The 60,948-nt window shown below is 39.4% G+C and overlaps 1 protein-coding gene across 6 annotated transcripts; it reads left to right on the forward strand.

Moving 5' to 3' along the window:
• The first annotated feature begins 3,592 nt into the window (after positions 1 to 3,592).
• Positions 3,593 to 60,583, forward strand: LOC109112212 (protein CBFA2T1-like). 6 transcript variants are annotated; one of them, XM_042776908.1, is made up of 12 exons: positions 3,594 to 4,021; positions 21,197 to 21,279; positions 41,752 to 41,889; positions 43,895 to 44,136; positions 45,769 to 45,858; positions 48,973 to 49,154; positions 52,252 to 52,502; positions 53,534 to 53,631; positions 54,237 to 54,438; positions 54,671 to 54,739; positions 57,164 to 57,354; positions 58,375 to 60,583. In XM_042776908.1, exons 2-12 carry the CDS (start codon positions 21,273 to 21,275, stop codon positions 58,651 to 58,653), a joined length of 1,749 nt encoding a protein of 582 aa, XP_042632842.1. In that variant the 5' UTR covers positions 3,594 to 4,021; positions 21,197 to 21,272; the 3' UTR covers positions 58,654 to 60,583. The 6 variants fall into 6 exon arrangements, with proteins under 6 accessions (XP_042632840.1, XP_042632844.1, XP_042632842.1 ...); XM_042776906.1 differs by lacking the exon at positions 21,197 to 21,279 and having other exon boundaries at positions 3,593 to 4,021; positions 57,167 to 57,354; XM_042776905.1 differs by lacking the exon at positions 21,197 to 21,279.
• Positions 60,584 to 60,948: the final 365 nt, after the last annotated feature.

Below are 60,948 nucleotides of genomic sequence, written 5' to 3' on the forward strand. Positions count from 1 at the left end.
ACTTCATATATTTTGTCTGTCAACTATTACTGCCGATGGGAGCTGGGCTGGTTGAAGGCACTGAGATGTGTTTTTCACATGTGTGCACTTCAAAAAGAACTGTACAGATCCCAGCACCCAGAGGACGCCCCAGACCCCCAAAACTCAGCACTGAGAGACTTATATATCTGCCACTTTGGCCTGATCTGCCTTATGAGATACCCAAGAGCAGGACTGTATTGCTTCCCTCCATATTTTCATTTACACAAAGAGAGGTCTGTTGGTTATTAATTCATCTGAGGAATTGGCCGAGGGATTTTTTACTTTTTAAGTTACAAGTAAATGTACAGGAAAGTGTGATTTGCTAATTTAAGGAGAAAAGGGAAGGTGTTAAAAATCATCCTGTAATATATGGCCTCCTGATAAGAAAGAACATGGTTAGAGAATTAGGTGAAGCTCTGGAGAACGGCTTGCTAATTACATTATCGCATAGGTAGAAGCGCTTGTCAATTTCTTCCCACTTAGATTCTCCCCTTCACTCTCAGGAAGTGGGAGCTGCCAGACAAAATTTGAATTCAATAATATGCCAAATGAACCATGAGCCTGCCGTATGGATCCTGCAATGGAAAGAAAAATCTCATATAAAGTAAGTCATGAGTTTTGCAGAAACAATTTTGTAGCCGTAGAGTTAACTTGTGCATCCTTGTCAATGATAAATCCATTTAATTTGCTTTGCAAAATATCGGGACAGTGCAAATCAGAACTTTAAATAAGCGAAAACAGGAAACAACAGTAAAGTGTGCACTTTCAGTTAATATTGACATTATTTTCCATTAAATAATAGCAACTCTTATGGAGGATTAAACTGCATGAGGCACTCTGGAGTTTTGAAGTTTTTAAAAATCCAATATTTCATTGAGTTTACTCTGCTTTTATTCTCTGTTATTTAGTTTCGTGCTCTTTACTGACTAAGAAGATGTCTATATTTTTTCAAATATTTTTTTTCAAGGGTTCACAACAGAAATATTACATAGAGAAAATAATGTTAAATGTTAGGTGTTGCAGTTTCTCTGAAGGAATAGTTCACCCAAAAGTGAAAATTGTCATCACTCACTCACCCCCAAGGTGTTCCAAACCAAAAACCTGTTAAATTTCTTTCTTCTGCTGAAAACAAAAGAAGATATTTTGAAGAATGTGGAAAACCGAACAGTTGCTGGCAGCCGATGTTTTTTTTCTTCCCCATACTGTGGAAGTCAGCGGGGACCAGCAACTGTTTGGTCCATCATCCAGGACTTCTAAACATCTAATATTTGGCTCTTAATTCTCTTGCTGTAAAGGATGTGTTTTATAAATGTGCATTGTAACCATAATGGGTCAAATGGATGATAACTTTATATGAGTTACTTCCTTCTTAAGATAAATCACTTTATGTTCCTCATTTGGGTAAAAGTGTCTGCTAAATTAGTAAATTAGTGTCACATTAGTAACTTTTGCTGTTGTTTTAGAGCTCTCAGACAGTGGCTTGATTTAGCGTGTTTGCATGCATGCCACAGGTGGCTGACCGGTAGGTGGGGAAATGCAGGAAGTCTGTGTGGCCGTGTGTGTGTGTGTGTGTGTGTGTGTGTGTGTGTGTGTGTGTGTGTGTGTGTGTGTGTGTGTGTGTGTGTGTGTGTCAGGCCCAGCATGTTTTTCCCTCAGCAGAGGCGAGGTATCCTGTATGTGTGCGGCCCGTCACCCAGGGCGGCTAACTTTCAGGAACCTCAGCGGCAAAAACAGCACTGTGTGTTTCCTGGTCTCTTGTGCTGTTATCAGTGGACATGACACCCGCTTGTGCCCCTGCAGGCTTCCTAAACCACCATCCTTTTTGCCTCCGGTGTCAAGATGTTGCCCTGTGATTGCCACAAGAAGCTTTTCTCTAACGCATGTTGTGCACAAAAGAGATCGGATTGAGTCCTTGTGATAACAGAGGGTAGGGTCTGTTTGTGCTGATCTGACATGAGTGCGTTTCATTCAGCTGGTGGCTCGCAGGCTCCCAAATTGTCTCTGTCTGAGAGGAATGAAGAGTAAAACCTGCACATCACGAACTAGTGAGAGAAGTTTTGTCAGAGTTCCAGACTTTTTACGTTCTCTGAGAAAACAACTTGTCAAATGAGAAAATAAATACCAAGAATGATGCTCAGTCTTTGCAATTACATGAATAAATCTTCATTTAAGCAGCTGAAACAAGAGGAAAACATTGTTAACATGACTACAAGACTTCATATTTTGAGCTCTTGCCAAGTTAATGGTAGTTGCCAGAATGATTTCATAATCTTGTTTTAAACCCTTATTGGAAAAGAAACCCCTCTAGAATATACATATTTCACTTGAAGCATGCAACGTATGGGCCGAGTTGGGGTTAAAAGCGAGATTTGGGAGAGGGAGTCTGCAAAGCATTAACTTCATGAACGGCGTCTGTGTGAAAGAGGCTGTTATCATCAGGCTGTAAACGACGCTTCTGCTTTTTTTGGCTTGGCAGGCCGAGATGAAGTCCAGATGGTTGGGGAAGTGTTTGCCCAAGGATGTAACCAAATATTCCAGATTGAGAGGGGGACCAAATGTAAAAGTTGAAGAAGGGGTCATTGAAAAACTCATACTGATTGACTACAAATCTGTTTTTTTTTTTGGCTTGGGGGGTGTTGGGGATATATATGGCCCTGTTTACACCTAAGCTCTCTGGTGATCCGATCACAAGTGATCAGCTGGAAACTTCACAGTTTATATACCTGGTACTAACCTGTACTACCTGAAGAACATTTATACAGTCAATAGCGTTTGTTTATGAGAATGCAAAATTTATGAGCAATAAAAATGTCTTTGTACTCATTTAAACTAAACTTGTGTGACTCTCTTAACCCACTTATGCACTTGTCAGCTTGGGGATCTATTGTTTTCACCAACTCCAGTTGGCTAGAAAAAATTCAAGGAGCATGTGCTTGTAACGTATGGGTAAAATATGCAGAAATAAACTTTACAGTATGTTTGATTTAATGTATCACGTATGACTGCATTTAAATGTTTTTTGGAAGCTAGCTTCCATTGCAAAATAATAATAATAATAATAATAATAATAATATATATATATATATCTATATCTATATATATATCTATCTATATATATATATATATATATATATATATATATTATATATATATATATATATATATATATATATATTTCTATATTCCTCTTTAAATCTCATACTTGCCGCTTAATAGGCCTATCTTACAGTGTGGTTTTATTTCTTATTTTAAATGATGTCACAATTACCTTTTTCGTCTTCTACTTTTAAGTAAACGGCTTCCGTAATAGATGTAGGCTAGTGCTGTCCAAACAGATGTTTATACCAGGTGTAAATGGTTAAAGCAAGCTGTGTGACAGAAAGAGAAAGTACCACAACAAACCATATCCGTTATTATCCAGTTCTTTTTTCATAAAATCCCATTTATTCCGCTCTATATGGAGTTTATCCCATAAACCTGTATGTATTTATATCCAGATGCCTGTCGTGTCAGGCTCCGCCCACCGCTAGAGAAGGCCCCGCCCACCCCGCACCTGGGTTTCCCGCCGAAGCTCGCCGACTAGAGGCAAAGTACCACAGCTTCTCCAAGCAGCCGGGCGGGCGTTAGAGGCTCTTCAGAAGAAGCCGTTTTCCCCAAGACTTCGCTGTTCTCGAAATATTTCTGACGCACAGAAGGATCAAGCGTCTTGGTGTGTTTCGTGTTCATGTATTCGGACAGTTGAAGGACAACGAGTCGAGCTCGAGAAACGCACAGCATCCTCCTCTTGTCAGGTTGAGCCTCCTCCGAGCCTCGGGCTCCCTGCCCTTCAGCACACTGGAGCGCTTCTAGCACTGTGCACTGGAGTTTGACGGACACATTTTCTTCTTGGAAGTATACGTTTAAGACTGAGAAACATCGCTAAATATATCGACAGGACAGGAAATATTTTTTTCTCTCACAACGCGGTTACGCATGGTGGGAATTTCTACCTCTTTTCAGTGTAAGTCGCTCAGTTGCTGTCTTTATCTCTATTACCCGTCATCTCAGATGAACACTTACCAGTCTGTGCACTTTAGCCACCTTTAATATATTTTATTAGGATGCTTTATTTTATATTTAATACGTTAAATGACAAACACTTTAAAAAAAAAATTTATGTTTCGTTTTGCGCATATTGCTTAATTTAGTATGATTTGCAACATAAAGCGAATATCGCCTGCTATAAATAATAATAGCCTACTTGAAGTTATCATATTTACTTGTAGTAAATTAAATGGCCACTTACATTTGCTGCTATAGATTTTAACTAAATGATAAGGATATCACCGCATTTACCTCTATTTGTAAACAATAAAAACATCGCTCATGCAAAGCATTTCTTTCATGTGACGCGTATTAATCTTCTCTGGATTTTATGACATATTTTATTATCGCTTTGAAATATATTTTATCGGGTTTTTCTCCCGTAACTAAAGGGAGATATTGTGTAAGAGAGATTATGACAGTACTTGTCGTTGTAGATTTTAATACTATATAATTTTTTTTTTTTTTTTTTTTCTGTGAATATGGTTAATGTTTGCTGTCTCATGTGCTCAGTAAATTCTTTATCTTATATTCTATAGCTTAGGAAATCCAACACAACACTGCAGGTCTTTGTGTACGAATTTTAATGCAGCTTCTAGATTTGTTTAGAATTCGTAATTTTCTTTGTATTATATATGTAATAAGAATAATGTAACATATATGTATCTTATTTCTACAGTAATTCATCATAACATTCATTATAATGTATAAAGTCAACCTGTCAAACATTAACTGACGATCAGTTTGTCATCTGCTGGCCGTCTAGAAACACATGAGCGCTCTCTAATAAGCTTGAATTGTTGCTGGCCAGTCTTTGCATATGATCAAATCAAATGTTTGTTTGCAAGCACAGGTAAACATCTGGCTTGAGACTGGAAGAAAATTGTCACACCGTGATGGATTTAGAAGATGCTTTTTGAAATCAGGTTTCTTTGATAATTAGGATATGACATCTGTGTTTAATTGTGAAAGAACAATCAGTTGACAATTGTGACAACACAATTGAGAAGATGCTTTTGACAATAGTGATACATATTTTGAGAAGATCCATGACAATTGTGATATCGTGAAGCATCTGAGAAATGTGATACCACAGGTGTGATTAACAATGTGATATCAAATTTGTTGAACAGATCCATTAGTGGTTGTGACGTCACAGTTAATTGACAAGAGGAGTGTGACAATTGTGATATCACAGTTGATTGAGGAGCTGTATTGACAACTGTGGCTTCACAATGGATTGAGAAGATGTGCTTATCAATTGTGACTGAGACAGCTGTCACAATTGTCAAGCTCATCTTCTCAATCCTGATGTGAATAGTCTGCTCTCAGCACTCAAGTTCTCTATCGACAGAATAGTTGAGCCTTTAAAGTTTAAATTAGATTTTTATTTTTTTTTAAGGCTGGATGGGTAAAAGTCGAAAATTAGAGGGTAGAGTTTTATTTCCCTTGCTCTCAGTGGCAGTCCGTGTGTATTTAAAGTGGGAAAAGAAAAAAAGAGATTTTGAAGAACTGCTGTTCCCTTGACAAAATATGCTTGTTCTCACAACTTGTGTTGCTCAGGTCAAATGTATGTTTCTTTATTTTTGTATTTAACAATCAGTCAGAGTTGTTTTGTAATCTTGAACTTTCTCATCATAAAGTAGATTTACATTTTATTTTCCAAAGGGGGCTTCTTTTACTTTCATAGTCATGCAGTTCAGGTTTTTTAAAGAGCAGGTCATATGGTATTTTAAAATGTCCTAATATTGTGTTAGAGTCCCCTACAACAGGTTTAAATGCATCTAAGGTCAGAAAATATTGTAATGTTCTCAGAATATACATTTCATATTAGAATCATTTTTCAATGATTTTAAAAGATTCGTTTGAAGCAGTTTTGAGCTTAAGTCCTGTAAACTCCTCCCTTCCTTAAGCCTACTCTGCTCTGACTGATCAGCTGGCCAAGTCTGTTGTGATTGGTCTTTCCGTATCCAATGCATGTCAAAAAATAAACGCCCATTACCATAATTAATTTTTTGCCCAGGAGGGTTACTTGTAGACAAAGACAGCAAAAACAGCATCGATATTACCTTATCAATTTGAACCCGAGGATGATACCAATGCAGCCGCTCAACCGGAAACTCCATAGCAAGCGCAACTTGATCATGACTTAGTGGTAAGTTTCACGGGCAGGCGGGGATTATGCAAATGTGTTACTTTGTCACATATATACTGTAGATAACAAGCAGAAGATTGTTTCGAAAATATGACGACTCTAAGGCAATTCAGGATCGACTCTTGTCATGCACTTTTTTGATTAATAACTTTGCAGACCGTTTACATTGAACGATAGCTACGTTACAAACTGCTAAAAAAAAATTGAAAACCCATATGACCTTCTCTTTCAGATATGATATTCCCTTATATTTGTGTGATTTAGAGAATGGGTGCTATGACCAGCAATAACTGCTGTAACTATGACACTCTCCACTGTGAATTGGTCATCACCTGATTAAGGTCTTTGCACATGTCTCCTGTCAACATGAGATTCGAACTGGAGACCAATGGACAGAGCAAGTAATGAGGGTACCTTGATTAAAGGCAAACATAGTGTATGGTGGCCGGAGGTGAGGGTTCGGAGAGCGATAAGCACTGCGTGTGTGTATATGTGTGTGTGTGTTTGAAGCCAGCATTAGCAGGCAGCAACATCCTCTGGCTAAGACCATCTGCACAGCCACCAGCCTGCCTGCCTCACACCTGTTCCCCTCTCCTCCACTCCCACTGGCCTCACACGGGTCAAACGCATGAAACCAGACACTGCCACAGCATAGTGAAGAGATGACTCGGCTGCCCACACCAACACACACACAGCTGTGTGTGAGAGAGATATGGAAATACACATCCATTATTTTTGAGTATGTCCGGGAGATATTTACTCATATTGGTTTAAACTTATATGTAAATTGAATACATATTTTCTGTTAGGATAATCTATAAATATGCACCATGCACCACACAATTGACCACACAGTGTGAAATATTAAACATTTTTTTTGTCGCGTTCATGAAAGACAAGAATTGTGTGTTCCACTACTGATAAATGTGCTTCTCATTTACCTTAAACGCAGAGCAGCGTAAAAACATTTGTAGTTAAGTGCTTACTGTGTATTTTAAATGACGAACAGCAGACGTTCTGGCCGAAAGCCAAGCGTGTTATCATTGCAGTAACTCATTTCATTAGTGATGTCATTAACCCCATACATAAACTGCCAGACATTCTCACCAGACATTTGCACAAATACGCAGCATGTCTTGATGTTTCACAATTTCACAAATTCATGTATGTTTAAATCAAAAACATTTTTGTGCATAAGGATATAGGAACACACACTGTAAATTTTGCAGTGAGCCACCATATGTGTGCAAAAAGGTGACAGACCATATAATTTCTCTGGATGAATAAAAATTGTAATAACAAAAGGGAAGAAAAATGAGCGAGTTCAGTTACACAATATCAGCCAAGTCCATTATATGCGCTCTTAATGTTTCAGCTCTTAAGGGAAACATTCCCTAAATGCATTAGCGTTATTTCACTTGCATCTCTTTCCATTGAGCTATATCATCTATGAGGCTCTTTATATTCATTGAGGGCTACTGTTGGACTTGCTGACACACTCAATCTTGGGCTGTAAATAAGCAACGTGAGTTGTTGGGCTTTGTCAGAGGGGAGAAAGGGCCCTTATTTGCGAGGGCTGTAGATTTGACTCGACGGGAGTCTCTGAGGAGGGCAAGCCATGAATGATTGAGGTGGCCATCATCTCCCAGAATCCATGCTTCGGATCGATAGGGGGCATAATGGCTACAAATTTTTCAACGAGGGGAATTTAGCATGTGGTTATTGGATTTCATAAAGCATGAAAGTATAATGTGAGAGAAGAGGATGAGTGGTTTTTATTGTATCGTGGGGCTGGAGAGTACAATATAATGTGTAAGAATTTACATAAATTTTTTACTAAACCAATTCATAGTAGACAATTTATTATATATATATATATATATATATATATATATATATATATATATATATATATATATATATATATATATATATATATGTATATATATCAGATATTTCTGATCAGGTAATAGCTTGAAATTTATGAATATTGCTTTAGATATTTCCTTTTTGATGTCCTAAAACAACAGAAGAATTTCTGTAAAGTTGGATTTTTACGTGCAGTGGAGTCTATCTGAACTTTAGCCGTCATTGTGGTCCAGACCAGGATTAACTAAACAAACCACTGCTCCAGCTGACAGGTGTCCAGGCTGCCCAGCCTTGCTCAGTATCTGTCTTCCTCTCTCTCTTTCACTGTTTCTCTCTCTCTGTTAATCAAAGATTCATTTGCCAATTAACTTCTCTTTCTCTCCCTTCCTCTCTTATTCCAACACATCCTCTTTTTCACTCACATCCATCAGCCACACTCACTCACGCACATGCAGTCACGCGCATGCTAAACTACTGTTCTGTCTTCTGTCTCTGTCTCTCGCTTGCTCGCTCTCTCTCCCCCTCTGTTTATTTTCCTGCCTCCATCTGGACCAAGCTGATATTGTAATCGCCCTAATGCACATTGCCTTCCCCTTAGACACACACACAATGTGCCATCCTGACAAGCCCCTTTATATTTCAGATAAGCCCGGGATGTGTGTTTAATGAATACAAAGCCGCGGTGTGTCGCCGTGCACTCTGCCAGAAGGTAATCTTATTGAATAGGTGCTTTTCAGCGATGCAGAAGACGATAGAGGTGCAGGAGTGAAGATGTAACCTGTTATCTCGCGCCTCCTCTATTTTCCCGTCACAGAATTTACATTTAAAGATTAGCTGTAAAAGGGTAAAAGATTCAGGGTTGTGAAGGTGTCAGAGTGTGTACTTTGTGTGTCTGTGTTGGGGGTGGGGGGGTCCAAGGGAGTGTGACTTTAGCAGGAAGGAGTGAAGGAGAGAAGAAAAAAAACACAGGCTCTGTCATACAGGCTGTATCTGGCCTGTGTTTCAGCCTCGTGGCATCGCTATCTCTTTCCAGACTGACTCTCTGCTCCCTGGGAACAGAGATTAGCACATTGTTATCTGTAATTGGGTTTTGTCTGTGGATTCAGGGGCTGCTTTTGCCAAGGAGAAGGTGAGAATGGCACATGACCAACATTACGCTTTGGCATATCAGTGTAAAGGCATGATTGATGGGGAATATGGACTGTGTAATGGCTTCATTAGGGTTTACTTCTTTTTATGAGGTAACAATTGCTGAGGGATGGACTCAGCTCTTGCAGGAAGTCTATAAAGCTCCTTCATAAAAAAACGGTGTTTCTTGGTGACAAATCGCCAAAGAGACGTCAGAAACATCCTTTCAGTGACGTTTATCCTTTTGCTTCCTTTACAGTAACTTATAGTTAGGGGTGGCCAGTATGACTAAATCTCATATTCGGTCATTTCATGTTGACATGTTAAAGCCTAGTTATTTTGCTGGACTTCTAATAACAAAAAAATAAATAAATAAATAAAAAAAATCCTTTATATGTTAAATAGCCATGTAATAATGAATATAAAAATGAATCATACAAGTGTACACCAAAAAAAAGGGGAAAAAAAGTGGTGCATCATCTTATTGTTTCTTGATGTAAACTGAAAGATATGATTCATAGTAATGCACCAAATATAAAGTTTTAATAATTACATTTGGGTAACTGAATTCTTTAGGTGTTTTCAGGTGATAAATTAAACCAGTTGTAGTAAGGAGCTGTCTGTCATTATTTCAGACAAACATTATTTCCTTTTGCTGCAAGAATCGCTAATTAAACTGATTTGGTCAATGATTTTGTCCCTCCAAAACTTTTATGTCCAAAACCAATGTTTTTTCAATAATTCATAAAAAATTAATAAGTGCAGAAACAGATTCATATTTTGTACAGTAACACTTGAGATAAACAAAGGACTCAAAACAGAAATATAATCGTCTGTGTGTATATATATATATATATATATATATATATATATATATATATATATATATATATATATATATATATAATGAATAGAAAACATTTCAGCAATTCTGACTCCTTCTGGGCTTTTATAGAGCTAAATGCATTATACCTGAAATGCACCCGAATGAATCAGAATCAAATCGAAATTTGAATCAAATCAAATCTAATTGAATTGGAAAATCTGTAATCGATACTCAGCCCTACTTGCTGCTATTACTGCGTTCTCAGTTTACACAGAGCACAGATGCATTAAGAACTATCCTTTTTCTTTAATTTATGGGATCAGAGTGGGAATCTGTCAGCTGTATCTGTTAAGTCACTAATGTTTGATTTATGGGCCGCTCACGCCCGTTAATTTTGATTTATGGATTCTGATATGTATTTATGAAAAGGGCACCCACTCGAGTGCAGCCTCTGTGGCCCAGTAAAGAGGAGTGTAATTAAGATTTGTTTTGAGCCTAGAGGCTCGACTCCTTCAAGAGCTGTGGATCAATAGGCAGAGACAGTAGACCCCTGTGTGTTCACAACACATATTGACACGCTCAGTCAATTAGAGCTCCCGAGAAAAGCAGAGAGCAAGCGAGCAGAAAGACGGCGAGAACAAGATAGCTCGGTAGAATTGCACTCAACACTCGTATGGTCTGAATAAATGAAAAATAAGGTAGTATGCAATTGTGTAACACAGTGATTTTCCAAAGCACACAATGCCATATGGTGTGCATTCATTATAAGATCTATAGATTCTTACACCGCTAGAGAAAATAACACCTGGAATTCAATAGCTTCTTTATAAACTGAGTATACAGATTATTTCAAAAAGCATTTGTGTGTGTGTGTGTGTGTGTGTTCTTGTCTCTCCCGATCAGTCCAAACTGTACTGAGGCTATAGTTTGGGCTTCCTGTTGTTGGCAGTTAGTGTCACAGACACTGTCGTGGGACAATAGTTCTGTGGTGTAGCACACTAGAAGATTGTGTTGTAGTTGAACGATCAGCAGGTGCTTTCGAGATAAATGCTCTGTGTCAATTATTTCTATAAGAGGTGATTCATAAGACAAGGCTGAAGTGTAGAAGAAGAGGAAGACAGAGCGTGGGGGTGCAGGTAAAGAGGAGCGTGCACCCGGGTGGATGAACCTCTTCGTTTTCAATGCGGCTTCGCATAAAAGAGTCATTTTGTCAAACGACTGTTGCATCTAAGCTTTTGTTAGCCATGAATGGAGGGGGCACCCCTAGCGTATTAAAATTGTTTTTGTATGTGGAATGAATGGAGAATTGCGCTGAATTACTTGACATTATCTCCCCATGTTACCATCATTGCTATTGGAAAGACTAAAGGAGCCGTTTTAACACAAAAGTCAAAATATATGAAACACCATAGACCAAGACGATAATGCATTTATTACTCAATCGCTTTTTTAAACTTAATGCTCTGAATTATGGCAGCTAAGACAGTACCAGCGGACTTTTCCTGACAAACGAGGTTAATCAGATAAGACTCTTGTATGCAGACTTCATAGAAGCTGTGAAACAAGAATGAACCTTGTCTCAGATCCTGTTTATGGCTGTATGGATGTGAGCATGTTTTTTTTAAACAGCTGGGAAGGAATTCACCCTGCCAGGAGCCATTCCTGGTGACTCAGGTCACTTCCGCCATTAGCAGCACAGCTCCACTGCACGCATATAACCACAGAATGAACTCACAGATGGGCACTGCCACTAGGGTTGAGGATCAAGCACCAATTTCATTTTAGAACCACTTCCAAATTTCCATGAACCAGGTATTAAATAAGACACGTGCATTTAGATTCCGCTTAATGATTCCTGCATTCACATTTGAATGTGATTTTATATGATTTAAGTGCAGGAAGGGAAAGAACTTGCACACATCTGAAGCGTGAGCACGGTAGGGCTAGACCAGAATATTCGATTATTCGGTGGGTTGGCATTCGACTTTCCATTTTGAGATTCGAATATTCTTTTTTTTTCCAGTTTTTTTTTTTTTTTTTCGAACCCCTGACATCCCCAGCGAAACAGTTCTCATTTGCTTGAATATGAATCACCCATGAGTGAACATCATGAACATCATGATTCATTTAATCTGGAAGAGTAGACAAACATGCCGAAGACCTCAGCTGTGTGGGGGCACTTTAAATTGAGTGAGGACAAGAAAGGCAGTGTGACAAATATGCGATTTGAAACTGGCCTACCACAACAGCACATCAAGTTTGAAAAATCACCTATTTTCTGTAGCCTAAGTAGTACGCCTATAGTATATACTGTTAGAGTAAAAAAAAAAAAACAAGCTGCTTTTATCCACCATGTTAATCAGTAATTTTACACATGATAAAAACGTGCACTTAATTTGCTTGGAAAATACTTGCGAATACGGCAATCATAAGGAAACGTACAGTAGCCCAGCCTAATAATAATTTGTCTACATTAAAAGTATTGCTCTTAACAGACCTGTGTGTTTTGTATCACTAGTGCAAGGTGTCTGTTCTCATATAAGCCCTGCCTGTGTGAGGCGCGCAGCTTCTGGCTCACGCTGTTCTGTAGTTTATTAAAAGTTTATTAATTTTGAACATGTCGCGTGTCCATATTGCACCAAAATGTGACATTGCAAATGCAAACAGACAGACAGACACACAGAGATTCCTGCCTTTATTACACCGTGTCTACACCGGACGCGACAGTTGTGTGTCACGCCGCGCCGCAACAGCTAAAGTCTGTCTACACTGGACACGACAAAGCAACCGTTGAAAATCATTTGAAGTTTGTGTCAGTACGTCTTGAATAGAATGCAGCAGCAGTTTACTGTCAGGAATTTGTCGTGCCGCATCCAGTGTAGAAAGCATAGTGTTCTATTGTATTTTGTCACAGCGCACCGTCCAGTGTAGACACGGTGTTTAGAGAGAAGAATATGTTCAGCCCCCTCCCTCCGAAGCTGAGAATTTTCAGTGTTGATTACTACAGAAGCTTCGAAGTTCAAAAAATGGTATTCAGACCAGCCCTAGAACACAGAGAACCCCAGTCCCAGTTCGGGTTCCCAGCCTGTGTCCGTTCTCGAACTGTTCCGTGCATTTCCACTGCAGAAAAGGTTGTTCTGGGCTGGAACTGACTTCTCTTTCACACTCACCGACCAATATGCACAAAAATATGTCAGTAAATCATCATAAAGTGAACATCAACAGATGAGAAAGAAATCGCATGTGTAACAGTATTTTAGATCAGCGTGCGTTTGGTGTTAAAGAGACACCAGCCTAAACATACGCTGCCTCTCATTAATGTTAATCAAAGAACAAAAGAAAACCATTCACTGGTCTTGACTGAATATCTTTTGTAACTTTAATGAGGATTGATCTATATTTTATATATGAAAGGAAAACTATGCTGTTTTTAACAATTAGATTTCAATTTCTGTACCTGAAGTTTGTTTTGTTGTATTCTTTATGCTATTGCTAATTGAGTTGTTTGTTCCAATTTTATTACTGACTGTTTATTTGTCTTTAACAATTTAATGTTTGAAATTTATATTAGTCTAGTTGTTTTTGCTGTAGTATTTTTTGTTTAAACCATAGGCAAAAGTTCCTAAGTGTAAAAGTCCTAAGTGTTGTGTAGGCTGCTTGCTCATGTTATTCACCTGCAACAGAGCGCTTTGTAAAAATAATCTAAATCTAAAATATCTAAATGTTTGACAATTTTTTTTTATCTTATTAGAATAGAAGCTAAGAATTGATAAGAATCAGAATCAATAAGCAGAATCAGAATCGATAAAATTCAAACTATACCCAAAACCTAGCTGCCATAGAACTCCGACACGTCTGTCATTTTTCAGTCCCCTCCGAAAGAAGATCATCAAAGCAGATCAAGTACAGCGAAGTGATGTACCCCTCATGGTTATTACGTGACCTGTGTGTGCGATTTGTGGAGTGGATCATTATGGATCAATAGGGTCTTATTTGAGGGGGTTGGGAGACAAGGGCAGTGATCTGTGTCACTTTAATTTGTGCAGAGTATTTGGGTATCATTAACCTTTATGTATGTGGCACAGCCTCTAAGAACCTGAGATTCTGCCTTCAAAAACAATTTGAAGATGTTTGTATTAAGGATACTCCAATATGAAAAATGCTAAACAATTATTTATCTGTTATGGCTGATATTAGAATTCAATATCATTATGCCTAAAACAAATATAAAGAAATGCACTCAAAACTAAAATCAATCATTTTAAACTGTGCATCACAACATCATGTGAATTGAGGCATCACAACATTATAAGGATTAGTATAAGAAATAAATATTCATTTTAAGATTTGCGTAAGATTGCATTTAACAGTCTTACTAAATTATTACTGTTTTACAGATTAACTTTGAGTGTTACTGACTGATACCGATAAATTAAAAAATGTCTAATATCAGCAGTTAGCTGATATGGTACTGATATATCATGCATTGTATTTGGACAGTGAAATTGACTATTAATATTTGATACATTGTGCATTTAGTTTTACAGTTTAAAGATTTTTTTTTTATTTCTGGATATCCTGGTATAAATGTGACTCGTTGGTGCAAATTTCTTGCTGACATCACCAAGGCAGTGTTGGCTATTGGATAATGTTAACAAGTAGGCAAAGAGTAATTTAGGCATTGTTTAAGTCCCACTTCAAATTGTTTATCACATATGTCATTTTATGTTGATTTTAAGAGTTGTAATTGCATGAGTCCCAGTGAAGTGGTGATATTTGGCATTTTTCAGTCTGGCAGAAAAGTTCCTGAACAATGTATCCAGGCATATATAGGGCTACGTATGGATTAGAGTGGCATTATGTGGTATTTAATTGCGCTGTGGTCTGTCTCTGATTTATTCCTTTCAAAACTTCAGCGCCAATGTTTTAAATAGCTGCATGTTGCGGCGAGTGGCACAGCTATGGCAAAATTGAGACCCCTCTCCGAATGGGAAGGGGTCTCATGGAGCAATAAATGTTTTAAATAGCTGCATGTTGAGGCGAGCGGCACAGCTATGGCAAAATTGAGACCCCTCTTCGAATGGGAAGGGGTCTCATGGAGCAATAAATAAATGGTAGTGTGTATAAATCCATCTAGCCTTATAAGGGCAGAAATGTTTTAAGCTGTTTCAGGACAGTTGTGTGTGCCAGTAATTGTTCTCCCATCTGTCTTAATGTGTCTTTATCGACATCTGGTTTTGTAAGCTATACTTCAGTAACAAGTATCCGTTATATGTCAAGGGTTCCCAGTCCTGCTAGCACGATTAGCCTAGCCTTGACTACTGCGCCAAGTGCTGCGCCACATATGCTTGCCATTACTCCATACCATTCACAAAATGTAATAACGTTTTAGGGGAAAGATGTGTGCATGTGCCTGTTTTTCTTCTTCTCTTCACTTTTTCCATAACTGTAAAGAATTATTTTGGTCTGGTTTTAATGTTCCCCCGGTGACTGGACAAATTACTGGCTCGCTGGACTTTCGGGGCTGCATGAGTGCAACGTGAATAGCTCATCCCTCTAAGCACAGCCCTGTCTGCACCTCTCCGTGTACCTTACCAACACAGAAAGCGAGAAAGACGTCTTCCAGCCGTCTCGTTTGGCACATAAAAGGAGATGCGTCTGTAGCAAACCCATCCCCTGCTCTGAGGCTCTGGGCTCAGGAACGTGCACACACCTTGACAACGATGCAAAGATATGATCTTAATCTGCTATTTCCTCTTTGGCAGTATTAAATTGTCCACATAATAATTCACAGCTGCACTGGGATCAAATATAATGGTGCAGCTGCAATTTTATGTTTGCGAATTTTAACTGTTCTTTCTTTCTCTCTCACCGTCTCCCTCCAGCCCCGCCTCCTCCAGGCACCATATGGGAGATAGTACTGCAGTCAAATGATGGGGGTTTGTGCTTTGGATATGGCACAGAGTCATATGCAGTTGTAGCCACCTTGATGGTTAGATTGTGTTGCAGTTGCGCGTGGTACAGCATGCACTCTCAGTAGAGGGATTAGGAGCTTGTCATGGTTTCATTCACCCTGAGACACTTAATTCCAAACATTTCCGTCCTCCGGAGACCTGATCGCATCTAGAATTAACACTGGCCAGGTCACGGTCTGAAAGTTCCCACTTTTATAGCTACCTACAGCTACCCCTGCGGTACTTTTTGTTAGCGACGTGCAAAACTTTATATTTATATTTATATTTTATATTGACTAGTCAGGGAGCTGTCTGAACTAATAGTTGAGTAATCAGTTTTTAAGGGGAAGTCCACAAAAATAAAAATTTAATCGCTCTTGTTTCAAATGCTTTAAACCTGTTTGACCTTTTTTCTTTTGGAAAGTTTAATGGGACCCTGTTGTGTTATTTTAGCATTATTTATATACTTCTATAATAGGGGTTATTGTTATTTTGAATAAGCTTTTATTTTTAGTTTAAGTTTTAGTAATTTCATATGCTTTTGCCTTTTTTATTATTATTTTTTTATTTCTAAATTTTTTTTTTTTAGTTTCAGTAATTTTAGGACTTCAGCTTAAACTTATTTCACTTTTTTGAGTGAAGCTTTTCATGCAGTATTTATTTATTTTATATATATGTAAGCTGAGTTTATGTATCTAATATAATATTTAATTTAATAATTCCGCTTTATTTCAATTAATTTAAATGATTTTAATATATTTAGTTTCAGTTAACAATAACAACAGTGGTCCAAATGTTGCTTTGAACCCAACTGACTTTCATGGACAAAACAGTTGAAACATTCTTCTTTAAAAAAAATCATACAGGTTTGGAAGGGCATGAGTGTAAGTAACCGATGACAGAAGTTTCACTTTTTGGTGAACTATCCCTTTAAAGAAGCCCCATACAATTAGGCTATTTTCAGGTAATCTGACCCAATCCAACTATCGAACACCTACACACAGCATGCTAATGAAAGTGCCACTGCTAAAATAACAAACAGAAAAAAAGATAGACCTCACGATTCAACTAGTCAGCTGTTAGACAACTAATCAACTATTGTGATCCATCCTATTTTTAATACGGTGTCCAGAGAGATCCTGAGGTGATTCGCCACCATCATTGCGCACAGCTTGGAAGCATAGAAGACAGCACTCATCACTGACAAGGGGGTCCTTCTGGACGCAGCCTCGCTGAACATTTATTGCCAAAGAGATGATTTGTCATGCACGGCCTCAGGCTATTGCTTTTAATGACAGCGTAAACGGAAAAGTCGGCGGCTGATTAGAGAGCGTGTGCGCACAGCATGCTTATTCAGATCTCACTTTTGGCTCCCGTCTGGTGCTCCCTGTCACTCCGCGCCAAACACGACTCTCTTAAAAGGCCCCTTGCATCAGCTGAGCGCTGGAGGCGCCTGTATGTGTGTGTGCACAAGATGGATTAATGCTATAAACAGAGAGTTGGATTTATCTGCGATTGGCACCACGTTTTTCTCCACGCAGGATTTGGAGCCCGAAGAGGAGGAGAGAGAAGAGAATGCCTTTATTCAAAACAACTGTTTGTGAGTAATTAACATATGAAAGGAAGCTTACAGTCTGGGCAAATCCCTGCACTTGTTTTCAATTATTTATCCACATTCTGGGAGGGGGGAGGGGGGGGTGGCGGAGGTGGGTGTCGATGGCGGTCGAGTGTATGGGAGGGTGGCGGGTTATCCAGAACCATGAAAAGAAAAGTGATTTTTTTTTTCCTCTAACACAACCAGAGGGCCTCTGGGAATTTGCTATCAGGCATGATGAGATGAAAATAGAGTTAAGCCAAAGAGTGGATTATGGGTAACACAGAGGGTCGATGATGAGCGGACAGTGAAATGGAATGAGAGTGGACTAGAATTCAAGATCAGCGTGATTATTGGATATAACTCAGCTCATGCCTGCCGTCTCCCTGAGGCATTGATCTTACAGCACAAAACGAATGAGAAAGACAAAGCTACAACTGAACTGGGGAGATGTTCACAGGACACAAGGAACGGCAAAGATAAAGAGAGAAAGACTGGATGGAATAAAGTTTTTACAGACATTTGTCAGGGTGGGGCCTTCCCGTGTTCACCAGTGCCACAGGCTGGAGATTGATGGGCAGGGACGCAAGCCAGGACTATATCAGCACAGAGCAGAACTAGTCAGAGGAAACCAGAGGGAGGAGAAGATCAGGCAACCCTGTTAGAGACAAGAGAGACAAGGAAGATTGAGAGTGGAGTGCAGAACGATTGAACAGACGTTCTCGCTGTGCCAGATGCTACAAAATATAGAAGCAGGAAGAAGTGAAAGAGGAAAAGGAGTAATGAAACAGGAGGAGATGGTCTGAACAGCGGCACATTCAGAAGCATTGTATAGTATCTAGTTTTAATTTGCGGATTTGAATCACTCTTGCAAACATGCCTGTTTGCCTATAATCACTAGCTTTATTTATGATGGGCTCTGGAATAATGTTATAATCAGAATGCCTCGTTCATGGATAATACAGGCTGTTATGTTATATGTTGTACAGGGCAACATAACTTTGCAGATTCATGTCTTTTTTATCAGGGTGGTGGTGCAACCAACACAACATATTTCAGTAGAACTGAACATTTGTGGTAGAAATGTTGCATTTGTAGTAGAAGCGTGTAGCTGGAGGCTATAGAAAGTTCAATTAACTCCCGCTGTCCTCATTCTCGCAGATCTCACTCGTTCAAAGACGTCTGTCTGTCTTTGTTCGTGCCATTCATTTCAGAATCTGACTTTGGAGTGCCTGACAGTGCCATTGATCTGCTCTCTGCATCTTGATCTCTTGGGTTTCAGCCGAGTGTGTGCAAAAGAATTGTTTGGGATGTATTTGTTGTTTTTTCCTAAAGCACTCTTAATAGCACATAGTGTTGTGTTGTGGAATTGCATACACTACCCACAATTCACACTGCACGTGTCTGTGTTTACTGCCATACTGTTATGGATTTTTGGCTGTGCTGGGCTCCAGACTGAAAGATGACTTAGGGTCAGGTGTTGGCCAGTGTTTGTTTTTTTGTCAAAATCACAGAATCACTGAAATCATTTTGGATGAAGCCTATTGATAAAAAAAAAAACAAAAAGTGTCTGGCTGTTGCCAATATTAATTACATCTTAAACTATAAATAAATATAAATACAATTAAAGATAAAAAAAATATATATATATATTAAAAATATGTTTTATTTTTTATCACTGTCTAATCACATCCTGAAGCTTACAATCATACAGTGGCAGTGCTTAAGTCTGTTACCTTTAATAGTTGTAGTTATAGCATTGAGTGTTATAGCATCTAGAGTGATATTAATATCTTTATTATCATAATAAATATAATTTAATCACAGCACATAAGACACATTTACGAATTATGAATTAATTATGAATTACATTTACATAGTATTTTTTTACATTAGTAATAGTATCATAAAGAGAAAATGTGCATTACATATGAGAAAACCACTTTCCCTTTTTTATTTGCATTTCCTGTGTCAGTTGGTGAGTCTGTTGTGTCCCTGGCTTTCCTCTGATAATGGACTAATGTAAACACTGAATTAAGTGCCCCCTCTGTTTTCTACCCCTCTCCTCTCCCATCTCAGTCTTCATGCCATCTGTGGGTTTGATTTAGTGGCTAAGAGGCTTTCTGAGCAATGGACAAGTGATGTTAATAGCATACATATGCCAGAGGACTGTTTTAGTTTTATGGCTCTGACATGAGACATGTTTTGATTCAAGCAAGGCTGAGCATAACTCATCCACTGCTGCGGGTCACCATATATTTTATTAACAGCAATGCGTTTCTCTTTTTATTTCCTCTGTATCTGTTTCTCTCTTTTTTTTCTTTTTCTAGTAGCGGCGGTAACTTAGCATGTAATACACACACGAAAGCAGCTTTGCAGGTTGACAGGCTGCTCACCTCACAACATATCTGCAGTGCCCGTTGTCATGGCAACTGCAGCGGGCTTCTGGCGGTACTTTGTGGTCGGAGGTGTGCTGAAGTAGAGCAGTGCTGACCAGAGGGATGGTCGGGGTCTGGCTGGGAGACCCGGGGTCAGTGTGCCACAGAATCACAGCTCCGTACGTCCTCACCTCGCTGGGGCTGGTGAATATTTCATGAGGATGCTGGAGGTGTTTTATCCTAATCTGTGCGATAGAGTGTGGACATTTGTGAAGTCCATGCCTCAGCTCCTCCTTGAGGGATATTTTGTTTAGAAGAAAGAAGTAATTTAATTTCCTGTATCCTCGCACCTGTGAATGGAGGTGTGTGCCACATTTTCTGTGGTAAAATGGAGTAATAAAAAAAAATGATGGCAGATATTTTATTTTCGGGTGAACTATTCCTTATGATCATACAAGGGGCATATATGAATGACGGGCATTAGATATCTGCAGAAATCTGTGTAACTTTCTGCCATTAATTTGCCTGCTGGGTGTTCATCATGAAGGGCAGGAGTGGGGCAGATAACTGCAGCTTGTTGGTGCCCCAGTCGTGGCTTGCGGAAGCCTGATAGCGGGACCAACCTCTCGACCAGGATAGTGGAGGTCAGTCTGTGAGCTTGCTCGCCCTCAGGGCTTCCGACTTTAATTACCTGAGGAGCAAAACATCCCGGCTTGCCGGTGGGGGAAGAGTGTGTGAACATGGGATATCGGGGCTGCGCAGTCGCGCAGCAGCAACATCCTGCCCGGGGAGGCCGGGCCCTGTCCGTCCTGGTTCCTGACAGTGGGCTATCTCTGCCGGGCCCGTGGTTCCTTCTATTCTAAAGGCCATTGTGTGGAGAAGGGCTGGGCCAGGAATGACTGGTTCCTGTTGGGCTCGATCTCTCGCTCAGCCAGCTCCGGTCCCACTGACAGATTCCTCCTGTTTTGTTTTGCTCTCTCTCTTTTTGTGTTAGTTACTCATAAGGATACTGAAAGTAATAACAGGACTGAGAAGAGCCTGCATTGTGCTGTTTCTGTCCTCTTTCCACAATATGTTTGCATTACATAATCTGAACATAAGCTGGGACAGCTGGCATCCTCACTTTCTAAAAAGTTGACAAAAACGTTCTAAAGCAGAAACATCTTTTTTCTCTCTCTCTCTCTTCAGTATTTGCTGGTGAATCTGTCAGTGCGCATCTGGACTCGTCTCTGAAAACCGAACGGCTCATGATCAGGATTTAGAAATGAGACGTAGGTGTTTTTGTTTGTTACCTAAATGCAGAACCAGACACAATGAATCTGTCACTCTGTATGTGTTGGTGTGTGCGTGTATGTGTGAAGATGTAATATCTGAAGTGTGTATTACTAGCACCACCTAGTGTGCAAACACAAAAAGGATAAGCCTTGAAGACATCTCTACCTTAACGTCCCTTTCCATGTTTTGAGATTAAACAGACTTCAGAATAACGTCAAACTCTACCGCCTAATGAAACATGCTCTGTTTTCTGCAGCAAGTAAGAGAGGCTCAGCTGTCAGACGGTGGCTGGGCCGGGCTGAGAGCAGAGTCTGGCTTGGGTCCAAATGAGGGGGCTGATTTGTTACTGACGACATGCTTTTCATGAATCAGCACAACTGCCTGTGTCACTTTCTAGTATGAGCCACACATTCAGATGATACTTGCAAACATTATACAGACTGGAGAGCACGATCATTCTGCCGTCAGGGGTGGTGAGGAGGGGGGTCTCTTTGGACCTGGTGACCGTTATTGAGCTTGATTGGCGTGCACTGTGTGCCGCAGTCATGCTGAAAAGGCGGAGTGGGAAAGTCATGAATAGCTGCGGAACACAGATCTGGCCCGGCCCTCAGCCACAGCTTGCTCTGGGACTCAGGAGAACGGGACAGATGGCTCGGGACTGGACACACACACAAACACACACTTGCTTCTGCTTTTTCTCTTCTTTTTTTCATGCAAACCCACAACACTCAGGTGACTAAGAAAGCTGTGGTGCCTAAATTTGCACAAGATACATATACAAACTAGTAGTGATGCACCAAAACAATTTTTTTATTTTCAAAACCCTTACCAAAAAGTAGTATACTTCAAGTTTATTTTACTTAAGTAAAGTTCAAGTATATTTTTAAGTATACTTTATGTACCAAGTATACAAATATCAGTGTTTTAGTAGTATATTTGTAAGTGTAGTGTTTCAGTACTCATTGGGACTAAATTGGCCCACTTTCTAGTATATAAATGTATACTTTTAAGTATACTTTAAGTATAACAGTAACAAACTTTGAGTACACAACTAGTATACCTCTATGTTTGTAGTTTGTAAAAAGTGATCTTATAGGTATACTGATAGTTTACTAATTAAATACTTTGTAAACTTTGAAGTATAGTCTCAGTAAACTACTAGTACTCATAAGTTTTATTTAAGTGAACTTTACATCATACTTTAAGTATACTACTATGTCCCTATTTAGGTTTTAATTTGTGTATATTTTGATATATGAATATCTGAACATACAAAACATACAAAGAAAGAACGGGGTATCTGCTTGTAAACAAAACATTTTATTCTAGCTTCATGCATTCTTTTTTAAAACACTTTAATGTGGGTAAGTTTCATAAAAAATAAAGAAATAACATTTTTAACAAAAAGCTGAAAAAAGACTAGGAATTGGATTCAGAATGATAATCAAAACCTAGATGAGAGTCGATCAACATCCCAAAGCTTGACTGTAATTATTACCTCTTCATCGATTCTACATAAGATAAAACATAAGCATTCCTGTGTTCGCTGCTTGTTTCCAGTGTTTCGCTCCTGCAAGGAGCATTTTCTCATGGTTTCTGCTCTCTGTTTTACGCTGTGATTCATACATTCTTATTGGACAGTCTTGCCCTTTAGGTTTTCTTCTGTGAGACTGCAGCATACTAGCTGATCTAATGACTGTGTCTACTTCCAAAGTTCCTCCTCTGCCTCTCTTTTTCTGTCTTATTACAGCCTCTGTAGCTAAGCCGTCGTACAAGCAGATCATCAGAGAGCTCTAATGGCTTCCAGCTGTGTGGAAAATCAAGCCCTTTGGGTTGGGTCGAGAAGCAGAAAATGCACAAGAAAAACTAAATTTTCAGTGCCAAAGGACAACAGGTTCAAAGTTCAAATTTATTTCTAAAGCACAGAATAAAACAACAACGTTGACCATAATCAAAATAATCTTAAATAGGATCAAAAGAGGCATATATGGTACTAGCAATCTTCGCACTTATCTATGACTGAACGCTATCATAAAAAAAAAATGTTTTCAAATGGCTTTTAAACTGACCGAGCGTTGGTACGTCCCTAATATATAGCGGCAATCTGTTCCATAATTTAGGGGCAGTGACCACAAATGCATGATCCCCTCTAGATTTCATCTTAGACCGAGGAACAACAAGAAGTTTCTGTGACTGAGATTGTAGGGATCTTGTTGGCTTTTGTTCCTGAGTTAGATCAGGTTATTGTTGGGTTTTGTTAGTGGTTTATGTGACTGAGATTGTAGGGATATTGTGAACTAAAAGACAAAAAGAAACAGGCAACCAATGCAATGATTTTAACACCAGGGTAATATGATCTAATTTACAAGTGCCTGTGAGCATTCTTGCAGACGCATTTTGGACCATCTGCAGTCTAAAATTTTATTTTGAGCACCATAATATAGCAAATTGCAGTAGTCTAATCTCAAGACGATAAACGCATAAATAACTTTTTCCAAATCTTTCTGTGATAAAAAAGGCTTAATCTTAGAGATCATCCTCAATTTGAAAAAAAAACTCTTTCTGACAATTTAATTTATCTGCTTGTCAAATTTTAGTGTGAAATCGCAAATCATCCTCAAATTTTTTACATGATGTTTCAGGGGCTCAGGGGACCCAGCTCAATTTAAACTGACTTGTCAAGTTCAGAGTGACCAAAAAGAATCAATTCTGTTTTTGATTCATTTAGGCTCAAAAAAAATTATAGACATCCATGCCTTGACATCATTCAGACAGGCCAGCAATCTTCCATGGCAGTGGAGTCATTTGACTTAAATGGTACATACAAGTGCACACTGTAATCATGCAGAATCAAACCTAATGGAAGCATATAGAGAGAGAAGAGAAGCAGTGCTAACACAGACCCTTGAGGAATACCACTTGATGAAACTGATGTACACTCACCCATACAAACAGACAACAAAAGACACTGTTCCCCCGGTGTCAGTGTGCAGCACAGGTCAAGGGGCAGAGCATGTGGGGACACTGCATGTGTGCAACTCTGTCCCGCTTTTCTAGTTGGGACCTATGCCTCGCAGGAAAAGACCCTGCAGAAGAGGTATCCGTATGCTTGCTGGATTTTCATGAAGCTCTTAAGCCCATCAAGAAAAAATCTGCCGCTATTGGTCCTTGGAACACGAAAGAATCCCTTCAGCACACAGTTTCCTTATCTTGCATTGTCTCGTTCCATCTCGTATCAGTCTGTTAATGCAGCCAACTGCTAAAGCAGGCCTTTATCAAGCCAGCCTGGAATTGTATTCTCTTCCCACCGACTCTGAAAGGGTTGTCACATTGGTTTAAGGGGAGGGAGGGGACGGAAGGGAGCCCCAGAAAAACCTGAATATTTAGTTTGCTACATTGCTTCAATGAAATCCTGGACATACACCTGTATCTGCTTTTGAGAAATTTGCTAGTTTAGAGGCAAGGGGAATTGACGGATTTGGCTTTGTGCTGAAGAGATGTGAAGATGTGTAAGCACTGACGAAAGGAAGCTGAAAGGACATTTTCTCACACACCTGATTGCAGGATATAAATGCAGCAAGGGTTTGTTTTTTACCTCATGGTAAGTGATCATCCTAGAATTGTTCAATTATGTTTACATTTTCTGAAAGAGCTGCAGCAGGCATCATTGACAAGGTGTTTGAAAGCGTTTCTGTCAGTATAGCATTGTTTTTTTGTTTTTTTCTCGAATACCTTGTAGCACACATTGCCTTTTGTGACTTTGATAGCTACACTGCATTTTACTTCAGTATTTAGAGCTGCAGGAAAAAGCAAATGAGGAAATCTAGCATTGTTGGAGTTTTGGTAATGTTCGTAATTTACAAGTGAATGCAACCATCGGCAATTAAAACAAATCAACTTTGTTTGACGCAATACCAGTAGGATCTTCCAAAAAACTCTTCCAAAATTCTCTTTTTTTTGCCAGTGATTGAACATTTAAGGTACAATTATCCCTAGTATTGTAGTATTACCCATCTCTGTGAAACGATTGGGCTGGTGAATCTCAGGTACTGCCACTGCCATCGAAATCTCTGTCTTCACCAGTGCTGTTTATCTCAAAGTCACACTCTGTTCAACCCCCAATGTGGAGAGACAGGTTGGAGGCTGATGAGGAGAGAAATGTGCCACTAAATGTGCAAGAAGGAATGATCCGTCTCTCCACCCCTCATGTCTTTATCCTTTCCTCTCTCTCCCTCTCTCCCTCTCTCTCTTTCTAGAGTGTTTCCTCCACATGGAGCTCATCTGCTGTTTAAGCGGCTGGGAGAAATGCCTTCAAGCTGACAGGGGCTGAAAGCCCAGACATATGTTAATCACATGCAGTGATGGCAGTCTAGGAGGGGAGAGAGAGAAACAGCAAAACTGAGAAAGAGAGCAATAAAAAAGAATGTGTTGTTGGTGTGGTGGGGGGAGAGGGGGGGGAGAGCGACTCTATAGAGTTTTAAAACAGTGTAGGGAGATGCATGCCTCGGTTTGGACTGTCTAAATTGATTTTTCTTGGTTTTAATGAGGTTGTTCCTGCCGCTCCTTGCAAAAAATGGTGGAGGGAGGCTTACTGATGCAGGCAGAACGACCACATGCCGTTATTCTGGATGGATCAGAAACATTCACGCATCCACACAATGAATTTTTAAACAGATGAATCAGGAGGTTGATAACTAAATCTGATAATCTGGATATCACAGACATGAGCAAACATGCTGTTCACCTCACATCTATATTTTTTAATCTGATATGAATGTAGTTGTGAAGTATGACGTGAATCTGGTTAAGCAGAAGCAGATGTGACTGAACTCAAATTGGTCAGTTGTCCAGAAGAAGGTTGTTTTTGCAAGAGTGCTCTTAATTCAAAGCATATGAGAGGACAGATTCACAGCAAATCTCTATATCAAACAGTTAATTTTTATATTTATTTCTATCTATCTATCTATCTATCTATCTATCTTTCTATCTATCTATCTATCTGACAGATATCTCACTATCTATCTCTATATCTATCGTCTCTCTGTTACATGTGTTGTGTTTTGTTTGGCTGCCGCGCATCAGCTGGGAGGGGTCAGTGGAGGAGGCGGAGAACGTGTGTGTGTGTTTATGTGCGCGCATTTTCGTGCACTCTAGCTGTCATTGTCTCAGTCTACGTGCTCAGGGAGCAAGCGTGTGCAGGATAACACGAGGCCCCAGCGGCCACACGTGCCCTTGTTAGTACAGGGCATCCCTGGAAGCAAAGCAGAACGAGAGGCAGGTCTCCATCTGTCACTCTCAGGCTCTGAAAGCAGGAGGACAGGCTGCTCGACTCTCGTTCAGACCTGGTGTACCGGCCTCAGGGTCCTGTGCCTCCCCTCTGCCCCTCGCAGAGCACAGAAAGACGCAAAGAGATTACAGGAAAGCTGGCAGAAATAGAGAAAATACCCTGGACTCTTTGATATCTAGTTTGTCTCCATCATCCATGATGCCAAGTGAGATTGGGAAGCTTCCAATGTGATGAGAGTGTGTCGGTGGGAAATTTTGCATCTTAAAATACCGAAGTGGACTTTATAAGGCAATTTGAGCTTTTTTGCCTTTATTGATTGCTCTTGTAAGAAAAGTAAGTGCATAAACCTTTTTTAAATAATATGCTTTTTTAAATTAATGCATTTATTGTTTATGTGAGATCCCAGCATTTTTTTTTTTTTATGTACAGCTGATGTCTTTTTCTGATCAGCTAAGATGAATGGTATCTCTACCTTGCAAGGGAATGCTGATAAACTAGAAAGATTTGTTTATAGAATCCAATAATACAGAGCTCAATAATACGTTTTTTTCTGCTGTCATGCACACATTTTTTACTTATTTTATTTTATATTAAATGTATTTTATTGATTGATAAATTGATTGAAACAAAATGTTTATAATTTGCAATAATAGCTGTCAATTCTGCAGCTATAATGTAACTCCATGATAGCTAAATCCTTGCACACAGTATTGCATGAAAATGATCATGTATTATCAAAACATAACAAGTCCTTTTCAGTAAGCCTTCTAAGACTATCACAAAGTCATTAGCCTTTTAACTTTACCTTTGTCACTTAGACACAATTGGCAACTTCTCATTTATCATAGAAAACCAAACATTTAAGTTCACAGTTCATAACTGTGCAAACAGAAGACCAAGAAATGTAAGATGTGGAAAGAATACATCAATGGCCTGATGGTCCATCAACTCTCTCTCACATCCTCATTGTTGAGCCCTGTTCAGGGAGATCACAGATCTGTTCTAGAAAGAGTAAAATCACTGTACAGGAGCATGAAAGTAAAGAAAGCAGACTGAGAGAAAGAAAATGAGAGAGGAGAGTTGCAGAGGGCAGCTGGCGTGCTGTGTGTGCAGGCTGCAGGGAGATCTCAGTGCTGCTCTTCACAGATGGTGTTGTGAGACAAGCTCTGTTGGCACTGCCGCTCTCCTGTGTACCATCGCCACTACCTCTCTGCCAGCCAACCCGTCTGGTGCCCACCTCTCCACCTCCCCCTCTCCATCTACCCACCCTCGACTTCTCTTTCTGTTTGTTTCTCTTTCTAAACTTGTTGTCTGTGTATTTGGCTCAGTGTAACTGTAGTGGCTTTTCAGACTTGAGTTTGAATGATGAAATTCTATGGTTAAGTTGATATCGTAAATCTTCTAGGAGTTATGGATGGTTGCATTTCTAAATTTGTGCCTTTTTTAGGAACAGTATATGTACCAAAGAATGTCTTTATTCTCTTTTTCAACGTGTCTATTTCATACTTTTTTTTTCTCCCTGAATGTTGCGGATTTGATCTGGGTTTTCAGTTTGTTCTTTTCAAACGGCCACTTGAAACGTGTTTGTTAACATTGGCCTTTATGTGAAGCGTGTGTTTATGTATTGTGTGTGCATGTGTAGAATTGTTCGGGGAAGCTCTGGAGGAAGCAGCTGTAAGCAGGCGCGTGTGCCAGGTCAGGGACACTTGAGCAGAACGGACTCTGGGTTATTTCGGACACCCATCTGCACTGGAGCTACTGTTCCTCCAGGCCGCCGCCACGGACAATCTGTTCACTAGCTGGCAGAGTGCCAAACACAGTGCCGTCCATCTGTGGCAGGGACTGAAGCTCTCAGTGCTGAGCAGAGCTTGGCTCCTTCCTGTGCGCCTGTAGTTATAAAGCTTTTTTTGTTAGCAAGAGTGTTTTCGTACAGCGTGTTTTTAACGCATCTTCTCAGTTTGCAATAATATGCTACTGTAATGAGATAAATCTTTTTGGTAATATGGAAACACGGCAAACCTTCTGTAGTTTTGTAGCTTTTTTGTTAGCAACAATGTTTTCATACAGTATATGTTTAACACGGGTTCTTAGTTTGCAATATTCGGTTGCAATTTTTGCTACTCTAACAAATTATAAGTTGTTCTTTGTTAGTATGGAAATAGGGCCAAGCACCGGCAGTTTTCTAGACTTACTGTTATCAGCAGTTTTCAAATGATGCTTTTTCAATGCACTTTCTTAGATTGCGATATTTCGCTCACAGGTTATGCTTTAACCTAATAGTTTTTCAGCATACTTCCTTAGTTTGCAATATTTTGCTTGTGGATTATTCAGTTGTAATGAAAATGTTTTTTTTTATGTTTTTTTTTAGCAAGAGGGTTTTTTATGATACATTTGTATCTCAGTTTCTCAGTTCTCAGTATATTGATGGTACATTATGATACTATAACAGGTAAAAAAAGGTTGTTCTCTTGGGTAATATGGAAATAAGATCTCCTCCTGTAGTCTTTGTGCTTTTGCATTTTCTGATGCACTGTCAGTTTGCAATATTTTTTTTGCGTTATGCTGTTGTAAGGAGACAGGGCTCCATAAAATTGTCGCATTTCTGACCAAAAATATTCATTTTGCGGGTAAAGTTTTTGCTTAGATTGCCACTGCGACTACATGTTATTACTTAAAAATGTGCATGTAATGCCTTTTTTCCTGATTGTTTTGCGATCAAATTTTTTATTATGCTGACATAATAAACTCAAAATCTTTAGTCTATATGCTGTGTTCAGTAAATGCTTGAACATCATATTATTTGTAGTGCACTTGCCATCCAATAATCGCAATAAGCTTTGTGCTCTGTTACCTTTTAATAAACAAAGTATCAGCTTTAAAATTCGGCCCAATTTGTAACGAAATTCAAACAATAAATACAGTTTGGGTGCTTTTTATTGTGGCATAAGCGTTTGCTTTATCGCTTCAGTTCAAGCGGCACGTGAACCCATCATTCTACTATAGTACGAAATAAGCATTCAGAGTCCATAAGCTCATCAGTCAGCTAAAAAATAACTACAAAAGAAGAGCATTTTGCTAAATTTATGCACTATATTGCTTATTCATATTTTTACTTAACCTGTTGTCTACATGATAAGAAAGAATGCAAGGAGATAAAGATAAAATTCAACACTTCCTATATAATTGCATGTTACTAATGAAGAAAAACAGACTGGATGTGTGCAAGACATATTACAGCATTTATAGGATGCTTTGAGGAGGAGCTCAAACTACACTCAGTGGCCAAGTGATGCTGACATAGTTATGGTCCATGATACTGGCACAGATTCTGTGTATCATACAGTATATCGGCCATCGGCTGCCCTGATTTCTAAATATCGGCATCGGCCAGTGAAAAACCCATATCGGTCGAATTATTTTGTCTGGAGCCCTGCCAGATAAAGCTTGTTCTCTTGGGTAATATGAAAACAACTATCTCTACCTCTAGCTTTGTAACTGTTTGGGTAGAGACACTTTTATATAAGATGTTTCCCATGCAATCTCCTTTTTTTTTTTTTTTGCCTAGTATGCCTACAAGGCTTTTGACCCAAGTTTAAGCATTAAAGACAGCCTCTCTAGAGTGTATTTAGTCATTAAGAAGCCACTCAGTGATGGCAGCCGATCGGTTGAGGGGCAGTCATTGCCTGGAGCTATGCCTCAGTTCCTTGTACTGAAAGCCATTAGCAAACTGTGGCCAGTGCCACAATCATGCACACACACACAGAAAATCGCTCAGGGTGGAAGTGCCCTGACGTTAGGTCATACGCCACCATCTCCTGCGTCTCCTGCCTGCCAGATGTGACTCAAACCATTTTTAAGGTCTCGTGGAGGGGAAGAGGAGGAGGGAGGGAGAGATAGAAAAAGAGACAGTTTGTGTGTATGCACAGTAATTGGGCGGGGAGGGGATGGTGGGTAGTTGTTTTCTGAATCTGGTTCTACTTAGTAAATCTCCATCCAGGACTGCGTTTCATAAATTGTCGACATATTTTTCTGCACAGTGGACTTAACTCACTCTAATTTTGAACACATGGCTTCTGTCATGTGATATTTTCAAAACACTTGCAGACAGAGGTCCCAGCAGAAATAAACCGTCATTCTGCCGCCAGGGTCTTTCTTTTTTCTCACTATCACCTCCCCCCCACTTCTCCTCTGTGCCTGTCAGTTATTCTTTTATCAAGTAGCTGTGTTTTCGGTTAGCGAGAGCAATATATTATTAGCTCACATTTTTGAATGTAGTAAAATAGCATTTTGTTAATGTAAAACATGAGCCTCTTTATTATCTGAAGATTGATTTGACATCCACCGCCATGGGCTCGACTCGTCCTAGCATCAGAGACTTTGCAACACTTTTGTTGAGAGCGTGGAGAGACATCCGTTCGTAGCTGCCACAGCCAGTGAGATTAAGTGGCTGAAATGAATAAAGTGAATAAGTGGATAAAGGCCTGCAATTTGGTGGTGCTGAGGGCAATAAGCAGAGTGCAGAGGTAATAGCAGACTGCTTGAGCTGCAGGAGAGGACTGGAGCTGTATATGGATATGGATGAAACATCTGACGTGTGTTCTCTTAGCATTCGGAGAACCTCCAGGGCTCTCTGTGGGAACCTCATGAAGTTCTCTGGCTTCTTTCATTTTAGACTTCTGTTAGGCTGTCAGTAGTTGCATGTTGTTGACCAATATGGGTTATTCAGTGGCTATTAGGTTGCTGATATATTCATAATATGATTTAATGACAGTGTACACAAATATACTTACAATTGATAAAATTATATGGCCACTTATGCGACGACCAGTCAAAGCTTTGGACAGATTTGATGTTCCTCTTTAATTAAAAAATATAACTTTTTATACAAAAATCTTATGCTTAAATGTTCAAATGTAGACAAATACACATTGTGCTTACGTGTGACTTTCTTTGCGAAACTAAAATTTTATTTAAGTTTTATAAAGAGTGTCAAGTTTTGATAATCCATTAATCTTGGGAGAATCAAATTTAAATATTTAAGAATCTAACATAAAAATATTTAAGGTCACATTTAATATTTCTCCTTTTTTCTTTTGAATCTTGGCAAATATGAGTGCAGTTTAAGACATTTTTTAGATCTCTTCTGATTCATTTACTTTCCATCATCTCATTGCTCTCTAGGAGAGAAAAAAAAAAGATATTCAAGAGATCTCATATTTGACTTTGTTTTCATGTCTATTTTAGTTGAATCTTTTCATGGGAAACATGTGAGACAAAGTTGACTCCATGAAGTGTCATGAGCTGTTATAAGATGCATTAGCTTTATAAAAACATTCAAAAACAAAGAAATGTTAAGGCTGATTGTAGATTCTGAAACAGACACAAGAGGAAAGTACCACTTGTATTAATCTGCCAAGTTAGAATCTCAAAATGGCCAAATATTGCTCAATGTATATCAGTCTATCACCAGTTATGAACATCCACTTTTTCAGGCCATGTGACATTCTGTTTATGTGATGTTGTTTTCACCAAACAAACTTTTTCAATGACAGAGTGTTGCTTGTGGACCAAGCATAAATCCCTTGAGGACTTGTGTGACTTTAACCTACATGCTGCTAATGAGGGACACGGTGAAAAACACAGCAGTGTTGGTGGATAGCCAGTTAAAGCCATGTGTCTAGGTGCTGAGCCATATTGCATGTGCAGTCTTTCTCTGTTTCTCTCTCTCTTTCTCCCCGCTTTTCAGCTGGCATCTGCTCATGCCAGGAAGCTGAGTGAGTCATTGACTTGAGAGTTGGACGAGCTTCATACTAGCGTTTGAGAGCACTAATCTCAGTATGAAAGGCTTTTTATTGAAAAATGCTCTAATTCTGCCTCTCTAGATAAGAAGTCAGTAAATAATTATTTACTGTTTGTTCAAAAGATGCTGGAAATTGCAGTTGTGCTTGTAGTGTAATTGCAAAACCTTCATTGTTCCTATTTCAATTATGATTGTCTGTTTGTAGATGAGGCACGAGAGAAGATTATTAGTGTTTTTTATGCGAGTTCCCCTCTGAGGTCTTGCACTGTCACAGCATTTAAGGACTTATCTTTTCCCCTCTTTTTTAAAATCTGGCAACATGATACTGCACAAATCTCTGCGATTTCAACGGATGCGTAACGGCAACCGTGAATCACTTTTATTGTTCCTCTACACTTGTTTTCTTCCTCTGCTCTTCATGCCAATGGGGCCTTATTTCAACAGATGGTTAAAACAGACGTTGAGATAAATCCATTTTGAAGAAGAGGACGAAGGGGAAAAAGTGGCTTCCACTATAAACGTTGCATCTGTTTTTATTGGTCAGTCTTTTTTCTTTCTTTTTTTTTTTTCTTTGACACAAGACCATATTTTGAAATGTATCAGCAGATGGCTCCCGGCCTTTACTATTTACTGCAGAAATGCTCCAGGAACGCATTATCTCACATTATAGCCACACTGTAAAACTAACAGTGCCCACTCGTCAGTGTCCACTTAAGTCGGCATGACTGGCATCAAAGTGGGTAGCTATAGTGTGAAATCACTTTCTTTTAAAGGTTACTGCCATTGGTAACCGATGATGGCATTTACGGTGCGTTTAAGACATGGAATGATTCATACGTCTGTTGTAATCCAGAAATAACATCTCGGGTGGGCGTGCTGCGGAAAGAGACGGACGGAAAAGTACAATCTTTTTAAATATCGGAGTGCACAGGTTGCTGTGTGCTGCGGTTGGTGGTTGGGTGGGTTGGTAACTCTTGAGTGAGCACAGACTGATGCAGGTCCCTTCAGTGTGCGCGTCATTTGATGGGATGGAATGGAACGTTAGCACACCACCTGGCGCCGGCCAAGTGGGGCTCGGGAAAACAATTGCGCCAGGGGAGAAGCCTTGAAAAGTGAGGGCTCAGGGAGAGAGGGAATGAGATGGAGAGGAAGATGGAGATCCAAAGGGACAGGCTTTGTTGCAGGGAGAATGAGCGGAATAAGTGTTGGGAATGAGTTCCAGAAAGGTGGGGGCAACCATACATCTTCCCTGACAAGCCGGCAGGGTTTGATGGGCCACGCTTCGTGCGCCGTTCCATCTGGAGGAGATGATTGCATGGTGCATCAGCGTGCACAAGTTCATAATGTATTCATACCAACGCAACACACTCTCCCAGTTCACCCTCGGCCTCGGATACCTTAGACGGCATCTGAATTTCAATTATCCGAAGAGTCAATTTTTTTTCTCTCTCTCTCTCTCTCTCTCTCTCTCTCGTTCTCACCACATTACTGACTTCTTCATCTTTAATGCACGGTGTCTCTGAAGCACAGCAGCTGGTTGTAATGCCACCTTCGTCATCTACTTTCACAGCACTATCTGTCCTGCGAGACATCTCCCATGAAAGGTGTTCTCTATCTTTGCCTCCTGCACCACATGACCCTGATCTGATGAGCGCAATCCACTATAAGCTATCTTGTCGGCATTAGTATGCAGCTGATTTGCTTCCTGTGGCTTTGGCATGTCTTGCTTCACGTTAGTGGGCACAGCTTTTCTCAGAGGAGCAAAAACAATGTTCCTATGGGGAGAAACCGTCCCTGAACTTACTGGAAATGCATGAATGTGTGGATTTCTGCATTGCTACAGGCACTACAGAAATATAAGGCTGAATCGTCACAGCAGACTTGGTTTCACAAAGCTTCTAAACTAACACTCTAAGTGAATAAGCAATTTTAGCTGGAGTGTGGGAGGATGAATGTATAGTAGTTGCAGCTTTACCGTTTTTCACAATGACACAAAAGTGGAGATGCATTGGCTTGATTCTTTAGTTCATAATGTGTTTGCACATGGGGAGGGCCGCTTCAGAAACTACCTATACGGTTTTTAGAACACAGCAAGAAAATTAATGAGATTATTTGTGACCTTCTTCCTTTTCCTCACGTACTGCATGTGTACACGGATGTCTGTTTTACCCACTGTGGAATGAGCTGAACATTATTACTTGTGCAGTGAGTGATGTAAGAGACATGCAAGTCGAGCTGTGTGCGTCAAACATATGAACAGTCTCATGTTTTTTTCTGATTACGTTATCTGAAGAAAAGATCTAACACAGGGTGCAAGTATGAAAGGAGGAGACCAGACTAATGGATGAATATGTTTGTTTGTTTTTAAAGAGTGATATTGATATCTAGGATACAAAAGTACAGACTATAAGCTTAAAGCTTATAATATTTTAAACTGGAAGAATTTGCCATTATCCATTCCGCCACATTAACCAGACCATAGTTCATTCATTAGTTAGCTGTTTGGTTGGTTTGTTTTGGATTTCTATGTAATATTCTGTGTAGATAATGTACTATTTAGTCTAATTGTCCCCATGAAACAAAAATGTTTTTAATCAAATAAATACAAGTAAAAAATGCGAAACGTAATTCAGTGTTTACAGAAGAGACTTTGAGACACCTATGTGCTGTCTCTGTTAAGGGATGGTGGATATTATTATTCAGTATATTTAAATACTATTTAGAGGGCCACTAAATAGCAAATAATTTTTATTTTTTATTTTATTGAACTTCATGGAAGTCTGTAGAAATAGACAGCATGCACTGCTGACTGTTTAGATCTTAGAGGCAAACTGACTAACTGAATCTGAAGGATGTGACTCAGTTCTGCACCAAATCATACTGGTCTTTAGTAGTGGTCTTATAAAATAGTATAAAAGTTTGTTATTCCTCTTTGACTTCTGTGTGTGTTTTTACATGCATATTGGTGATCTAAGCACAAAGATATAAGGGAAGCAGCTAGAAGAGCCAGTCACGTCTTAGCAAGATGTTCACTTGGACTGTCGGGTCGAGAAAAACGACCAGGCATGGAATGAAGATGAGCGAGTCGGTGCTTTCTAATGCTCAGTTTGGCGTGCCATTTAATTGCGATCCATATGACTCGAGAGGTTTTTTGAAAAGCAATGAAAGACCTTGCTGAACAGGAAAATGGAAAGCACTTCATCGTCCTTCCTGGGAGCCACATTAAATCTCTTGCTGCATCAATATCCGTGGTGGCCTGCCTAAAATTCACCTGTGGCGTTCATCCGCCAGTTGCCCAGTTTGAAAGGCAAGGTAACTGCCAAACAAATGCACTCTGTGCGTTAACTGTCCACAGATTAACTTTATGAAATCAGGGCAGGATGGATGTGCACTCTGGTAAGTTTTTGAGCCTGTTTAAAATGCAAAATTGCTTCTTTTCCACTCCCAAGGTGGGAACTCATTTGAATTGAGTTATGCATTTCTTTTTCAACAACATATTTCCACAGTCTACCACTTTTAGGTGGGTTAAATGCTGCTGTTGTACAATGCAGTTTTATCAGCAGTCCTTTTTTTACTTTGAATAATAGGAGATAAAATATATAAAAGTTGTGCAAATGTACCCTGCACTCCACACCATGTATGTAATACCAAGTTTTTCAGACACTCTTAGTCTAATGGAAGTAGTGAGATTATAATATAAATAGTATAAAACACTTTTATCTGAACATTTTTTTTCCTTTTCTTCAGATGGGTTTTTACAATCATTGATTGTTCTTTGTTTGGAATTCATCCATCTTAACTGTATAAAAGTGAGATGTATTATAGTGATTATTATTTCACTCGAACATGGGATGACGCACACTATGGAAGTGCAGTGCTTTTAAGTTGTCTGATGTGTAATATTTCAGAAGAAAGTAGTGAAGGAAATATAAAACACAATGGATATGTTGTGCTGACGGATCCTTATGGAGGACATTCCACATTTACACCACCTTGTCATACCTTCCTATTTCTTCAAGAAGTCATAATCTCAGTGTTTATGTTGTCCAGACCTGTGAACACACACATGTGTGCTCGCAGATTACAACCTATTTTTTACCTCCTATCATCCATTTCTGGCTGACAGGTAAGAAGAGAGGATGAGGTTTAGAGCCTTGGGGTTGTTTCTCTTTTCCCGATTTCCAATCCAATCCCAACTTTGACCCAGATGTTAATCCTCAATTACACATGTAGATCCACAAGCTGCTTTTTATGTCACCCTGGGCTCCTTCTGAGACCAAAGCTGAATAAAAGTCTTTCCTGTAGACCTTATCTGTCTTGGACAATAAATATAATTTTTCACAATTTCATGTGGTATTTTCCAATTATAACCATCTGACAGGCATATTGGTTTAGAATAGCTTTCACACTAGTAGGGGTCTATGATTTCCGTGATGCGGAATACGCAGACGGAATTGCGGAATCCAGTCATAAAAATGGAATTCGCAGTTTAACGCGGAATGTCACAGAATTTGTCATTGATTGAATTAATCAAAAGTAGGTCATTACACTTAAATCAAATTGCGATATGGACTAGTATCTGTAACTATTTTGCCATAAAAAAAAATAGATTTAAATTTGAATCCTGAATGTTCTGCGTGTCTCTGTTAACGAATGGCGCAGAAGCGCAGTTTAATTTACTATATACTGAAGCACGCGTGATGCTTAGTTCTTGTTTCTCTTTGTGTTTGGATGTGAACACATGAACAACATCTCCAGAACTGCTCTGAGAGTCACTTCATGAGCATTTGACCGTTTGATTTGAGTAAAACTAGCATCATATCACATACACAGAACTGTAAAGGTATTCACGGTAACCCATCAGAATAAAAGTCCGGTTTGATTTGGAGTCTATTTTTCAATAAAAGGTGCATAGCCTACTACTACTACTAAAATGAAACAAACTTTTTTTTTATTAGGAATAATCACACAACATTTCTTCTATGTTTTTAATAGTAAATCCCCTTTGTTTACCAAAAAAATAAAGTTTGCTTAATTTTCAGAAACCAGAAAATTTTTAGTACACAACACAAAATTTCTGAGGGGAAAAAAATCATAAGGCCACTTTAAGAAAAAAAGGAATAAATTAAGTGGTTTTATGCATTCAAATAATTAGACATGCTAAAACACAGAATTTGGTAACAATAAAAAATATGGTGAGAAAAAATAAAACATTTCATAGGGCCCTTAACATGTAATTTTTGTTAAAACTTGTATTAAATTGATGTGAAAATGTATAAGTTTCATGGTTTTAGTTAGTTAGAGATGTGTTTTAATTAATAAACTTTAATTTAGCTATTAAAAAATTCGAGAAAATTTTAAACTGAAATAAAAACAACAGAATCCAGGAAAATTAAAACAGAAAAAATGGAATTTAGGAAAAAATAAAATGGATTTCATAGGGCCCTACACTAGTGGTTGGGCTGTTTTATTCATTTCAGACTTGTTCTGTGGCTCTTGTGAATTATAGTGCCTGGACTTGTCACATTGTTAACATTTCAATGTAATAACTGGCCCCATACTGAGATCTTAATGTTGAATCAAGCCACAATTGCTTTGCTTCATCCCTTTCACTGACTCAAGAATCTTTCATTTCTATCATTGTGTTTTTGAATGAATATCATGGACCAAATGCAGAGTCCCCTTATTAGAAATAATTATATGTCGCATTGACATTACCAGCACTGCTTTTTCACTGTAGCCTGTCCATCATTTCCTCGTTGCTTTTTTATTTGCTTTTTTTTATCAATACAGATACAAAAATGTTAATCAACACATATAGGTGTGAGACTAAAGACCCCTGCTGATTATTCTCTCATTTCTTTATCAGAGGAAATAAATGGTTAGCTTAGGTGGGGATAGATGGTAGCCATGCCTGTTTAATATATTAAGCTTTGTTTTTAGTGTGGACGACTCTGTTCTCAATTTGGGGAAAGGATTGAAAGTGTATGGGAAGCAAGTATGGGGCAGATTAAGCCTACACAGACACATATGTTTAGGATCTGGTGCACACATACAGCCACAGAGGTGCCTAGGGAATGGGAGCCATACGGAGCTGAAATTCCCACCTTTTTATCTCTTGTGCTTTCCTGGTCAGACTGTGGATGTCTAAAAGCACCCGCCTTTATTTTTTAGATCATACTGCAATGTGTACATGGGAAGCAAGACAATAGCTGGTATCTTTAGCTGTGAAACATCTTTGAAAGGCGGTTCATAGCCATTATCAGCTATCTGTACTTAATATTCTTCTGTGGAGTAAAACATGCTGAAAAGAGAATGGTGAGTAAAAAAGAAAAGGTAAAATAGGAGCCCCTGCTGTTATCAGAGTTAAAGTGATAGTTCACCCAAAAATGAAAATTTTAATTTTATCTGCTTACCCCCAGGGCATCCAAGATGTAGGTGATTTTGTTTCTTCAGTAGAACACAAATTATGATTTTTAGCTTCAGGCGTTGCAGTCTCTCAGTCTACAGTGCTTGTCAATGGTTACAGAATCTATGAGAGAAAAAAAAACATGCACAGAAAAATCCAAATTAAACCCTGTGGCTCATGACGATATATTGATGTGTAAAGACACAAAGCGAATGGTCTGTGCAAGAAACTGAACAGTATTTATATTGTTTTTTTACCTCTGATTCATGCAATGTCCGAACTGTTAGAATTCATGTGAATGCGCTTCACAGCAGCCTGCATCATCTTCATCTGTGGCTTCTTGGATCGCAGACTTATATGCCACCATCTCTCGGATTGACACTCTATCTACAATCTCAATCGGGAGGGTCAATTGTCCACTTGAGAGATAGGTGGCGGTAATGCACTTATAAGTCTGCGATTTATCTGTGCATGTTTTTTTTTTCTCTCATAGATTCTGTGACCATTGACAAACATTGTAGACTGAGAGAGTGCAACGGCTGAAGTTAAAAAAATCATAATTGAAGAAACAAAGTCCACTTGTGAATACCCCTTTGGGGGTAAGCAGATAAGTGCACATGCAATTTTCCTTTAAACACAACTTGGTGGACTACCCCTTAAGGGGACCTGCGTTGTAATGCACTATAAGTCCGGCTGCGATTTATCTGTGCATGTTTTTTTTTTCTCTCAGATGCTGATAGATGAGACTCTGTGACCATTGACAAACATTGTAGACTGAGAGAGTGTGAATCTTTCAACGGCTGAAGTTAAAAAAATCATAATTTGTGTTCTACTGAAGAATCAAGTCCTAGCGCTCTGACTTTTGCTACTCTTTTCATTCCTGTTGCCTACGTCCTGGATGCCCGGGGGGGGTAAGACAGATGCCTGACCAATAAACATCAAGAAAGAAATTTTCATTTTTGGGTGAACTACCCCTTTAAGGGGACCTGCGGGACAGTCAGGAAAGTCAGACTACACGTCGCAGACACAGGGCGGCTGCCGGCTGCTTGCCCTGACACACAGTGTTCCCAGAGCTGGTACAACATGTACATGTCTGTCTGTATGTAAGAAGTAGAGAGAATGAGGGTGCTGATGGGTCAGTACAGATGCTGATATTGTAAAACAACTAAAATGAGACTCCAGCATTAGTCATGACCTTATGGAGTAAACAGCATGAAGCTGAGTAAACAGCATGAAGCTGTCATTTTGTGTAAACATGTTTCAGCTGCTCTGGTGCAGCGAGCGAATTACTCTTTGGGATATAAAAAAAAAAAAAAAAAAAAAAAACATGCACATTCCCTAAAAATTGTTGGTGCTTGGCCAAGTGTTCTTCCAAACAATCAGATTTTTACATGCTTTTTTGGCCTGGCAAACGATCAAATTCCACTGAAAGGGAATCAGGCCATATCTAGAGACCAGACTGTCATAGACCAAACAGCAAGCAGTGATCTAGAAATCATTCACAAACCCTAGTAACCACATAGCAACAAATGGTAACACACAAGCTCTGTGACAGCACATTTTTAACCACATAGCAACAAATGGTAACACACAAGCTCTGTGACAGCACATTTTGTACATTATGTACATTAAACTAGTGTTGAACTATTATTAACTAAATTCTTAACGTGTAACGCGTTACTAAGGGTGCTTTCACACTAGCACTTTTGGCGCGCACCTGGGTTCTATTGACATCAGAGGTCGGTATGTTTGGATGATGTGAACGCTGTCTTCCATTTTGCCGCATTCTCCTCCCCCATCGTTACTAAGCAACTAGTGTAAACAGCTGCTGGCTTGATGATGCAAACGTACCGCGGTTCAGACCCAAATAATATAATGTGAACACAGTCCAGCGGTGGCAGGGGGAGGGGGTGCATTTGAACTCGGGTTCGGACCAGGCAATCGACCCAAGTGTGAAAACACCCTAAATAACACTGTTTTGGTCTCCTGAACTTCTTTCAGAAATATGTCACAAAATTGAACCGAAACTCAGCGAATACTGGACACACAGACGTCTGTAGAAAACTTTAAGTGTCTACTTTTAAATTAACCAATTCAAATCGAAAACAAATATTCTCTGATTATGTAATCTGTATGAGACTGACGCGAGGTCCAGCCTCAGAGGTCATTATCTGGAGCCATACCTGCGTGCAGACACCCTCATTACCTAGATACAAAAAAAATAGATCTTTTTTTGTTTTTGTTTTTTTATGGAAGAAGACTTGAGGAATAAGCCGGAATTTACCTTAAAAGAACAGCGCGATCTGATGCGTTACATTGGTAGAATGGTTACATTGCAGAATGATGAATATTACAGTCTAGGAATATTTAGATCAGTGTTTACTGATCTACTATCAAATGTTGATGTTTATAATGTGCTAAGCAATAAGAATTTAGTTTAGAAAATATCAGAATGTTGTTTATGAACTGTTTGGTAATACAGACAAACCATATGTGCATGAATGACATTACAAAATCACGTTGTTTACGATTCGAATAATTAAATTACTTATAAAGTAATTAAATTGCTTTTTAGACAGAGTAATTAGAAAAGTAATTTACATACAATATTGATGATGTAATTAGTAATTAATTACTTTAGTTATTTAAATATGTTTTTGATGATGTTATTGTTTATTAATTGTTTAGTGAGTTATGGTGTACTTTAGACATTACATGTCTGTTGTAGATGCTGAAGACCTCTGTGGGGCTCCTCCAGATTTCTGAAACATTTTAATGAGAATATTGCCGGTGTCTTTGATCATTTGGGAAATGGGGATGACAGCTGGAATTTCACTGGTGTTACTATCTCTGAACTCTCTGAAGGCGTGTACCGTCTATGTAGCTGCGTGTGTATATATTTTACAGGAGCTCATGTGCTGTTGGGATATCACTGAGGTCTCACAAGAACTGTTCCACTTTTTCTTCTGCAGATCGCACTGAGAAGCGCTCCACTATGCCTGACTCACCTGCTGATGTGAAAACACAGTCCAGGTTAACTCCGCCCACCATGCCTCCTCCCCCCACCACACAGGGAGCTCCCAGGACCAGCTCCTTCACCCCCACTGCATGTGAGTTCTAGCACACACTGTTCTCGGCCTATACATAGACACCTTAACAGAAGACCATTGCATATGAATGACACAAATGTATAAAATAGTCCTAAAATACCTTTTTAAAATGAGTCCAGTTCTGTTTCTGTTCTTCCTTGAAAAGTGTGGATATCTAAATAAGTTTCCAGCATCTACACTATTTTAACAGAGTCAGTCTAGCCAGATCAATGCAGTATAGATTTTTACATTTGGTTAATAGAAAGGGAGTTTATGGAGATGCATTGTTTCTTTTAAAAATTGTTCTGCATATTTGGGTCGTGTTGAAAATTTTGACTTTCATGCTGAAATTTGGAATTCCAATCCATCTTCCTGCTTTTTACAGTTTGTGATGTGACAGTATTGTTGACTAGTTGGTTTAAAGGAAATGTGCTTCAAATTTTAAATCAGTTGTGTTCGCGTCCAATAGAGATCAGTACAGAAGCTGCATGGATTTCCAATCATATGTGTAAATCGAATTTTCAGATTCAATTTGAGCTTCAGTTGCATTAAAATATTTGAATTGACTGTTTGTGACTGCTAAACTAGATGTGATGTGTTCTAATCGAGATTGAGCACAAGGTCAGTTTTAAAATGTTATTTTTTAAATACTGTTTCTGTAAAATGGGTAATTATTCATTATGTCAAAAATTGTTACTTTATACTCTTTTACTCCAATTTTTTTTTTTGGATTGTTCCTAGAAAACCTACTATATTTTGCTTTCTTTTGTTTTGTGTGAATATATTCATTTTAAACATGTGAATAGGTGGAGGGTAACGGTTGCTTCATGTTTCTAGGGGGGTGAAATACAGTACGGAAATCATACTTAAATGTCAGAGATAGTGGAAAGGCATTATAAATTGTCCTAATTAATACTAATAATAATGATAATGTTTTATTTAAATAGCTCCTTTCTAATGTTCAAAGTTACTTTATAAAGCCAAAGAAAATTACAATGCACCACAAATATGGAAACAAAAGCAATCAAAACACAGAACAATAGAAAAAATGTAAAGTAAAGTGGTAAAATTATACAAGGCTTTAAGGCCAACTGGTTGACCAGTCATTCAGATAATCCATCAACTTTGTCGATTTTAAAGAATTTAATTACATTCATTACAGTCAACATGATTTCGCCTTGTCTTTTGACCAGCAGATTTTTACATCTGCCCGCTGGCTCGTGGCACAAAGAGCATCACACATGCCAGCTCAGGGGAGCGCTAGAGCGGCTCACTATCAAAGGCGTCCGTGCCACAGCCTCCCAGCACCACGTCAGTGTAATTGAGCAGTGGTGTGCTGTCAACAGCAGTAACACATTCATCTCTCTGATGTTACATCCCTAAAAACAGATCAGTTGGACTCTGCAATTAGCGCTTATGGAAAAAAGAGACAAAACGCAAGCCGGGTCTGAAGCAATCCAGAGTCTTTTTAAAGGCAGACTCTAATTATACATTCTGAAGGTTTAACAAAGCAAGCGCTTTGATTTCCCCTCCATGTAATTGTTACCAGATGCAACTCAAGTATCTTGTTTCTGTTCTGTTGGAGGAAGGCCAGGCAAACGAGGCTATCACGCAGCCTAATCTCATTAGAGAGACGTTGATTCCAAGCTGCATCCCTCCGCTGCGTATGTTTCTCATCGTAGCACGGGGTGCACTCGACCACATGTATTCTCCTCCTCTGGGCTTAATATGTCTGATGTATGGAAGCAAGAACGCATGGCTTCCTTCTCACAACTGCCATGGATGATTCAAAACAAATGTTCCACTGTCACAAGAGCCTCGTTCAAGCACCGTCAGTCACAGGCATTCATACGCCAATGTCATTTTTGACAAAGGATTGCTTGCAGCTTCTTTTTTTAAGGAATGTTCCTGGCAGTTTTTAATATGAATCTTTTGGGTTTAAATCATTCAATGTACTTGGGTTAAAAATAATAATGCCAAAGTTCTCTTTGTGGCATGTAGAAATCATTTTGTTTCTGTTTTCCAGTAACGAATGGCACCAGTCACTCTCCCACTGCACTGAATGGAGCTCCATCTTCACCCAATGGTTTCAGTAACGGGCCTTCATCATCATCTTCATCCTCGTTGGCCAATCAACAGCTGCCACCGGCCTGTGGTGCAAGGCAGCTCAGCAAGCTCAAACGCTTTCTCACGACACTACAGCAGTTCGGCAATGACATCTCACCTGAGATAGGAGAACGAGTTCGTACCCTGGTGTTGGGGCTTGTGGTAAGTCCGCAGTCACAAACTGTGTGGCACTTACTGGCTAAAATTCACTATCTATTGTGTATATGCATGTCATTAATCTTACTCTGAATGATTCATCCATGCATAAGTTTGATTTTTAAAGTTTCACTTTGCGTAAAATGAAATTTGCAGGACTTCTCCAGTCATTTAAACAGCTTAACCCCTACACTTGCAAGCTTGCATTCACCTGCATCTGAAATCTTAAATTCCAGTCAACAACCATTGAACTGAACCAAGTCCCCACCCTATAGTTTTTTCTTTTTTGATAATCTGTTTCACGCAGATGTACACCACAGTATGGAAGAAAATCCCTAATTCCATTTCTTCATGACGTTAATGGGAAAAAGGAAAGGATTTTCTAACATAGTGTATATAAGTGTATATTCTGACTCAGTCTTTAGGAAAAAAAACAGTTGTCTCTTCCAAGATACTAGTGTTTATTGTCTCCTGAAATGTTTGCAGACAGTAGAAATTGATTTGTTTTGCTTTCTTGCCACCAAAAAGGTCTTGATACCAAATCTTGTTTGGCTTTCATCATCGAAAATAAAGGCTTGTCCAACAACAATAAATCAAATACAACACATCTGTAGCTAAGTATAGCAACATAACTGAAAAAAAAAAAAAAAAAAAAAAACGCTTGACAAGATGTGCACCATAAGCTGTATCACAGCGTTATTTTCGTTAATATGTAGTTATGGAATAAACAATGGTGAAATAGCAGCCTGTACTAGAGGAGGGCTGCTTTAATTAGCCATTCCAAAGGAAAGCTCTTTTTTTAAAGCGGGCATTTGTTTATTTTTTGCTGTGTCTACATGCACAGGCTTCCTTGTGTCCCCTTGGCTTCCGTGGCTCTTTTTAATTCGCTCCCCACTCTGCCTTATTGAAAAGAGTGACACACTTAATTAGCGCCGCCGATGCTGGAGAAAAGCTCAGGAGGCTTTCTGGCTGTCAAAACAGGCCGCTGCAATCTGGCTGAACAGATGTAAGCCTAATGTAACAAAATTCAGGTCTGGGAAATGAGGGGAGAAAAAAAGCCTGTGTATTTTTCTCAAATGTACGACTCCTTGCTCTCTTTCCCATCTTTCCTTCCGCTAGCTCTCTTGGAAATAACATGTAGAAAATTGAAAATAGTGTCCTATCAGTCCTATCAGTATGTTAAAAGATGATAGAGCAGAGAGCAGGAAAGATCGAAATTAGTAATTTCTCTCTTTTTACACTGCCGAGTTTAACAGGGGTGAGATATATGTCAGTTCGGTAGGGAATAAGACACGTTTTTTTAAAGCCGCATATCTTCTGTGTGCATTATGATGTTTATGCCATGTTTTATCTTGCAGAGCAAGTTGTGCAGTGATACTGCATCTGTAGTTTTGTCTGCATACATGTTTGTGCATGTGTTTGTTGACACAATGATGACGTGGTCGGCGCATGCACATGTAAAAGCCTCCAGATCAAACTTCCCCTTACGAGGCCTTTCACCACAGCCATCCATATGCCTCCCATTACAGTCTTTAAATCGTTCAATCTTCAGCAGGATATAGTTTTGCCTCCAATAAGTAATATCATCACATAATGTTTTCCACATGTATTCATGTCTTTTTTCCTCTCTCCCTGCAGAACTCCACTTTAACTATTGAGGAATTCCACTCCAAACTGCAAGAAGCGACCAACTTCCCACTCCGACCTTTTGTCATCCCCTTTCTGAAGGTATTGCACAAGCAATCTGGAAAACATTTAAACAACTGAGGCACAGATGTACATATTTCTCCCAGCTTTCGATTTTTTTCATCCCTCGCTTTTAAATGGCCTAAATGAAAACATGGTTTCCTCATGAGCAAAGAGGCATCAGGTTTCTTGATCACTGGGACCTATTTTTTTAATTTCTCTTTGGAAATATATGATGTGAACATAGATTATTCAGTGTAACAGCACCATACGGGCCCATCCCACTACACAGTTTTTTATTCATATGTGCCAATGGACACCCTTGTTCGGCCGTCACTTTTCTCACACGCCGAATTTCGGAGGGCAGGGCACATCTGAAACCATTACCACAGTAAGACGATCTGTTGTCTGGGAGAATATCAACCTTTGCCCTCTCTGCTCCCCATTTGTCACTGCAGCTCTTATTTCATTACAGTTAAATGTGTCTCAGGGCCTGTTTATGTTGGAGCACTTAACACGAACCATTCAAATAAACACTCTGCATATTATTCTTTCGACCAAGGGAAGTATTTGAGTTACACATGCCATACTTTTGTATCACATTATCGTGTTCAAGATTAAAATGATTGTAGCCTAATTTTTTAATTTATGACATATGTAGCAAATAGACATCAGCGCTTGATAGAGATTAAATTCTCATGAGCATATGGTGACTGCTGTATCCATCCACCCTCAATCGTTAGCCATTCGTTTTCATCTGCTTGTAAGTGACAGCTATTACGCACGGCGCTCCAACCTACCCATTCCCTCCCTCTTTGTCTAACCTTCACCCCCTTCCCCCTGTTTCCCATCTTTCTCTTGCGCTTTGCTTTCTTCCGTCTTCCTTTCCATAATAATGAAATAAGCGACCAGTGGAGATGGATCACATCTGTGTTGTTTACTCCATTAGATGATGATGGAAAGGGATCTGTCTGTTTGATGTGGTCTACGTTCTCGCGGCATGCCCTTCGAAGGCATTTCATCTTGTCCACTGCTTGTCCTGGCAGGCTCTGTCGTAAAGAAACTGGTCCCATTAGGGGTTGTGCCCGGTCACTAACAGATGCAAAGAAGCATACAGGGACACTTCCCTGATTCACTCACTCTCGCGCAGCTCCACAACATATGGTTACTGTAGCATGCAGTCAGGAGGGGTGGCATCAAAGATGCAACTTGTGGTTTTTTTTCTCGCTCCCTCTTTCCCTATCGTCTAATTTTAGTGGTTTTCCTCAAAGGAGCCTTTAATGACAAATACCATATGGCTGTGGGAACAGGGGCTTTTATAAGTGTGCAGAAGCACAGCTGCAACAATGTGCATTAGCAGCGTTTTTTCATTAGGCTAATGTTGTCTAGCGACCCTCCCGTCAGAGTTGGGTTTTGCGGAGAAGTGTTTACAGGAAGGGCAGCGTGCATCACACTAATGGTGTAATCCAAATTCGACGCCAGCTGACGGCCTTTGTGCTGATGGCTTTTGTTTATGATTTCTCTAAATGGATTCCTCGTCAGATAAATTTGTAATATTTAGCCGCCGTTTCATTCAGCAGGCTCCATAAAGCCTGTAAGCACATGTGTTCCTCTGCGGCTCTGTGCCTCATTGCTCAGAGACGTTCTCAGCGTGACATAGGCGACGCTTCACCAGCTAGCAGTGCAGAGGAAGTGAGGATTACATATACGTGGCAAACTGCTTTGCTGCTTGTGTTTGATACGCTGGTTTCCAACTAGTGCTAATGGACCACACAGGAGCTGGAGAACACACTCTTGACATAATCGAAGCAAACGCATTTTTATAAACTTGCGGGATTTAATTAAAACATTGATAATGATAAACAAAAAAAACTGCAAACTAGTGTTCTAACTTTTATTGATGAATAAGCTTTCCTTATTCATTATCTTGAAATACACTGCAAGAACGACTTTCTTTCTCAGTATTTTGCCTTGTTTTCCAGTAAATAAAATATCTAAACATTCTTAAAACAAGATAAATTAAGGTTAAAAGCAAAACTATTTATGATATCAAGATATTTATCAAAATGTATAAAAATTAGGTGAGTTTAAACAAGAGACATCAGCCAATGGAGTCAAAACAAAACTTAGTTCTAAGAGAAAATCATTTTTGCATTGTACATGTTGTATGTGAACTGTCACTAACTATGAGGACCTCCATTTAATGAAAATCAGAGGTCACAAAGGGTCAAAGCAATTTCACTGGCTTCTGGTAATTATCATCATAAACTACTAACAGACCATTACCTCATACAGCTGGTGACCAGGCAGACTTTCATAAACAATCTCCATCATCATCATTAAAATTTATCAGAATAACATATTTACTTTTTTTTTTATATTTTACTGTTCTGATTTTTGCAATTTATTCTGCATCATGACAAGCAGCCAAATTTTGGCCACATTTTCTCTAAAGTCTGTGCTTTCATTGTACTTCGTTCAATATTCAATCAACGCACTGCACCTAATTTTAGCCATTACATCACTGAAAAGGCACACAGTGGGAGTACAATGAAGAATATTCCAGAGCTGAAAGGATGTTTGATTATAGTCTTAGATCAGAGTCACAGGCCGTAGAGAAAGAAAGAAAGAAAACAGAGATGAAGAAAGCACAGAGAGAGAAAATAGACATCATCCTCCAACTAACACCTTGTGCTGTTTAGATGCTGCAATAGTACGACTATCGCTGGATGGGGATTCACAAAAACCTTTCATCTGCCATGAAAATGCTCCTCAGTGTGTCTTTGAAGTGGCAAGGCCTCCAAGTGCTTTCGGAGAAAGCCAAGCCAGCTAGTAATCACAACGAAGATTCAGAGGAAATGAGACAGAAAGCAAACGCCACCCCCCCACCCACCCCCCCAAAAAAACCTTCTGCTTTGAGGATGTCACTTTCTACGCTGACCATGATTGCTCATATCAAGGGCCCAGGGCACTAATGCATGTTTCAGGTCACAATAGAGTGCTGCTCAAAAAGGCACGAGTGTCTTTATTTTGAAAGAATGTACCTGTAATGATAATAATGAGTAAACAAAAAATGGTGTTTAGAGCCTCTGGCTATGGACAGCTTCATAGTGCTGCATCTGCTCAGCACTTCCTGACCGCTATCTCCCCCTACAGGCCAACCTGCCACTACTGCAGAGGGAGCTGGTGCACTGTGCACGGCTGGCCAAGCAGAACCCTGCTCAGTATCTCGCCCAACATGAGCAACTCCTGCTGGACACAAGCACCACGTCACCTGTCGACTCGTCTGAACTCTTGATGGATGTCAACGAGAACGGCAAGAGAAGAACGCCTGACAGGTGAGCCGAACTGTCAATTAACATTATCATCAATCAGTCATGTAGTTTGGTTGGTATTCAAACAGTCACACTATATTTTCACTTGCCCACGCACACAAAAATATATTTTCTGTACAAAAAGACAGCAAATTTTCAACAAGCTAATTTATGTTTCCAAGGCTATCACAAGTCATTCTGACAGTTTTCTCACCAATTTAAATCAAACAACGTTCAATTTATCACAAAACCAAATGTTTTAATTTGCAAGGTATAAAAACGCATAATCAGTGGAAATGATTTGTAATGACTCTTGTAAAAATCTCTTATTCTAAGAGCTCATAGTATTTAATTTTTGGGAGGGATTTGTCGATAAATTTTTAATTGAGCATTCAGTTGTTATTAAGTGGACTTTAGGAACCCACATACAACTATAGATTTGGAATACATGCTTGTAAAACAGCTGGAGGGCTGTAGAAATGTTGCAGGAGGTTATGAGTGTCTATATTGTCATGCATCATTTGGATTCTCATCCTTTAATGGAGCAGAACCAGGAACCAGACACATCTGGAGAATGCAGGTAGATTCTTTGGAGGCTTCCTGTTTAGATGAACATGAGTGAGAATTCACACTATAAAACTACAGAGGCTAGATGTCTGTTGCGGCCTGAGAGAAAAGATATAAAAGCTCTTATATATAAGTTCACTCCCAGAAGCTCAGAATTATTTCCTCTTTTCAGTGAGGAAATATCATTTTTAATGTGCTATCTTATATGAATACATATCAGCCCAGCTCCCCATGGTTTTTAGAGAAGAATATACAGCTCTCTATTTTTCTGTCTTTTTTTTTTTTTTTTTTATGTAATACCTGCATTTTTGCGTGAGCTCTAATGTATGGCTAGGTGAGTCTGGGGACATGGCTGATAACACATACAGATGAGACTCAGCTTGGATACGGCTGGCTAAGCGCTTCTGTTTCTGCTTAGCTCGGCTCAGCTCGACTCAATTCTCTGCGCTCAGAGTGAGGAGGTGCAAGAGAGAGAGAAAGCAATATTGGAATTTGAAAGGGAGCAATGCTGTCCTTAATCACAGAGCACAATGTACAGTCACTTCAGTCTGATTAATATCAAAGGAATCGGGAAACTACGGCTACAGAGAGAAGCACACCCCACAATGCATTCTTAGTACGACTCTCCTCATTTAGAAGAGAAATGTGTGCAGAGACTTATTTGAATAAAATATTCCATTGTGCTGCATGACCACTATATATTTGCAAAAACAAAAAAGGGTGAATTCCCATTGAAATGAGGATCAGATTCAGTTCACAGCTTTCAATGATCCCCACAAGGACTGTCAATGAGATCTTAGTTGTAAAAAAGTAAAAAAAAAAAAAAAAAAAAAAAAAAGTTTGGCCTCTGTAAGATTTTTTCTATGTATTTTAAGTCTCTTATGCGTGATTAAAAAAAATACAGTAAAACAGTAATACTGTAAAATATTATTTTAGTTTAAAACAACTTAGTTTAGAAATCTTTTGTGACATTATAAAGGTCTTTACTCTCTTTTGATTAAATTAATACATCCTTGCTGAATAAAAGTATTAATTTCTTTCAAAAGAAAAACTGACCCAAAACTTTAGATTTTTTTGTTGTAATTAAGTAGTTTCTTGTTCGTTTACCAAATGCCACATGAAAACAAAGTACAGAGTTTTCATACATAGACACACAGACACAATATTTTAAGCAAATAAAAAATTTAATAACTATAAAAATTAATTTTGCTGATATACTTGAAGTAAAATTCTGAAATTCAGACCTGTGTAATAAAAAAAATACAGTCTAAATAAATTAACGAAAAAAATCATAAAAACACATTTTTGTGGATGGGGGAAAAAGCGAGGGTGAGACATGAGCACGTTAAAATCACCTACCGTACCTGAAACAGAGACACAAGTTCATGCAGAATAGATAGAATTAGAATAGGTATTAAAATGTGTGCGACTGGGGTAAAATAAAGGCAGCTGTGTTTTGGAGGTATGGGTGGAGGAGGGAGGTGGCTTTGAGGAGCATATGGACGGTGATGGATGCGCATTAGCAGCTCATAAAAGCAGCTCACTAGGAAGTTCAGTCTTTTTCAGAGGTAACCGAGGGACAGCCGCCTCATAACACACACACAGTGACTCACATGAGTACCAGCATCTGTGAACACCTGGACCCATGACACATGAAAGTGAAGGGCAGAGCACTGTGAAAGCCCTAGGGATTAGGTGCACCGAGTGAGTCCTGTAAGTGCACATCTCTTAGGGTCCTCGTGTGCTCTGTCAAGACCACTTTTTACTGACAACAAAGTGCTTGACTGAGACATAGAAGCAGCTTTTCTACTTAGCACATTAGATGATAGACTCTTATTGCCTTTCACGTTTTCCCTCGATCCACAGCGGAGGAAAGTACATTACATCAGTGAACACACTGTCCTCAGAATCTTCCATCCAGATTTTATGCTGTTTTGTTATCGGCAAAGAGAACATGCATAAAAAACTTTAAAAAAACAGCCTGTTTCCATCCAAATGGCCTTTTACTCATAAATTGGTGTGCGTCATCCCTAAAAAAAAAAAAAAAAAAAAAAAAAAAAAAAACGAATTGTCACATAAATTCTGTTTAAAATTGTGTTTTATTTGCGTTAAAGCCCCTTTTCTTGACAAAATTGTTTCCAGACTATTTTTGCGACATTTGAAGTATCAATATAGAATTATGAGCTAAATTTAAATGTAAAAAAGATTGTGTCGGCATTTGATAAATTTTATGGATAAATTGCATTTCCATCAGCTTTATCAGTAAATATTTTGAAGCGCTAATTTTTTTTTTTTTTTTTTTTTTTTTTTTTTTTATCCTTAGATGGAAACCTGGCTAGCAGTTATATAAACAATCTATCAATCTATTGTTCTGTTTATTGTTGTCTCTGCCTATCTCTATCTATCTATCTATCTATCTATCTATCTATCTATCTATCTATCTATCTATTTATCAGTCTGTCTAAATATTATTACATTTACATCAGTGTTGCGTTCTTACACTTCTGCTCCTTCCTTCCTGTTCCTCACTCTGGATTCTTCTGTCTCTCTCCAGAACCAAAGAGAACGGCTTTGAGCGGGAGCCGCTCCATCCCGAGCACCCCAACAAGAGGCCCTGCACTATTAGCCCTGGCCAGCGCTTCAGCCCCTCCAACGGGCTGTCCTACCAGCCCAACGGCCTGCCGCACCCCACCCCGCCCCCTCCGCAGCACTACCGTCTGGATGACATGGCCGTCGCACACCACTATAGAGATTCCTACCGCCACCCCAACCACCGCGAGCTCCGCGACCGGCCTCGGCCGCTGGGTAAGAGAGGGCAGATTACAGTAGCATCTGGGGACAGTAATTTATAAGAGCTCTACTGTGCTGTGAAAGATTGTTAGAGTCTGAGACATGCAATATAAGCCGCCTTTGCCACGGCTGCGGTCACCAATTCCTCCAATCCTCAAACTTTGTGAATAACATATTCCATTTTGATGCAAGACCCCTATAAAATTTTGAGGGAAAAAACAAGTTTCAAATAAAACAAGGCTCAAATTCAGTTCATATCCTTTAATAGACCCCAGAAACATAGAGTGTCACAGTAAAAGTGTTTTTTTTTTTTGTTTTTTTTAAGGAAAAGTTACTTGCTTAATTGAATAAATTAGTAATAAATTGTCAAATAAATTAATGATAATTGAAATCAATGAAAATAACAAAAATAAACAAATAATATATGAATATATAGATGTGTGTGTGCATGTGCGTGTGCGTGTGCGTGTGCGTGCGTGTGTGTGTGTGTGTGTGTGTGTGTGTGTGTGTGTGTGTGTAAAACTTTTAATACATTTCTCAGATTATTTTGAGAAAATAAAAGCAATAGAAGCCTCATTCTCTGTGGGCTGAGTTTGCCAATGCTGCAAAGTCCACTGCATGCCACTCAGACTCTCAGAAGTTAAAACAGGCGAGGCTTAGTTGGATCAGGAACATAAACTCCTTTCAAAATGATTTGAGGTTTACATAAAACCAGCTTTCCATATCGGGTTTAAATGTGCTAAAAATACTCAAGCATGTTAGCCAGTGATATATGCATGAGATATGTATAAGCCTGGCAGCTCTGGTGCGGCGTGGAGAGAGTGTGCCCGCAGGCTGCACAGGAGAGCTGAGTGAGGGATGAGACCATGTGAGGAATGTAGAGTGTGTGAGTGATGGAGGATGTCAGGAAGCGGGTGAGCTATGGCTGTGAAACAGACGGGCACGACATGCTGCTGAGGGCAAGCAAGAGAAATGGGAAACTGAGGCCCAAATAGTAACACGTTTAACACTTACTCTCTCTCTCTCTTTCTCTCGTTCTGTGTCAGGGATGCACGGCAGCACTCGCCAGGAGGAAGTCATAGATCACAGACTCACAGACAGAGAATGGGCAGAAGAGTGGAAGCACCTTGACCATGTAAGAAAAGTAATAACATTTTTATTACTATCCAAAGTGTGTGTGTGTGTGTGTGTGTGTGTGTGTGTGTGTGTGTGTGTGTGTGTGTGTGTGTGAGAGAGAGAGAGAGAGAGAGAGAGAGAGAGAGAGAGAGAGAGAATACGACACAAGTGTGTTTGCTGGTATGTTTCTGTGTTTGCATGTGTTTTTTTAAGTTACCATTCTTCTAAACAACAAGATTATACTGAGCTCAGATTTTAGCTAAGTGTCCTGTATCTCAGATATTTGTGTGAGATACCAAAGTCTACAATCATAAATCAAAGATTTTAATACGAATCCAAAGAAGTCTTCCAAAATATCTATATTAATTTGAACAATTTTTGTCTAATAAGTTTTAGGAGAAACGGCATTTATTATTTAAGTTGTAAGTCTCCTCAGCTATAAAAGAGCAACCTCAGAGCATTACCTTTTTTGTCAGGGGTTGGCATTAGTGCTTTAGTGACTGTAAACATATAGAGGAGTGAGTCATTGTTCAATGTATGCCTTTAACATTGTGTTTTTATATCTAAATTGGTCATTTCTATTTAGAGTAGATGTTGTGTTGGTAACACTCTTCCTGCATCTCCCTCCTGCAGCTCCTGAACTGCATTATGGATATGGTGGAGAAGACACGGCGCTCTCTGACTGTGTTGCGTAGGTGCCAGGAGGCTGACCGGGAGGAGCTCAACTACTGGATCCGTCGTTACAGTGATGCTGAAGATATTAAAAAGACCAGCAGCTCCAGCAGCAGTCAGTCCAGACAGCAGAGCCCCGCCAGTCAAGAAAGTAACACATTAGGTAACACTTATTCAGCACAAGAAGGTGTCTACATCACCTGAAAGGCCTCATGTTCTATTTTGTGCATCTGATTGTATATAAACTTGATATGTTTGATCTTAAAAATAACAAAGTAAGTCAGTTGTCCTGATGATAATTTAATGATCTATCATTTATTTTGACTGGTAAAATGGTTGTACCATGTATTGAGTTCATTGTAAATGAAGTGTCCTTACTTCTCTCTCTCTTCCAGATATCCATAGGGAGCTCCTTCACAGGCCAGTGTCTGGATACGTACCTGAAGAAATCTGGAAGAAAGCCGGTTAGCATGCTGTCTTTTTTATTTTTTTAAACATGTACACACACTCATATATGGTGGGAAATCAAAACTAAATTATTCAGACAGAGCTCTTTCAAAGCCTGTCTGTGATTTAAAAGCTCTCTGAAATTCGATCAGTCAGTCAGTTAGTTATTTGTATGCAGAACAGACAGGTGGGAACCTGGTCGGTGTCTCACCAAACTCTGGTGTGATCTCGGCATAACAACTGTTTTCCTGAGATCACGGTTGTTCTTGTGAAAAATCAGGGGGAATTTTTTTAATTAAATGCACAAGAAATTATGTACATATAATAGAAGTTGAAACACTAGGTGCTCGCAGAACAAATATGAATAACTCAGTAAAAACAGACTACGAAATAAATTCATATTTTTAAATAAATAAATGATAAATAAAATACAATAAATTGTATAATAAATAAACAGGAATTAAATTTAAATGCTTTGAAAGCTACTAGAGTTGTTTAATAAAAATATTTTATTGAAAAATAAGATTTTATTCAAAATAAAGTCTTTCAAGGACAAAAATAAGATTTGGTCATCATGCATTTAATGCATGTAACCATCATTTACAAACCAATTTTAACAAAAAATGTTTAGAAGCTGAAGACTTTTAGGTTTAAGTGAGTTTTGAAATTTTTATTGTGCTGTTTTGTTTTTGTGGCATTTTGTTTGACTCCTGTAATGTTCCCTGAGACGTGTGTTGGGCAGTTCAGTGATTGGCTTCACTGGAAGCACCTCCACACATTCCAACAGTGATGTCAGATCATAAAGCTCTTTTATTGCTCTGGCTGAACAGGACACTTAAGTGCTCCCAGCCTTTACAGCACTTCAGCACTACTGCCATTAGCTGTGCAACAGGCTCTCAGCTCTCCACGACACTCTGTTTTATCACAGCAGAAGAGCTGGTTAAAGACGGATAAAGATATTAAAAGGCCAGTTGATCTGTGTGAAATATGACAAGTGATGGATTCTGTAATAGCAGATTGTTTACCTTGGCCTCAGCACTCTAATACACAACAGACGCATCTGCTAAAGCAGTTTGTCTTTGCTGTGTGGTCTTACCAAAGGCTTTGTAACAGCGAACAAACCTTACCATATAAGTGACACTCATTTCAGCTAATACATTGCTTTCACATCACAACTGCGATAGTAACACCATAAAAAATTAACCACAGATTGAAATTCCATCTGCAGTAAAATGTATAAGGGAATGTGTTGCATTTTCTGTGACGTCAGCCAATCAAGAGGACGACTTTGTGCACCAAACCACCATGATTTCACAATTCAGTCCAGTCTTGATGAAAATGTCCCTGGCTCTATAATCCTTCATATTTAAAGCTGGGAAGGAGGGTCTGCACAACTGCAGCCATCCGTTTCTGCAGAACAAGAGACTACCATGACAGTTGAGTCGATTAAAACTCGTTGAGAACAGCATGCCTTTATCTAAACCAATGTACGCTTCTAGTGATGGTTACACAACCCAAGCTAAAAGTGTTTAAGAGTCACAACTGCCTTAAAGAGGTCTTCACAAGTTGCCACAGTGTAATAAGGGGTGGGGGGGGGGGATTATTGTGTATAGTAGGTGATGAATATTCAAGCCCTTTCTCACACAGTGCCATGTCCTGATCTGCATGGGCCTTTGGGGGCGCAATTGAAATGCATAATTTAAATATAAATTGCCCAATTTGCATATGCAATTAGTCAGGCTGCAGCCTTGAACAATGAAAACAAACAAACACAAAAACCTTAGTCTGCTCTTGAGATGAGTTTTCCTGCCAGAAGTATTTACGGTTAATGGGATAACAATGTAAAAGTACAGATAATGTACGAGTTCAAGGAAATACATTTATATTTCGGAAGGAAAAATAATCAAGGATTACCTGTAATCTGCCTTGTGCACTACAGTCAAGTTTTTGGTTTGAGGCAACACAAAAGCACCTTTTCTTGTTTATTTGTATTCAGCAAACACAGAAAGTCATCTGAGCCCATTCAAATAAAAACTGATGTTTCTAATTAATCCCCAGATTAATCTCTCAGATGCTCATCCAAACAAACCATATGGATCAATTAAACATAAAAATAGTTTTTAAAATGAAAAATAATTAACTGTTAAGTTACTTCAATTTAATTAAAATGTCAGATACTATTGTTAGGTGGTTGTGTATATATATAGAGAGAGAGAAAGAGAGAGATTCTTAAAGGTTTTTGGCAGAAGCACTTTAAATTTTTTGGTCGTGCATTAGTGCGGGTTTCATGTTTTAGTTTAGCTGGACAAATCTGTACAGCAGACAGTTGTAACGTTTTTATCTAGTTAGCAGAGCTGCAGATTATTATTCTCTCTGAACTATTTGCTGGGTTTCTGTTGCTGTGCCCTGGACACTTAAAAGCACTGTGCTCTTTCTTTCAGAAGAGGCTGTGAATGAGGTGAAGAGGCAGGCCATGTCTGAGTTGCAGAAGGCCGTGTCAGAGGCCGAGCGCAAGGCCCACGAGATGATCAGCACTGAGCGAGCCAAGATGGAGCGCACGGTGGCCGAGGCCAAGAGACAAGCAGCAGAGGACGCGCTGTCAGTCATCAACCAGCAGGAGGACTCTAGTGAGGTAACAGCTTGTGCGCCTACCGCACATTGTTATTATTATATTAGTGAACAGCTGCAGCATTCACATACTACACAATGATTTATGGGGGTGGTGAAATATTCCATAATTTATTATATTTTGTATTATATATTATCTTGGGGATTTTCTTTTGTTTTATGTAATATGTAGGTGCCTGATTTACTTGGCTGGGCTGTTTTATTTCCATAGCTTACATTCGATCTCCTCGGTATGGAAATCTTTTGGAAAACATGGAGATCATATGAAAAGCACAGGGGGAAGAGAAAGTGTGTCCCAGATAATTCCTCATGCAGCCCGGTGTCACGCAGAGCCGAGGAATATAACATTGCATTTATCACCTCAGGCAGAGCGGCGCTTTTCCTCCACTAAATGAAACATGTGGACAGTTAAGGTGGTACTGATTTGGATGAGGGAAATTGGGAAGGGAGCGTCGAGTGTTTGCGCACAGCGGGGGTACGTCTCATTTAATCAGTTAGCAGAGAAAGGCGGCACGCATCGGAGTTTAATTGCACAAGCCATGTTTATGCACGTCCCCCTGGAGGATTGCGTCGGTAGCCGTTTATAACTTTAGCTTCTTGTCTCTGGGACGCATTTGAGACTTTGTGATAATTGCTCTTATTTGCCCCGGAGACAAACAAAAAAGAGGCCACAGTTGTAACCTGAGTTTCTGTGTGATCTTTGAGCATTTTGTAGTTAACCTGTTACAAATGTATTCTCATGTAGCACCATGTGGAACTGGGTAAAATGACTGTTTTTTCCTAGCTAGCTCATCATTTCCGTGTTTTCAAAGCAGGGAGATCCAAATAAAAATAAAGCAGAATTCTCTATTTAGACTTAAACTCAAATGGGAAATGTTTGCTGCTAATGAGCCGAGACTTTCGCTCATTTTTCTCAAAGGTCTGTGCATCTATTATTTCCTTATTAGGATAATACCCATGGAAATAAGTGCACATTTTTTGAATATATCACAGCTTAAACCCCTCCTCCCTCTTTCATGTGCAGAGCTGCTGGAATTGCGGGCGCAAGGCGAGCGAGACATGCAGCGGCTGCAACACGGCACGTTACTGCGGTTCCTTCTGCCAGCACAAGGACTGGGAAAAGCACCACCATGTATGTGGCCAGACTCTGCAGGCTCAGCAGCAGGGCGAGAACCCCGCCACTGTCAGCTCCTCGGCCACCCCCAGCAGCGGTGCCGGCAGCCCTGCGGACACACCATCCGCCGCTACTCCTCGCTCGGCCACGCCCGGCACACCCTCCGCCATAGAGACCACACCACGCTAGAGCTCAAGCGGGCCATTCTTGATGCCTCAGCCGACCGGGGACTGACTCACCTGCCTCACTCGCTCCAAAATGCTAAATCTAGCATACTAACAAAGAGAGAAAACTGTACTTAGGGCGATTGCCCACAGGAGGTCCATTTCAGGTCATATTGACTTGCCATGATAGAGAATGCAAAGATATTCTTTGTTTGAAATTCTCATTGTTCTTTATTGTTACTACAGCTATTATCGATTACTGTTGATAATGTCGTTTATTGTTGTTATGGCTCTCTTACATTCTTGTAAATAAGAAGACAAATGGAGTAGACAGCCGGGACCTCTCGATGAGTATATTTGACCTCCCCTTTGTTCAGTTTTTTTTTGTGTGTTTTTTTCCTCCTTCGTTCTGTTCTCAAAGCTCTTTATCCAGTAGCTGGGATATGAAACTATTTGACCTCATTAAAAGACACTTTAAATGACAAAAACCAAGGAAATATTTCATAGCTGATAAAAGCAAAGACTAAGAATATTATTAAGACAAAAAGACAGCGTTCCTTGTAAAGAAGTCAACATGACGTTGAGGAAAAAACATGCCATGGACAGCATCTGTGTCAGAAGTGGTGGAGTAGACGGCGGACAGCGTTTCTGGCCCGCGCGCTGAACTCTGCAGATGTGCAGCAGATTGTGAAAGAGCACAGATGTTCGTCCCTCTTCTGCAAGATAATATCCAGGTCAGTGGTCTGAGAAATAAAAAGCTGTTTCAGTGAGGAATGTAGGGGCGAGGAGGGCCCGTGCTGGATGTTGAGTACCGCACGGCGTAATGAAGGATGCGCTCTGAGCCCTAATCCCAAATGCACTCCATTTGCTCCCAAAACAGGAAGTGAAGTCAAGGACCCACCAGAACAGGACTGTCAAAACCTCACAGTGACAGCCGCCGGGAAACAAAGGGCTGAGAAATTACCCAGAAATCCTAGGCTGTTGGAGCCAGCCCAGAGCCCTCTCCTGTCCTGCCTATCTCGAATCCCACCATCAGTCCTCGTTCTGCTTCTTTTTGCCCTTCTAGATCTCATCGTGTTAAACACTTGTGTCCTGTGCCGTCTCCAATGGTTATTTATTGTACATGTGCTGGACAATTGTGATGACGCATTAATAGTTTAAACCACAGTCACAACTTTTTAGTCTTTCTAGGTGCAAAAAGGAAGAACATATTTTCTCTTTTTTTCTTTTTCTCTCTCTCTCTCTCTCGCTCTCTCTCTCGCTGTCTCTCTCTGGCAAGCTGCTTTTCTATTCGTATGTGTTTGTGCTAGTCCCCTTGTAGTTCTCTAAGAAGAAAAAACACTTTTCCAATTGTCCTCGAAAGACAGACGCTGTCTCTCAGAGCTGCTACTTCAGTCTCATTCAGATGTTTTTCTAAGAACTAGCATGTTACATGGAATGCTAACATAAATGTTTTTGTACATGGGACGTACATAAATGTATTTGCACTGTCACGGTTTCTCTCAGCATGCTTATTTTGGCAGGGTTTTTTTTTTTTCAAATGGAGCCTCACTTCATAGGTTATCTTTGGAGTGCTTTGTTTCATATCTGTGATTTTCTTTTCTTGTTAAAAAATGTAGAAAAATCTATGAAAAAAATAGAAAAAAGAAAATAGAAAAAAAGAAAACAGAAGTATCACAATCTGCTTTTGTTAAGATTTTTTTTCTGAACATTTTGCTTTGAATAGTTAAGGACAGTGCATGCATATGCATACTGAACGCTATGGTATATGTTGTTTTTGTTTTCTACAAAAAAAGGAAAAGATGTACAAAAAAGACACTAAGAAACTAACTTTCCAAATGCAGAGGTGAAAAACAGACAGCTTTAACACTGCAGAGCACCAGGATACACAGTATTACAAAAGAATTGTCATGGAAGACAGCCAAAGACAGACATGAAGGACCAAAACCTGATTTTATCCAAGATTTAGACATGACAAAAGAGACTCACTCCAATGCATTCTCGTTTTCTCAACGTGTTTATCAGGGGACGCCACACTGAGCAATGTTTCCATTCGAAAACCTTTAACTCTCCCCTGTCCAGAGCCAAGACCAGCCCTGTTCAGCTCGTAGGGAGGAGGAGCCACTCCAAACCATGTAGCAGTTCCTAAGGAAAGAGGGTTTCATGTGTGGATGAGGTAGCCTGAATGATCGAGCAATAATCGAAAAGGTGGATCCCATATGTAGATCCTGCAGGGCGAGGTTTCACAACCATTTCATTGTCATCGTTTTTCCTTCCGTATCATTCCTCAAAAACGGATTCATCATAAGATGTCGCTCCA

The sequence above is a fragment of the Cyprinus carpio genome, chromosome A19 (assembly GCF_018340385.1).
Source record: "Cyprinus carpio isolate SPL01 chromosome A19, ASM1834038v1, whole genome shotgun sequence".
In the NCBI taxonomy this organism is placed as follows: Eukaryota; Metazoa; Chordata; class Actinopteri; order Cypriniformes; family Cyprinidae; genus Cyprinus; species Cyprinus carpio.

What these genes read in the sequence shown, in the direction of transcription:
- LOC109112212 (XM_042776905.1), top strand. Translation starts at nt 3,994, where the DNA reads ATGGTGGGAATTTCTACCTCTTTTCAGT. An exon ending in AATTTCTACCTCTTTTCAGT is followed by an intron (nt 4,022 to 41,751) that starts GTAAGTCGCTCA and finishes TTTCTTCTGCAG; the next exon opens with ATCGCACTGAGAAGCGCTCC. An exon ending in CGACCGGCCTCGGCCGCTGG is followed by an intron (nt 52,503 to 53,533) that starts GTAAGAGAGGGC and finishes GTTCTGTGTCAG; the next exon opens with GGATGCACGGCAGCACTCGC.